The 72,089-nt window shown below is 42.3% G+C and overlaps 1 protein-coding gene across 2 annotated transcripts; it reads left to right on the top strand.

The window, feature by feature from the left end:
- Positions 1–10,823: 10,823 nt before the first annotated feature.
- AADAT (aminoadipate aminotransferase) lies at positions 10,824–53,894 on the top strand. 2 transcript variants are annotated; one of them, XM_073643987.1, is made up of 14 exons: positions 10,824–11,034; positions 28,956–29,024; positions 38,878–39,046; positions 40,333–40,465; positions 41,343–41,417; positions 41,728–41,937; positions 42,132–42,197; positions 43,647–43,729; positions 43,880–43,976; positions 45,367–45,428; positions 48,158–48,222; positions 49,945–50,051; positions 52,283–52,384; positions 53,239–53,894. In XM_073643987.1, exons 1-14 carry the CDS (start codon positions 10,998–11,000, stop codon positions 53,281–53,283), a joined length of 1,320 nt encoding a protein of 439 aa, XP_073500088.1. In that variant the 5' UTR covers positions 10,824–10,997; the 3' UTR covers positions 53,284–53,894. The 2 variants fall into 2 exon arrangements, with proteins under 2 accessions (XP_073500088.1, XP_073500097.1); XM_073643996.1 differs by lacking the exon at positions 10,824–11,034 and adding an exon at positions 17,742–17,870 and having other exon boundaries at positions 53,239–53,893.
- Positions 53,895–72,089: the final 18,195 nt, after the last annotated feature.

The following is a 72,089-nucleotide window of genomic DNA, read 5'->3' on the forward strand; positions in this document are numbered from 1 at the left end:
TGCAGGCAGCAGTCCGCTCTCCACGGCGTCTCCAGACTCTGTCATGTCTGTCACATGTGCTCAGTGTGAACCTGCTTTCATCTGTGAAGAGCACAGGGTGCCAGTGGCAACTTTGTCAATCCTGGTGTTCTGTGGCAAATGCCAAGCGTCCTGCACGGTGTTGGGCTGTGAGCACAACCCCCATCTGTGGACGTTGGACCCTCATGCCACCCTCATGGAGTCGGTTTCTAACCGTTTGTGCAGACACATGCACATTTGTGGCCAGCTGGAGGTCATTTTGCAGGGCTCTGGCAGTGCTCCTGTTCCTCCTTGCACAAAGGCGGAGGTAACGGTCCTGCTGCTGGGTTGTTGCCTTCCTACGGCCCCCTCCACATCTCCTGGTGTACTGGCCTGTCTCCTGGTAGCGCCTCCAGCCTTTGGACACTACGCTGACAGACACAGCAAACCTTCTTGCCACAGCTCGCATTGATGTGCCATCCTGGATGAGCTGCACTCCCTGAGCAAATTCTGTGGGTTGTAGAGTCCGTCTCATGCTCCCACGAGTGTGAAAGCACAACCAACATTGAAAAGTGACCAAAACATCAGCCAAAAAGCATTGGTACTGAGATGTGGTCTGTGGTCCCCACCTGCAGAACCACTCCTTTATTGAGGGTGTCTTGATAATTGCCAATAATTTCCATCTATTGTTTATTCCATTTGCACAACAGCATGTGAAATTGATTGTCAATCAGTGTTGCTTCCTAAGTGGACAGTTTGATTTCACAGAAGTTTGATTTACTTGGAGTTATATTCTGTTGTTTAAGTGTTCCCTTTATTTTTTTGAGCAGTGTATTATTACCGAAGGAACATGGTGGGGATGCCTTTCCAGATCAAAACCACAAAATATCTATGCACCACAGAGAAGGGGGGTTAATGCAATGTTACTGCTGTGAGTGTATGGTTGTCCCTGAATATGCTGATGAACATATTCCCAGATACTCCATAATAATTAGTGGGACTCCTCTGCTTCCAGTTACATTAATTATGCAACAGATTCATTTTATGTCTGAATTCTGATTGTCTGCTTCTTAGGCCTCTTTCACTCATCCTTATATTTCCGGTATTGGAAAAATTAGTACCGCAGATATCCGTGTCCGTGCGTCCGTGTGTCCATGTGTTTTATACGTGTGGCAGCCGTGTGCCGCATCATTATCACACGTACCAGCGCCTGAGAAAAGCCACTACAGTTCGCACTGTTGTCAGGCACCGGGTGCTGAGTGCAGCTCACATCATTGTCGTCTGGTCTCCCCAAGATCAGCGTGAACAGGCGACAATGATGGGAGTTGTAGTCAGCATCCACAGTGTACATTATGTGTCAAATAAAGAATTAAATTAAAAAAACAGCGTGGGCTCCCGCCGATTATTCATAACCAGCAGAGGAAAACCCGCCCACTGGGGGCTGATATTACTAGCCAGGGAAAGGGGCCATTAGCCCAAAATGTTCCATGGCTATTAATAACAGCTCACAGCTGTTTGATTAGCATTTACTGCCTAGTTTACAGGGGAACCCCAGAAAAAATTGACGTAGAGTCCCCCTATAAATTCTAACCAGCAAAGGCTATACAGACAGCTGTTTAGCATTTTTGGGTCCGCTGAGGGCTGATCTTATAAGCCTTGGAGGAGGCCAATATCCATGGCCCTTTCCCAGGCTATTAATATCAGTCCACAGCTGTCAGTTTAGCCTTTGCTGGTTAGAATTTATAGGGAGATCCTACGTCAATTTTTTCTGGGGTTCCCCTAGAAACTAGCCAGTAAACGCTAATCAAACTGCTGTGGGCTGCTATTAATAGCGGCTTACATATTAGACAAATACAACACACGTGCCACTTACATATTACATACAAATACAGCAGAATCATATTGCGAGGTCATCTTTACCACAAAATGTACACCGTAAAAACATTTTCCAAAGAACAAATGTCAGAATTGCATTTCTTTTCGCAATTTCTCCCCATTTTTAATTTTTTTCCCATTTTCCAGTACATTAGGTGGTAAAATGAATGTCATTCAAAAGTACAACTCGTCCCACAAAAAGCAAGTCCTCATAGGTCTATGTGGACAGAAAAATAAAAAAGTTATGGCTTTGAGAAGAAGGGAGAAAAAAAACAAATGAAAAAGTGGAAATTGGCTGTGAAACAATATAACGTATTACAATCATCATATTATCCAGGGGTGTTTCTTATTCTGTCATACTCTTACACGCCCACTACTGATTAGCTGCTTTCTGTCAATATACAGTGTACACAGAATGCTGCCAATCAGTGGTGGGTGCGGAGTTATACAGATGAGATGACCAGGAAGCATAAGACACCTTGTCCTCTAGTGATAATATCCTGCAGATAAAACACTGATTTTATTGAAACAGAAACACACAGAAACACACAGCCTAGTGCAGTAAATGACACATCGCTGAAATCAGGCCCTCAGCCCCTACGTCATATTGCTCTCAGTTTACATAGCAAACCCTGCAGACAGATTTCATACACTGAATTGCTGTCAGCCTGTCTAAACAGGGCAATAAACTACCACCAATGGGATTGTATGTAGCCCATAAGCAATTATTTAATGGTTACGGTTGGTAGGTGTAAAAGCACAATTAGCTCCAGAGTGAGCAGCTGGTGTTTCTGAAGCTGTAATAGAAATATTATGGAAATTATCTAAGACATTTAGCTCCCGATTCATCAAGACCAGCAATTTCCATGACCGTCCTGATGAGAAGGTGCGGTGGAGTCAGAAGCTTCTGATTCAATTGATTAACAGACGCAATCCTCTTAGAGACTCAGGACCGTTAGACAAGTTGGACCAGTGCCATACTTCTCAGTCTGCGCCTTGCTACAAATCTTACTTCGGTCGGAATACGATTTGTGGCGTAAGGAACGCCGCCACTCAGCATGAATTTGACAAGCGGGGGTCGCCATGCCTCTGCCCACTTTGTTGGAGCTGCGGGAAAGACGCAGCATTTCAGCATGACCTCGCATTGCACCAAACTTTTACATCTTTTCAAATCTTTTTATGCCAGAATTAGTTCCTTGGAGCATGGTGTTTGCTGTATGAACTTATGCGAACTATTTTTTTTCCTTAAATGCATGTATTTTTGGCTAAAAATGTTTTTTATAATTGGATTTTATAAAAAAAAATAAAAAAAATTCACCTTTTGCCTTACGTAGCCTTTGTATTGAACTTTCTATTTTTGGTTGCAGAATGGGTTAACTGAGAATCAGTCAGTGAGCTTATTCTCAGTCAGTTTGCTCTTCTCTCCTTTTTTAGCTCCAAAAGTGGTCTTTATATTCCATCAGCTGGTACATAAAGGTAATGATTCATTCACTTAGTGGTCATCAGTCCTGTATGTTTTTCGATGGAATAAATAAACTAACATTTAGCTGGAACATCTCTTCAGTCCATGGCGCTGGCCTTTGTACTTCATAGTAACTAGAGCTGGTGGGACCCAGTAGCCTGGCCAGTCCAGGAGTGGTGCTGAGGATGACAAGTCTCAGGTTATACTCAGTGATGTCTCAGAAGCAGCTTCCTGCACTCAAAATATAGCTAGAATGATGAAACAATAAACTTCAAATAAAACATGTTACAATAAAGCAAACACACAGTAAATTACTATAGTCATGTGGAGGAGCCTAACAAATCCCAGAATTGTATAAATCACTTCAATATTTCATCATCGCTGGTACAGATACACACAGCATACATAGTAAATGAAGAATTAATATTAAGCACCTTGTTAGGAAGCATTTGTGAAATCTGTGTTAGCAAAGGTTAGCAGATGTTCCAAATCAATAGCATAACTAGTCTAGGCAGATAGTCAGATTCCGTTTTCATAGCTGTCACTGTAACTAGTACTAACAATGCCTGTGACAGCATTGCCTTAAGAAAATATATTCTCCCTCTCAGTGACAGTATGATGAGGCACACAAAACCAATCATTTTCAATAGCTACTTGTTATGTACTAAAGTATTATCCTGACATCTAGTGGAGAGAAGAGAATATGACGATAGAACATTTACTAAATTAGTAGTTGGCAGCAAGAAAAGTTTTCCAACATTAGAAGACAAAGCTACATTTTATCAATGTGCAAATTAGACTTGCCAATTACTTGTTAATAGGGAAGCCATATGACAGCCAATATTCTGAGGAGTTCTCCAAGAATGTGATAAAATGGCCCATCACGTAATTTAAATGGCAGCTCATCCTGATACACAACCAGGTGTCTAAAGATAGACAGCTCCCAAGACCTGTGTCTCAATTGACAGAGGAGCTGCATCATAAGCACATGTACCTTTGTGAACCAAGGAGAAGGTATAATAAATAAATCTCAGCTAACAGAGAATTGAGGCTGGAGTAAAAATCCTTTGTGCTCAGTCAGCTGAGAAGATTTATGTCTTTTCACGTCACAACCCTTCTCCTTGGCTCACTGAGATATGTGTATTTACAATACAACTCCTCTGACATGAAGACACAGGTCTCAGGTGTTGTGTCTCTTCAGACGGCAGTGGTCCTGACATGTGACTTTAATTACATGACGGGCCATTTTTTCACATTCTTAGAGAGCACCTTTAAAGACTAAATTGCAGGCTGTTTCTCCACATAATTTGGTAGATAGATAATTTAGGAGCCTGGGGAAGCTGCAGTTATGGTAACATTACTTGGAAAGGCAAAAGAGAATAACTGACAGCAGAGTACAGCTTAAGGCCACGTTCACACATTCAGTATTTGGTCTGTTTTTTACCTCAGTATTTGTAAGCCACAATCAGGAGTGGAATACAGCTGAGAAAAAAATTGCAGATCTGCACAAATGTGAGCGAACCCTTAGAGCCACATTCAGCTCTGAGAGGTAGTCACAAGCCACATCCAGAGCTCGCGAATAGTGACACCCAAAGCCCTCATTACCAGTATAATGACAGCCAAAGCTTCCCGCAGAGATCACACTGAGACCTTGCTCCGCACTCCTTTTTAGGTAGTATACTTACATCTGGGGGTCCCACCTTGCCCCATTCAGTATTGTTGCATTAAGCACTCCCTACACTATCACATCCAGCTTTAACCCCTTTCCCACGTGGTACGTAATAGTACGCACCATGTTGGCACCACCTGTTCAGCGGGGGCTCCGGCGCTGAGCTCGCACTGAACCGGGCACATGTCAGCTGATTTATACAGCTGACATGTGCCTGCAAAAAGCCGCATGTGGAATCGCGATCCACCCGCGGCTGTTAACTAGTTAAATGCCGCTGACAATGTCTGACAGCGGCATTTAACAGCGGCGCGCCGGAAGCGCATCACTTACTCCGCCCATCGGTGATCCCGTCACATGATCGCGGGTCACCGATGGGTTGGCATGATAACCCGAGGTCTGCAGCAGACCCCTGTGGTTGTCATGTCCAGATTGCTATGAGCTCTGCCCAGTGGTTGGCGCTCATAGCAAGTGAGCAAATCTGCTACAATACAGGCCATCTGCTCATCACCTGTATATAGCAGAGCCTATCAGGTAATTGCTGCTTCTAGTCTCCCATGGAGACTATTGAAGCGAGCAGAAAGTAAAAAAAAATGTTTTTAAAAATATAAAAAAAATGTAAAAAAAATTAAAAGTTTAAATCACCCCCCTTTTGCCCCATTCAAAATAAAACAATAAAAAAAATACATACACATATTTGATATTGCCACGTTCAGAATCACCCAATCTATCAATATAAAATAGAATTAATCCGATGAGTAAACGGCGTAACGAGAAAAAAATTCTAAAAGCCAGAATTATGGGTTTTTTTGGTCGCAACATTGCAATAAAATGCAATAACGGGTGATCAAAACATCAGATCTACCCCAAAATGGTATCAATAAAAACGACAGCTCGGCGCGCAAAAAATAAGCCCTCATCCGGCCCCAGATCCCGAAAAATGGAGATGCTAAGGCCCTCACATGGCCATATTGACTGAAAAATAAAAAAGTTATGGCTCTGGGAACAAGGGGAGCAAAAGATGAAAACCCAAAAATGGAAAATGCTCCGGTCATTAAGGGGTTAAGCAGCCCTCCTACTGGCAGTATCATTCTATCTCCAGCTTAAAATATTACCTAATAGCTCGACGGCTAGTATATGTGCATCAACATCTGCAGGGCTACTCCCAAAAATCACAATATGGAGTTCCACTCTTCATAGCTGTTTGCTAGACCTGATAGTAATCCACAAATCTGGCAGACAGCCACAAGCCACACATTACAAGCCTGCGAGCCACAGGTTGGGAACGTGTGCCGTGGGACATGTTTACATATGTCAAATACGCAGCAATTTTCCACGACGTATTACAGTACCAGCATTTAGCATGAGATTTTCAATTTTCTACTTGCAGCCGGTCAATTCAAGTTGCAGATTTTCACAATGGATTTCAATCAAACTGTGAAAACTGCAGCAAAATTGCAGAATTTCTGTTGTGAAATCCACACGCTTTGGCTCCTGCAGCTGATTTGTACTTTGCTCCCTTAATAAATGTATTTATGACAATTTCCTTAGCTGTAGGCTGGCTACCGGAACCAGCAGAAACAGGTAACTTATCAACCTGGAAGCACATTGAGGGTGGGCCAACGCGCTCAGAGTGTATCAACACACCTCCAATGCATTTAAAGGCTAATTTACATTTTGCATTACTACAAAACAGGGATCATTTTTTAGCATCCTTCAAGGACTGTGTTGCCATACTACTAGTTTTAATTGTCCAGACAGGTAAACTTTATAGTAATACTTACATTACAGATGTAATTTCGGCCATTATCACATTTAGCCGCCACCTGTGACATTCTCAGAAGCCTTAGTGCACAGCATATAAGGCTGTTGTATGAATGCGGTGAAAAGATAAAACTGCAGATGTCATTATCCTGCTCTCAGCTATGGATTTATTGACTTTTTTTCCCTTTATTATCATGCATGTCATTGGAAAACAAAAGTGCAGAAAGGCCAACGCTATCATAATAATGGCTCTGGAGTACGCGTATTTCTTGCAAGACGTGGATTGCATTTCAGCCTATTAAACTCCATTCGCCTGTTACTAATGGACTAGGAGGAAATGAGTCACCAGTCAACTTAGAAGTGGAAATACAGTACATCACAGAGCAGTAAGATGCCTTATCTGTAATCGAAATGTGTACCCAAGCCAAGTTCCCGCGAAATAGTCTATGGCCACCTGAGCCCTTTGTAAAGTGGAAGAGGATAGAGAAGTCTGTACACGTGACCCAAGGCTGCATTTGGCAGAGCAGCATCACTCTTGTTCATGGGTTGTATTTGCTATTGCAGCTTCGCCATGTTCACCCATTTTTCTCATCTCATACAGCCCCTGATAGTTCACTGCTGTATTTCTAATATTAATGTTGCCCATATGCTGAGGCTGCACAGTGACCTTAGTTGTGGTACAGGTCGTAGACCGTTCTACACACCGCTGCTATATTATAATCCCCTACAACTAGAATGCACAACAGAAAATAATGAAAATCAAAAAAACTTTATTGAATAAAATTAGACAGACAAATATGGAATAGTACAGGATCCAACAGGTGTTTGTATATAGGGTAAAGTGCCAAGATAAATGAATTAAATAAACAAATACACAAAATCATGGGGACATGTATAATATGCTATAAATGGTAATTAATGCTTAGAGACATGAAAAACCCAAGAAAATGTATTGAAAATTTCCAAATGGTGGGTAAATGCAGACAAAACCGCAAAATGCATGATCTAAATACCAATAAATAATTATATTCAAAGGCTCAAAAAGTGGAACTATGAATGAAAAGAGGAAAAGCTCTTCAAAATTTACATAAATCACAAAATTGTGGAATAGATTATTTATAATATTTCTCCTAGTGGTAAAAAGATAAAGTGACAATGCAGGTAAAGTGCAGATATGCAGAAATAAATAAAGAAGAAACAATTCATAGATTAAGGTCAAATACCCACAATTAGAGCAGTGAACCCCTCATATGATAAGAACGGGAGCAGATAAAAGATGAAATGAGATAAGCATGCTTACCACCAGTGTGTTGGCACTGAACCCCGTGTATCCCGACGCGCGTTTCGCCTTTGCTGCTATATTGCAGCATACTGCAGGTGAAAGGGGTCACATTGCAACCCACAATGCACCAAGACTGCAACAAGCAAGTCAGAAAAAAAATTTCTTGGTAAGGGTGAGCTGGATTATTTCGTTTATTTGAACCTTCAAGCATGAGAGATGTGCAGGGGGCGCGAGCGTGGTCAGATCTAGCAATCTGGTCAGCTTTAGGCCACGTTCACACGTTCAATATTTTACATCAGTATTTGTAAGCCAAAACCGGGAGTGGAACAGATAGGGCAGGGACACACGGCCGTATAACTCATGCGATGATCACATCGCACTGAACGGACTGGCCGGCACCTCTCCTGACCTGAGCATGACAGCATGATGGATTTCCGTGCAGCTGTCAAGCTCAGGTCAGGAGAGGTGCCAGCCAGTATGAGGTTTACCGTGCGATCCTCAGATGTGAAATACGGCAGTGTGTCTCTGCCCTTAGAGGAAAAGTATAATAGAAACACGTCACCACTTCTGCATATATCAACCACGCCTGGTTTTGTCTTACAAATACTCAGGTAAAATACTTACCAAATACTTGGGCATATGGCCTTTAGAGTGATGGGAACAGATTTTAAAGCATAGAGCCTAATTGTGCCACATTTTCCTTGCCTGAGCAACTGGGGAGGCTAGGACTGCAGGGTGGTTGGTAACCTGGGCAAAAAACTGTAGACTATGAATTGAAAAGCCCTCCATTCTTGAGAGGATTTTTAATAAGGGTTTAATTGCAATGGTGCTTGTTTTTATGAGCATTTTGCATTTGTACCCATTTAAGAACTTGAGACAACCTCTTTAAGATTGTAGATTGGCGAGAGGAAAAATATCTGCCAAATACAAAAAAACACTGACGCAACTTTGAGCTTCAAATGTCAATACGTTTATAAAGCAGACATAGGTCTTTTTCAGACATGAGTTTTTTGCAGGGCTGTGGAGTCGGAGTCGGTGTCCATTTTGGTGGAGTCAGTATAAAATGGACCAACTCCGACTCTTAAAATATATAATAAATTGGGTACAGCAGTACAATGCAGGATGTGCTGTGAATGTTTTCAGAAGAGTTTGGGAAAGTGATGAAATGTCCTATAAATGTCTGTTCTGTTCCTGATCTAAGGATCTCGGCTTTTAGATGAGATGAATCTGTGCTGCACTTTATGTACACGCTCAGTAGTGAGGCTTCTCCTACCAGTGCTGTGGAGTCAGGGAAATTGAGGAGTCAGAGGTTTGGCTTACCGACTGCACAGCCCTGGTTTTTTGTGTCCGAGTACTATCAGTGTTTTTCATGGATAGAACCCGCACCTAGTATAGTCTATGGGGCTGCCGATATTGATCTGAGCATCAGATCAGAATCGCCAGTGCAAGTCTATGGGTCTGTGAAAAAATAAGTCAGCACTCAGACGCCATTTAAGCCCTGTCAGTTTTTTACTGACTGCTAGATAGAAGAAGGTGAAAAAACTTCTATTTTTCTCATTCAAGAAAAACTGAAGAAACTTGGACCAAACTCAGATGACACTCTGATGAAACTGAACAAAATCACAGATGAAATTAGGACTGATATTCTGGTACGTGAAAATAAACGATGTCTGAATAAGCCCTTATTGCAGAAGTAAGCAGTGCCACTTTCAGACAGTTGCTATTATAAGTCTGAGGCTGTTTGCCCACGATGCGTTTTTTAAGCGTTTCCGCTGCAGAAACGCATAAAAAAACATGGTAGAAGGCCAGCCATGGTCCCCAATGATAATCCGCATGTGCTGTGCACATGCTGCGGAAATTTCCGCTGCGGGTTATCATTGCGGAAAAAAACGCAGCACTACCAATTATTTTGCGGAAGCGCGGCGTTTTCGCCACCATTGACTTGCATTGAATCGCTTGGATTCCGCATCACTACATCTGTACATGCCGAATCCAAGCGTTTCAATGTGCGGATGGTACCCGGGTGTGGAGGACAGGAAACTCTCCTCCAGACCCGGGTACCATAGAACCTGTAAAAAAAAGAATAAAATAAAAAATAAATATTATACTTACCTTCTGATGGCCCCCGGTGTGCTTGTCTTCGCTTGCCGGCAGATCGCGGCGGACTGAAGGACCTGCGCTGATGTAATTTAGTCATGTGACGGCAGGTCCTTCAGTGTACCGCGAGCTGCGGGCAAGCCAGGACAGAGCGAAGCAAGACTCCGGGGGCCATCAGAAGGTAAGTGTAGATTTATTTTTTTATTTTTTACCATTCTTTCGGTCACACTATATAAATCCATGCTTTTTGCATGGATTTATATAGTGTGACCAAGTTGACAAGCACTTTCCAAGTGATACTAAAATTGCTTGGAAAGCGCTTGTCAACCCACATGCGGAAATGCATGTGAAGAACGCTTCACTTCCGCATGTCCCTGGCAGGAAAAACGCATGTACAATTCGCATGTACAATCCGCATGCGTTGTTTCTGCCAGGGCGATGCAGAAACGCTCAGGAAAAATCCGGAGCATTTCTGCATCGTGGGCACATAGCCTGAAAATCGCTCCTAAGAATTTTTTTTCTGGAGGTTTGCCCTTACCGGATCTGATCACTTTCTTGGTACTAAATGTATGACTCCTTTTTTGAGTCCTGCAATGAATGCCAAGATCAGAACTTGAGATGAGATAAATAAAGCAATGTACCACTAGATGGCACTGCAGAACAGGACAAATAAACTGCTCTCCAGCTCGCTCTGCGCGCTCCTGCAGCTCCACTACATACATGTTAACAAATAACCAAGCAGGACGAAGGGACCAAAGGGCACGTAGCAAAAATATGTGGCACACTTGTTCTTCTAGTAGTAGCTGTCTGAGATAATAATTGTAATAGATTTTCATCTAGGGAAGTCGTGAGAAATGTTAAACTCATCAGCACAAATCTCCAAAGCCAAAGGTAGGCCTTGTTTTATTATTCCATCTGATTTGCTAGCAGAAGTGTATGGCGCCAGCTGGCACTACAGTCAATTCCAGTCTATGTCAGCGGAACTGCTGGCTGTAATCCATATCAGAAGCAAAATACTTCCTAGGAGTAAAATGAATGTTACTTAGCTATTTTTACTATCCAGTTTCATAATGTAAATTATTAATTATTATTAGTATTGTATTTTCTGCATTTTACTATTGAATGTGGCCTTCACATTCCCACTAAGGTTATTCTTGCTTTTATGTAAATTTGCACGGATATTGATTGATTGTATTTACCTATAATTATTGACAATTTTCATGGGTCCCTTCAGGTTTCATGTATCTAATAGCTACCGCTTCATTTTACCAGCACCACAATACCTCTGTGTCAGGGGTGAATTAAGAATAGCCAGGGCCCCAGGCAGTTTAGAAGGCATGGCCCCCCAGAGGTACCCGATGTATCACGTGACATATCCCTGGTTTTGTGCTGACTGCATCCCCAATCCCACGGCTTCCCCACTGCCCGACACCTTCTCTTTATAAGATGCACTGTATTTTTCCACCCACTTTTTGTGGGAAAAAAAGTATCCACAGTGGGATGGGTTATGCTAGTATAAAGCAGATTACTGCCCGATAGTCAGATAGGGGAATTACAGTAACAAGGCAAGGCAGTGGGCTGCTAGGGCTAGCATGTACATGTCATTCGAGGCAGTGGGAGGCCCTGCTAGAATCCCATGCGGACATTCCGATAACGTCAGAAGCTTAAGGCCTGACAAAGGGGCTAACGGGCACATTGTGTACTCTGGCACACAGGGGAAGATGGATGCAGAACTGAATGAAGAGAAGGCAACGGATTCCGGGTACACTGTGAAACTGGACAGGAGATCCCTGGGGCTGACGGAGTCAGTGGGCATAGGGATAGACAGAAGGAACAAATGGTAGGGCTGATGATTTGTTGTGCTAAGGAAGTAAGGAACAAGAAATGTTGTGCCCTATACTACATGTTACAATCTGAAGAACTTGAACTGTCCAGTAAACTTCTGTTTGTTGAACCGAACATGGTGTCCCCTGAGTTGTGTGCCTGGAGACAGCGGAGGTTTGCGGCCTAGGAGTGAGTGTGATGCACCCCACACCTGACAGCACACTGGGACTGAGACACGGTTTTCCTGTAAAGTGCCAGAGCATAACTGGACAGCAGCTCTGTCATGACTACCGCTCTCGGCCACTTTAGACAGGTGTAGGCAAATGTGGAGGTGATCCCCAGGAGGAATGTCCTAGCATACGTTGAGAAACCAGAGGTGAAACAACAATTGTTTGAAGTTGGGGGCTAATTTATCATGCACTTCCTGGACGAACTCGCATTGACCCACAGCAAGCTACAGGTGCATCTCACTAAATTAGAATATCATCAAAAAGTTAATTTATTTCAGTTCTTCAATACAAAGAGTGAAACTCGTATATTATATAGAGTCATTACAAACAGAGTGATCGATTTCAAGTGTTTATTTCTGTTAATGTTGATGAGTATGGCTTACAGCCAATGAAGATACAGATGCACCTGTACATAACCAGTACGGATAAATATCCAACAGCAATTATGTTAAAGCTGCTACACATTTGGAATTCATGGCACGAGTATTCTGTTAGGGCTCACCTGGAGAGGTGGATTCTCTAAGCCATAGGTCACAGTGAGTAGCACAAACCAGAGGCATTGATGCAGCAGAGTTTGATAGACCGGATGCTGTGTGGAACAGCGAGGATCATTAGAGATGAAAATGCTAGATTGCACGTGAATCAATAGGGTTAGATATGCTAGCTGACACATGGTCAGTGGAGCAAGAGATACATACAGATAGACACTTTGGAGTAGTAAAGCCAAGGGGGTGGTCAGCGCCTGAAAGCAGCAGAGTAATGTATGTAGTCGGCACATAGGTACAGCTTTGCTGATTGTGCGAAAAGCACCTGAGAACAGTGGAGACATTTAAACAGACATGGTACATTAATCCAGCAGAGCCAAATGTGCAGACAGCACCTTCAAACTGCAGAGCTGAGATAGAAATCCAGCACCTGGATATAGTAGAAATGAATGTGCAGACAGCACCTAGGAACGGCAGAGTTAAGACGGCAATCAGAATGCAGTAAAATGAAATTTGTGGACAGTATATTGAAACAGGAGAGCTGAGATGGCAATCGGGCACCTGGATGTAGCAGAGCTGAATGCACCTTGGAACAATAGAGCTGAGTGTTTACAAGGTAGCACACTTAATATAACGGGAGCAGAGCCCAGCAATAACAGACCTAGATTAAATAAGTGGTGAAGTACCGTGAATGCAAGTGTTAGGGGTTCCATCAGCATCCGCGAATTTCTGCCTGGCACCGGTAACTGCTGATCAGTGGGGGTGCCAGGTGTCACAACCCTAGTGGCAAAGATGAGTGTGAAGACCCGGGGTCTTCTGTGGGTGTAATACTACTCAGACAACACAGGGTGAGGGTAAAACAGTGTGGCAATACTTTATTTAACCATCAAACGGATAATAAACACAGAACAGTCCCAGCAAATACCCAAGAGGTATAATAAAGACCTTCATTTAAAGACTGCATTTTGTGTTTACTTGTGTTATCTTTGTCTAATATTTAAATTTGCTTTGTGATCTGAAACATTTAAGTGTGACAAACATGCAAAAGAATAAGAAATCAGGAAGGGGGCAAACACTTTTTTACACTGCTGTATATGTGTGTGTATGTGCTCTGTATAGATGTGTGTATGAGCTTGGTGTATACAGTATGTGTGTGTGCTATGTGTATATACTTATATGAGTAACATACAGAGTTTGTGTCACATACTGTGTATATTTAGCATCTATATATAAATCCTGGCAGCGCAGACGAGAGTTCATAGGTGTAAACATGTGAGCAATCACCTAACGAATGAACAAAATGCTGCTCATTCATGCGTGTGTGCTATGTGTGTGTATACGTGTGTGTGTGTGTAACATACGATGTGTGTATGTAGCATCCACATTTATAAATCCAGGCACCACAGATGAAAAGTTTATAGGTGTGTGGTAGATCGCTCACTCAGCTGCACATGGAGGTAGACACAGTCTCTTTAAATTTCGTGTTGGTTTATTAAAGTGCGGCATAAACCAACATTTAAGTTCACAAAAGAAAACATAGCCCGCTGGGCAAAACAGGAAAGCCAAAACAGAATGGCAACACAAAGCACAGTCCTTGTGGTAGCAAGGATCTGCCTGCTCAGAGTTTTAGCAACTCCACATGGTGCAGGTCAGCTTAACACACAGATGTCTGGAGTTGCTCTCTCCAGACTCACTGAACACTGAATGCCTCAGCAAGCAGAGTATTTAAACCCCAGACCACACCCTGAGGTGGAGATATGGTGAATGACCTCCCATACTTCACAATGGTCATTCACAAAAAACACTCCCTTTTAAAATGGAGGTTTTATGTCTCGGTTTTATGTCTCGGTGACAAACAGGCCAGTAGAACCTCTCCAAGACCCGCTCTCGGGTTTTGTCTACTCCCAGATGCCCCCCTAAGACATGCAAATGGGCCAAATCTAATACCCTACGTCTATAGGGACCTGGCACCAACAACTGCTCTATCTCTTCCCCTCCGATAAAGCAGATCCTCATTTAAGGTAAAATATGGGAACCTGGTGTCAGCCCCGGCTCTTGAGCAACCCCATTTATCACAGTCACATTGTCAAATGCACCTTTCAATGTAAGATCCTGCATTTGTCCCGTACCAAAATTCTCCCCAGAAACCACCAGTTCAGGAATCTCATCCTCATGGGTCCCTGTCTCATCCTCATCGCCGGCAAGGACACACAGGGGGAACTCATCTGCCTCTGGCTGTAATAGGGATTCTTCATGGATGAACGGGCTCTGGTCTGAGCTAGTGGGAATCCCCCGCCTTTCCCCACAAGTCCCAGAACAGCCAGAAGTCCCGCCCGATTATAAAAGAAAACACAGCCCGCTGGGCAAAACAGGAAAACCAAAACAAAATAGCAACACAAATCACAGTCCTTGTGGTAGCAAGGATCCGCCTGCTCAGAGTTTTAGCAACTCCACATGGTTCAGGTCAGCTCAACACAAAGATGTCTGGAGCTAGCTTCTCCAGACTCACTGAGCACTGAATGCCTCAGTAGGCTGAGTATTTAAACTCCAAACCACACCCTGAGATGGTGATATGGTGAATGACCTCCCACTCTTCATAATGGTTATTCACAAAGACCACTCCCTTTTAAAATGTAGGTTTAACCCTCTCAGCAAACTAGCATGCTGGAGCAAACTTCATGGTTTCAACTCACGGAAGCTAATAGCCTCCGTGAAACATATCTTCCCTCTATCACCTTACCAGTTACTTTGTCATAGGTGTAAACATGTTGACATTCGCCCAAAGAACAAGCAAAATGCTGCTCATTCATTAGATGATTGGATTGTTTATGGAGGAACAAAAATCATTGTTCTCAGCAGCACATCGCCCGGTGAAAACTGCAGATGTGCTGCTAACATGATACTGTATGGGGACAATTGATCTATTAGTGATTTTTCTGTCCCCATCATTGTTTCTCAACATGTGTAAAGAGGCTGGGAAACAAGCGCTGGACAACTTCAATATTGTAGATTGCGCTCGTTTAACGGTCTTAACTCAGCACATGTTAATGCAACCGAAACGTTTCTGTGTGATGGTGCAATATGTGATCGTTTAGGGCCCCACTTTAAACTTTTACCCAGGGCCTCACTTTTTTTTAAAACCAGCCCTGCATAGAAGTGCCATGGATCCAGCTCAACACATCAGGCAATTAATTCAAATTCAACAATCTTTATTGGCAAATCCTTTTAAAAATTTGTAGAAAAGACAAAAAATGGACATCTCAGACGACAAAGCATATATTATGGGGTTCAAGAGTTTTTCACTCGAAACACGTATGCCATTTTTTATACACACCACCCCATAATATATGCTTTGTCGTCTGAGATGTCCATTTTTTTGTCTTTTCTACAAATTTTTAAAAGGATTTGCCAATAAAGGTTGTTGAATTTTAATTAATTGCCTGGTGTGTTTAGCTGGATCCATCTTCACTTCCTCATTGACCCAGGCGCTGTGCAGCAGCGAGGACGCCGTGCTCCATGCCAGACTGGGATTACATCTCAGGGGTGAGCTGAAATTTTCTCTTTATTCATAGAAGTGCCATACACCAATACTATCACTCCTCAAAGATTACATATTTTATAGAGAACAGATATTAGGGTCAAAATACAAATTATTATTTCTTTTTCTCTGAATTAGGCCAGGTGCAGACGAGTGTAATTGCTGTCTGAGTGCTAACTGACAAAATATCGGCTCGCACTTTGACCAATGTTAGTCTATGGGACAGTCTGTCCAAGGAAAAAAATCGATGCATGCCCAACTTTCATACGATATTCGGATCGCACTCGGCCAGTCAACTCGATGAATGCATGGCAACCATCGGACTGACATCTGAGCGCAATCAGATTTCTGTACACTCAGAGAATGAAGAAGATGGAAAAATCTCCGGCCGTCTGCACAAGACATAAGCTGAAATCCTTTTATATTAATATGCGTCATTTATTATGATAATATTATTAAGATAATATTTACTTTCACGTAAATATATGAATGCTCAAGAATCATACATATGTATACTTCATACAGGATATGGATTTTATTCAGTCTTATTAAGAATATACCCTTGTAGGTCTCATATAGATTAAAGAAAATACAATTTCATACAAAGCGTTTATAGCCACATGCTCCTTGTTTGAGTTTCCTATTATCATCCAATTAAGAATTGCTAAAGTTAAATTATCCCCAGTCCTTTTACCTTCTTTCATATAAGATTGGGAATTTATTCCGTTATATTTAGAATATGAACATTATGAATCTTGTATAAATCAGAGAATATTTGCAATGATTTCAACAGATGGATTTCTTTCCGCACTCCAGATTTCTGGTGCCTTAAAGGGGCTGTCCACTGCTTACAAATAAGAATGGGGAACACTGGCGACTAGCAGGGGGAGTGGTCCTGTGAGTAGCAGGCAACCCCTTTAAATCATACTTAAAGGGAACATGTCACTTGTTCAAAAGTTGCCATTATTTTCTCTTACTAAATTCCAGTTGCTCCGCTGAGGATGCCATGTTTGCTATGCTCCATATGGCCCCAGAGATGTGGGCCTTTTTATTTAATGCTAATTTTATGGTCTTTAGGGCGTGGCTCACTGGATTATATGGGGGGGTGTCTTTAGGCTGCTCTGTATTATTACCCTGTGACTTACGCCCCTTTGTAAAGAACATAAACATTAGCTGCAAAGAAAAGGTCCCTATCTCTAGAACAGTTTGTCAAATGATAAAAAAAAAACCTCAGGGGAGCAGCAGGAATTAAGGGAGAACAAAAACTGTTCTTTTTAATATGCTAAAGGCCAGCAACAGAGCCTCACTGGAAATGATTCTCCAGTCCAGGTGTCAAATACCAAAGTAACAAATGATTGAAAAGCGGTTATCTCTACATGACCAGTGCATGAAACATTTGCAGTTTTTATGATCAGAGCTGGTTACTCAGTAAAAAAAAAAATCAAATCTTGTGAGCAAGAAGCTGATGACGTGTAATGCACATAATGACCATTAGATGGCGACATAGGAGCGCTATAATGATTGACGCTGTAAGGAATGTGAGTCGCAAAGACAGACTTGGCAATAGTGTGCCCATGATCGGGGATGGATTGGGCATGCCTGGCTGGAGTCTACATAAGACGGAGAGGCAGCTGAATGGATAGGCGGCAGGTATTTGTGTGATTAGTAAGAAACAGTGTGTTGTGCTGTATATCCTCTATAGCTATCCTCCATAGCTATCCTCTATAGGGCACCGTGCAACTGTCTATTCATATGGCCCATGTGGGAGACGTGCACATGCTGCAGGCCTGGAAATAACCTCTGCTGTAAACATGGTCAAGCATATGCCAGCAGGGGGCACTGAGTGCAAACTAGAATACAAGGGTCCTCAATACTTCCCCCAGTGATATATAATGAAAATCACAGTGTATGATTTTTACATAATTAAATTGCATTTTATTGCATGAAATAAGTATTTCATCACCTACCAACAAGCAAGAATTCTGGCTCTCACAGACCTGTTGGTTTTCCTTTAAGAAGCCCTCCTACTCTGCACTCATTACCTGTATTAACTGCACCTGTTTGAACTCATTACCTGTATAAAAGACACCTGTCCACACACTCAATCAATCACTCTCCAACCTCTCCACCATGGCCAAGACCAAAGGGCTGTCTAAGGACACCAGGGACTAAATTGTGGACCTGCAGAAGGCTGGGATGGTCTACAGGACAATAGGTAAGCAGCTTGGTGAGAAGGCAACAACTGTTGGCACAATTATTAGAAAATGGAAGAAACACAAGATGACTGTCAATCTTCCTCGTTCTGTGGCTCCTTGCAAGATCTCGCCTCGTGGGGTAAGGATGATTCTGAGAAAGGTCAGGAGTCAGCCCAGAACTACATGGGGGGGGGACCTGATCCTTGACCTGAAGAGAGCTGGGACCACAGTCTCAAACATTACTGTTAGTAACAAATTACACTGTCATGGAGGAAAATCCTGCAGGGCATGCAAGGTCCCCCTATTCACGCCAGCACATGTCCAGGCCCGTTTGAAGTTTGCCAATGACTATCTGGACGATCCAGAGGAGGCATGGGAGAAGGTCATGTGGTCAGATGAGTCCAAAATATCACTTTTTGGTATCAACTCCACTCGCTGTGTTTGGCGGAAGAAGAATGACTACAACCTCAAGAACACCATCCCAACCATGAAGCATGGAGGGGGAACCTCATAATTTGGTGGTGCTTTTCTGCAAAGGGGATAGGACGACTGCACCGTATTGAAGGGAGTATGGATGGGGTCATGTATCGCAATATTTTGGCCAACAACCTCGTTCCCTCAGTAAGAACATTGATGATGGATCGTGGCTGGGTCTTCCAGAATGACAGTGACCTGAAACACACAGCCAGGGCAACTTAGGAGTGACTCTGCAAGAAGCATTTCAAGGTCCTGGAGCGGCCTAGCCAGTCTCCAGAACTGAACCCAATAGAAAATCTATCGAGGGAGCTGAAACTCAATGTTTCCCAGCGACAGCCCTGAAACCTGAAAGATCTGGAGAAGATCTGTATTGAGGAGTGGGCCAAAATCCCTGCTGCAGTGTGTGCAAACTTGGTCAAGAACTACAGGAAACGTCTGACCTCTGTAATTGCAAACAAAGGTTTCTGTACCAAATATTAAGTTCTGTTTTTCTAGTGTATCAAGTACTTATTTCATGCAATAAAATGCAAATTAATTATGTAAAAATCATACAATGTGATTTTCTCGATGATTTTTTTTTTTTTCTTTCATATTCTGTCTCTTACAGTTGAAGTATACCCACGATAAAAATGACAGATGTCTCCATTCTTTGTAGGTGGGAAAAGTTGCAAAATCAAATACTTATTTTCCCCACTGTACATGTTTTGTTGCGCACATGGAGCCAGATGCACTAATGGTTAATTGCCATCTACTCAATAACCAGGATGAGCAGTCATACACAAAAAGTGTGGACACAGATGTGAGCCAATAGTCCGTCATGCCCCACTAAAGCTGCACATGACATATCGTACATTCTTTGCATCTTGTGTGGCTTCTCTACAAAGTTGTCAGGTGTAAAGGTCAAATACATTCAAAGGCAATCTGAAAAATAGCTCCAAAGTAGCCCAGCACTCACATCACTGATACATATCTAATAATATAAAACCAATGGGACATTATTACATTATGTAGGTTGTTTTTAGCGTATAAATACCCCACAATACAAGGACAATCATATTGTTCCCGAATATATTTATAGCTTCCTTCTTCCCGATAAAGTGACAGCCAGGGCCCCCACACACTACTACAAAAAGTTAGGGATATTTGGCTTTTGGGTAAAATATATGGAAAACGCTACAGTGATGTTTTGTCATGAAAGTCGGGCATTTAAGTTACAAGCATGCAATGGTGATTTCTTCATCTCAAACAATTAATTGAAACAAATGGCAACAACTGTGGTGGGTATACACCCCCAAAAAATGGCAATGTATCAATAACTTGTCATGTGGCCTTGAGCATCAATTACAGCTGTACAACGATGTCTCATGGTGTTCACAAGTTGACCTATTGACTGCTGAGGCATGGCATACCACTCTTCATGAAGGGTGGCCCTCAGGTAATTGAGGTTATGGGGTACAGAGTTACAAGCCTCTACATGGCGACTCGGCTGATCCCATAGGTTTTCTGTGGGATTCAGGTCTCGAGAAAGTGCACGCCACTCCATTTGAGGTACCTCTGTCTCCAGCAACCATTCCCTAATGATGCGACCTAGATGAGCTGGAGCATTGTCATTCATGAAGATGAAATTAGGCCTGTGTAGTTCATGCAGAGGCACAATGACTGGATTAATGATGTTATTCAAGTAGTAGGGGGGCTTGTCACTGTACCATTCACAAAGTGTAGGTCAGTCCTGTATTTTTACAGCTCTACGTTATAAACTTCTGTGAAGCACCTGGGGGTTCAAAGTGCTCACCACCCATCTAGATAAGTTCCTTGAGGGGTCTAGTTTTTAAAATGGTGTCACTTGTGGGGGATTTCCACTGTTTAGGCCCATCAGGGGCTCTCCAAACATGACATGGCGTCCGCTCAAGATTCCAGCCAATTTTGTGTTCAAAAAGTCAAACAGTGCTCCTTCCCTTCCAAGCCCTGTCGTGCGCCAAACAGTGGTTTTTCCCCAAATATGGGGTATTGGCAGGGCTGGCTCCAGGTTTTCATGGGTCCCGGGCGAAAGAGTCTCAGTGGGCCCCTTTAGCACATACCACGATTCATGATGCACAGATACGGCGGTGAAATGTAGGTATACAACACAGGACCCAGGCTTCCCCCTCATCCTTCACATACGCAGATATGCGCACGCACACACAATACGCTGACATGCGCACGCATACACAGACATGTGCACGCACACACAATACGCAGACATGCACACACAATACGCAGACATGCGCACGCACACACAATATGCAGATATGCGCACACACAATATGCAGATATGCGCACACACAATACGCAGACATGCGTGCACACGGTACGTAGGCACGCACACGATACGCAGACATCCGCACGCACACGGTATGCAGACATGCGCACGCACACGATACGCAGACATGCACACGGTACACAGACAAACACACGCACACGGTACGCAGACATGCACACACATACTCACATGCACATGGTACACAGATATACACACATACAATATGCAGACACGCACAGATACATACACATACATATTTGAACACATTCTTAAAAACACATAAAACAGACATAAATATATATACAGTCATACACACTGACATACACAGATATTTACATCATACATGCACACACACATTAGAAATATTTTTAATATGGTGATTGGGGAAGCTCGCTCACCTGGCCTGTGTCCCGTCCAGCTCCTCAGTCATGTGGCAGCAGTGGAGGACCTCCGTCGTGTCACATGGCCCTGGACCATCAAGGGGACCCACTTGCTGTCGTGGCCCGGGCCGCTTCCCTGGCGTCTGTGCAGGGCCGTCGGTGCTGTCCGAGCCCTGCTCTGCTTCATGCCGCAGCAGCCAGTGTGCTGCTGCTCCGCCAATCAGGCCCAGTGCTGTCACTTTCCAGACATGGCTGCGCGCAGTGTGCTGTGTGGCTGTGTCTGATAGTAATGACACGCAGGTGCGACACACAAGCACAATTAAAGGCACAGTGTCACCCCTGTGTGTTATTACTACCAGACACAGCCGCACAGTGCGCGACAATGTATGATGTAAATATCTGTATATGTCAGTGGTCCAGGGCCCCAGCACTTGCCCGGGTACTGGCAAACTCAGGAGAAATTGCACAACAAATTTTGTGGTCCATTTTCTCTTGTTACCCTTGTGAAAAAAATTGGGGTATGAAGTAAAATTTTTGTGAAAAAAGTTAAATGTTCATTTTTTTCCTTCCACATTGCTTCAGTTCCTGTGAAGCGCATGAAGGGTTAATAAACTTCTTGAATGTGGTTTTGAGCACCTTGAGGGGTGACATTTTTAGAATGGTGTCACTTTTGCGTATTTTCTGTCACATAGACCCCTTAAAGTCACTTCAAATGTGATGTGGTACCTAAAAAAAGAATGGTTTTGTAAATTTTGTTGGAAAATGAGAAATCACTGGTCAACTTTTAACCCTTATAACTTCCTAACAAAAAAAATTTGTTGCGAAAATTGTGCTGATGTAAAGTAGACATGTGTTATTTATTAACTATTTTGTGTAACATAACCTTGGGTTTTTCCGTTTTCGTTTTTTGCTCCCCTTCTTCCCAGAGCCATAACTTTTTTAATTTTCTGTCAATATGGCTGTGTGAGGTCTTTTTGTACTTGTGACTAGTTGTACTTTTGAACGACAACATTGGTTTCACCATATCGTGCACTGGAAAATGGGAAAAAATTCAAAGTGTGGTGAAATTGCAAAAAAAGTAAAATTCCACCATTGTTTTTTTTTTCCATGTTCACTAAGTGCTAAAACTGACCTGCCATCATTATTCTCCAGGTCATTACGTAAATACCAAACATGTATAGGTTATTTTTTATTATTTGCACACAAAAAAAATGGCGCCATTTTCAGAGACGCATAGCATCTCCATTTTTTGGGTTCTGGAGCCGGGTGAGGGCTTATTTTTTGCGCACCAAGCTGACGTTTTTATTGATACCATTTTGGGCTATATACGATCGTCTATTATTGCATTTTATTGAAATGTTGTGGTGACCAAAAATGTAATTCTGGCGTTTTGATATTTTTTCTCATTACGCCGTTTACAGATCGGATTAATTATTTTTATATATTGACAGATTGGGCAATTCTGGACCTGGTGATACCAAATATTTGTGTATTTGATTTTTTTTATTGTTTTATTTTGATTGGGGCAAAAAGGGGGTGATTTGAACTTTTTTATATTTTTTAAAAAAATTTAATATTTTTAAAAAACATTTTTTTTTACTTTTCACTTGCTTCAGTAGTGTCCATGGGAGAGTAGAAGCTGCGATTATCTGATCACCTGTGCTTCAGCCCTGCTGTGTGTTGCAGAAATGCTCACTTGTCACGAGTGCCGACCGCTGGGCAGCGCTCATAGCATCCCGGCAATGACAACCGCAGGGGTCTCCTGCTGACCCCGGGTTGTCATGCCATCCCACCGGTGACCTGCGGTCTTGTGACATAGGCACCGATGGGCTGGACTTATGACGTCCTTCTGCCGCGGCCATGTTAAATGCCGCTGTCAGAAATTGATAGCAGCATTGAACAGACTCAGATCGTATGTTTTGTATTGAAGTATCTAATGAGCGTGTGCAGAGGTCATTGCGAAGGGAGGAGGAGCAGGGTCATCTGTGACATCACCTACTGTGATTGGTGGATCCTGTATTATCAGCTGTGTATAGAAGTGTTACTTGTCGTTCTAATCCTGTCTGTGATGATAATGAGACTGTTGAAAGTCTTGTGTGAAAATGCAAGATTTCTATTTTATTTATTTATTTAAAAAATACATTTAACACAAAATTAAAATAATAGGTCATTTTGAAATACAGTAATATTTTTATTTGGGGATTTTTGCAATATAGGGGAAAATAAGGATAAAGCAGTAAGTGGTAATTTTGAAATATAACTTTTAATGATAATATATAAAATAGTCAAATCAAAAAATACTATACAAAGGAAAAAAAATATATATAAAACTTCACTTAGTGTCAAGCAGAAATGCAGGCCAAAGGACTCTAAAGCATATGAGACCCTAAACCAGGAAAAATCAATTAGTCAATAACCACATGTGTAGCCACAAAATCACTACTGGGATAGTTTAAATGATATCGCACCTGGCCAAAGCATATGGTCGAAAGACGCATAACAACAATCCAAGTTAGGACTATATACCCTTTGTCAGTGAAATCCTTGCTGGAATAACACAGAATATCAAGTAGCGATCCACATGTAGACAAGCATAATTAGCAACCATGTCCATATAGGGACAGTACATAAATTGCTTGAACATAGGTAATATCAACCCAGTATAGACAGAACAGGGCTTATATAGTAAAAATCCCACTATACAGGCGGGAACCATACATCAACCAAAAAATTGGAATGATCTCACCGTGTGTTGTAGTGGAATATAACACTCTCCGGTCAGGTATGGTGCCATACTGCTAAAGTCCACATCCTGATGTCTGGGGTAATAATAAGAGGTACAATGCTCCCTACGCGTTTCCTCCTATTCAAGATTCTTCAGAGCAGACGACTATGGGCTGATGGACACATCAAAGCACCTAGCCCGCAACCTCGTCTCGCTGGTCATGCTCATATGACCCCAAGCTCGGCATTACCTTCTGCTCTAATGCTTATATTCAATCCTATTGTGGTTAGATCTCGCGATTACGACATTTCACGGTGCACGGTGGCTCAGTGGTTAGCACTACAGCCTTGCAGCGCTGGGGTCCTGGGTTCAAATCCCAAATAAGGAATGTAGATTGTGAGCCCCAATGGGGACAACGATGATAATGTCTGTAAAGCGCTGTGGAATTAATGGTGCTTTATAAATGAGTAAAATAAAAAAATATCCGGTGGCGTCTCTATCCCTTCCAGTACGTGGAACGCATGCATGCAAGGTGGAGCGCACATGTCATCACCTAATCACACAGTTCCCGGATGTATCGGTTACCATAGTCCTATGGTAATCTGATGGGGGCGGAAGAAATGGGAGGGACTTTATTAAGCAACACTCGCCCATGTAACCACCCGGAGGACTTGGCAAAACACACCTATCCCCCAATGCTGTAGCGCACCCACCAGCTTCCAACAATTGTTGCTTTACGGCGTATAGGTGGACAGCACATATAGCGCTGACAAATCACAGTCCATACAATTATGCGCTATAATAGACCCATAAGAAGTATTAGCACGCTAATTGTCACTGCATTCTTCTTGTTAGAGGGCAACATAGAGAAAGTCCTCTGATCATAGTTGGGTGTTTATCAAAAAATCTACATAGTTGCAAATGTAACCATATAGCAACAATATTACTTGAAAATAAAAAATGTAATATACTGTTACATCAGCCTCAATAAAACAAACTTGTAACTTAGAAGAAACAAAGAAGAGTACAGGGAAAGAGATTCGGAGGGGAAGCAGGGAAGGAAAAGGTGAATAAAAAAGGTGGGGTAGGGAATGGTAAAGAGGGATAAAGGAGAATAAAAGAGAGATCATCCATTTTATAATCAGAGTTATAACTTCATAGGTTTTCAATTTATATGTATTAAAATAAAGTAATATCTATATATATTTTCTGGCTAAAAATAATACCATTTATGTAAAGAGGTTATTCCTGCTTGGCAAATTGGTCATTTTGTGATGATACAGTCACTTTAAATACAGCACAGTAATAGCCACATTTCCCATATATATATAGGGACTACCATATTGTCTTCAAATACAGTGAAAGCCACAGTGTCCCCAGATATAGTCACAGCCACTATTTCACACTGATTTGGAGACAGACACATTACCCCGAGATATAGTATTCTTCACTTTTTTGTTCTGTAGGGAGTTCTCCGTTTGAACAGCAGGCAGCGAGACCAGTATAGTAGGGACTGGTGATAAGTATTTTCTGTAGCTGCTACACCCTTGGTAAAATATATCTGCCACGTAACTCCACCAAGTGCTCACCACCTCTATTCATACGAGAGGGCAAATGATCAGTAGCCGTCGGCAATCCAGACACTAGCCACTTCTTCCATCCGGTTACACTTGATGCACTGAACTGACACGCAGAATCCTAAGCTTTTTAGGTGAATAAAAGGAAGACCAAAATCATACAGGACGCCTTACAGCTCAGATAAAAGGAATGTATTCCATATACTCACAAGTGGTTAAACTAAAAGTTAGTCACGGTAATTACATGTGGCACCTGTGGAGAGTGCATGGAGCATACCTTCTGCTAGAAAAGGTCATTTGGTGGAGAAGTGTAGAATAATGAGGATGGCTTCAAGACTTCCATTTCTGATGAATAAATGATGACTTTTGTTTTTACTATATAATAGAAAAGAAAAATAATAGAAATAGGAAAGATCTTCGCTTAAAGGAATCTGATTGGATACATTCTATTGTTGATCTATTCATAAGATAGGTAATTAGTATCAGATCGGTAGAGGTCCAACACCTGGCACTGCCACCGATCAGCTGTTATTTGCTCAGGCAGATGTAAACACTTTAAATGGAGCTGCACCATGTAATGTGTTGCGGACACTGCTGGGTATTGTTGTACATGATGTGTAGGTGGAATTTTAGATTAAGAAAAAAATGTCCACCAACCCCCTCATCCAAATCAATGTTCCTGAGCTTCACTGTAGGATCAAAAAGTTCCTGCTTGATTTTCTTCCACGTCATAACATATACTATAGACCAGGTGTGAGCAATTCATTTTCTAGAAGGGCCACATGAGAGACCGTGACTGTTGTGGAGGGCCGAACCATTAGGCTGAAATTAACTCTGCTCAATATTAATATTAACATATTAATTATAATTACTTTGTATTAATATTAATTGTATTACTTAAGATTGAGCAGAATTAAGTATGCTGACATCCCCCTATACACTGTTTGAGCCCACACACAGACCCTTCTATATATCATATGAGCAGACACACAGTCCCCTAAATACAGCATGAGATCCACATAGCCTCCCCATGTCCAGGATGAGACCCCCATAGCCTCCCATTGTAATGGATGAGACCCCCATAGCCTCTCTATGTCCAGCATGAGACCCCATAGCCTCCCAATGTCCAGGATGAGAACCCTATTGCCTCCCCATGTCCAGCTATGACCTCTTTAACCCCTTAAAGGGAACCTGCCATGTTGAAAAAACAGGTTAACAGAGTTTGCCTTGTGCGCCTTCAGTCACTGCTCAGTACTTAGTGAGTGGCAGCTGTAACCTCACCCAGGCATTGACTGACAGCTTATTATAAATGAAAGGGGGCATTAGCAGTGTGAGACATATAGAACCGGAGAGCAGACTGTCAGTCATTACATGTCTCACACTTGTAATGCCCTTTCATTTAACCCCTTTCCAACCCTTGCCGTATTAGTACGCACATTTGCGTACCCCCGGTTCAGTGAGGGCTGCTGCGCTGAGCCCTCACTGAACCGAGCACATGTCAGCTGATTCTTACAGCTGACATGTGCCCGCAACAGCCGCGGGTGGAATCACAATCCACCCGCGGCTGTTAACATGTTAAATGCCGCTGTCAATCTCCGACAGCGGCATTTAACGCGCGCTTCTGGGTTGCGCGTCATAAGCCCCGCCCATCTGCGACCCCGTCACGTGATCGCGGGTCACCGATGGGTGTGCATGACAACCCAGGGTCTGCAGCAGACGCCTGCGGTTGTCATGAGCTGGTCGCTATGAGCGCCACCTAGTGGTCGGCGCTCATAGCACAGGACCATTTCTGCTGCATGCAGGGGATCTGCTCGTCCCCTGTATGTGGCAGAGACGATCAGACAACTGCTGCTTCTAGTCTCCTATGGAGACTATTGAAGCATGCAGTAAGTGAAAAAAAAATGTTTTTAAAAATATAAAAAATATATAAAAGTTTAAATCACCCCCCTTTCGCCCCATTCAAAATAAAATATAAAAAAAAATCCCCACTTACACATATTTGGTATCGCCGCGTTCAGAATCGCCCCATCTATCAATATAAAAAAAGAATCCGATCGGTAAACGGTGTAACGAGGAAAAAATTCTAAACGCCAGAATTACTTTTTTTGGTCGCCGCAAAATTGCAATAAAATGCAATAACGGGCGATCAAAACATCGGATCTACCCCAAAATGTTATCAATAAAAACGTCAGCCCGGCGCGCAAGAAATAAGCCCTCACCCAGCCCCAGATCATGAAAAATGGAGAAGCTAAGGGTCTCGGAAAATGGCGCTATTTTTTTTTTTAGTTTTTTTACCAAATTTTGGAATTTTTTTTCACCACTTAAATATAAAATAACCTATACATGTTTGGTGTCTACGAACTAGTAATGACCTGGAGAATAAGAATGGCAGGTCAGTTTTAGCATTCAGTGAACGTGGTAAAAAATAAAAATAAAAAACAACTGTGGTATTGCACTTTTTTTGCAATTTTACCGCACTTGGAATTTTTTTCCCGTTTTCCCGTACACGATATGGTAAAACTAGTAATGGCGTTGAAAAGTACAACTTGTCCCGCAAAAAATAAGCCCTCACACGGCCATATTGTCCAAAAAATAAAAACGCTATGGCTCTGGGAACAAGGGGAGCAAAAACGACAAAACCCAAGGTTGCGAAGGGGTTAAAATATGCTCTGGAGGTAGATTCTCAGGAGGATCTGTGTCCAGCCCATAGACCCAGCTCAATTACATATAAGAAAAAATTGGCTTTCTCTGGAACAAGACATTGGATCGCAGATATCAAGATATCACTATACCCAGAATACCCATGTAGATGGCTTAAGAGGGTTGATCCTAATGACAGATTCTCTTTAAAACGTGTTGTGATCTAATGCTAAGGAAGGAAAAAGGTTTAAGCTGCTGCGTTTAGCTTTGCTCTGATAGCTGAACGTGAGCTATATAAATATCTGTAATGAAATTAGGGTAACATCCTCTTTGGGAGTTCCCTTTTTTACATTTATTTTCTTGCAAAGCTGCTTAAACAGTCACAAGTACAATGAAAACGGGAGTAATTCATTTGTCTTCCATTTTTTTTCCTTATACACAGACATGAATTATGCACGTTTTTTGACAGCTGTGAGCGCGGCCAGGCAACCCTCACCCATAAGAGCAATGAGTAAGTATACATATAAGATTAAAATAAAAGACTTTATGCTTAAATTAATTATTTACGTGATTGAGTAGATACAACCAAGCAATATAACTATGGAATCATTTGGATGGGTCAAATTTCAGTGATTTGTCTCAAATTAATGTAAAAGACATATTTATTACTTTTTTTGTCTGAAAATGTACCAGTTCTACAGCCATATTATACATTGGTAGATGCCATATTTTACATTGAGAAAAAAAATGTAAGCAAAAAATGTGGTCATGATGCCCTGTTAAGAGGGAGGGGGTCTGCGGCTGACACTGCTATAGGGGTAATGTCCCCCAATTCGGTTAATATCCCCATCCTGGTATATATGGCCCCCTCCTTCCTGTTATACGTGGCCCTCATCCCCATTCTGATATGCATGGCACCCAATATCCCCATCCTGGTATGCATGGCCCCCCTCATCCCTCTTCCTGGTATGTATTGCACCCTTCATCCTGGTATGTATGCCCCCTGTCATCCCTCATCCTGGTATGTATGGCCCCCTCATCCCTCTTCCTGGTATGTATAGCACCCCTCATCCCTCTTCCTGGGATGTATGGCCCCCTTCATCCCTCATCCTGGTATGTATGGCCCCCCTCATCCCTCTTCCTGGTATGTTTGGCACCCCTCATCCCTCTTCCTGGTATGTATTGCACCCTTCATCCTGGTATGTATGGCCCCCTCATCCCCATCCTGGTATGTATGGCACCCCTCATCCTGGTATGTATGGCCCCCCTCATCCCTCTTTCTGGTATGTATGGCACCCTTCATCCCTCATCCTGGTATGTATGGCACCCTTCATCCTGGTATGTATGTCCCCCCCTCATCCCTCTTCTTGGTATGTATGGCACCCTTCATCCCTCATCCAGGTATGTATGCGTCCCCTCATCCCTCTTCCTGGTATGCACGGCACCCCTCATCCCTATATCTGGTATGCATGGCACCCTTCATCCCTCATCCTGGTATGTATGGCCCCCCTCATCCCTTTTCCTGGTATGTATGGCACCCCTCATCCCTCTTCCTCGTATGTATGGCATCCCTCATCCTAGTATGTATGGTACCCCTCATCCAGGTATGTATGGCACCCTTCATCCCTCATCCTGGTATGTATGGCACCCTTCATGGTGGTATGTATGGCCCCCCTCATCCCTCTTCCTGGTATGTATGGCACCCGTAATCCCTCATCCTGGTATGTATATGGCCCCCCTCATCCCTCTTCCTTGTATGCTTGGCACCCCCTGATCCCCAATACGCTGCACAAAAAAAGGTAACAATTATACTCACCTCCTCTCTGCTCCAGCGCTGTGTCCTGCTCTGCTGCCGACAGGGATCTCACTGTGTGAGCCGTGCATGGCTTAAGTGCCATGCGGCCTCACACTGTGAAATGCTGTGCCGGAATAGTCACTGCTCCCCACGCCGGGACTGTGTGCATGGGGAGCCGTGACCATTCACTCTCCTTATTAGCTCACACACTGTACCCGCAGCGTGGCTCCTGCTGCAGCCTGCAGTCACGTGTTCCCGCTAGTAAAGACCATGAATATTCCCTACAACCCATGGAAAGAAGGATGAGGGGGGCCATACATACCAGGTTGAGGGATGAAGGGTGCCATACATACCAGGATGAGGGATGCAGGGGGCCATACATGCCAGGATTAGGAATGAAGGGTGCCATACATACCAGGAGCCGCGCTGCAAGTACACTGTGCCATCATTAGGTGAAATGCTATGAATCTTCTGAAAAAACTGCTATATAATTCTGCATGAATCCACAGCTCTCATTCCCATCAAATAAAGCTACTTCCTATTCTAACACCCACTTATCCCTCACAGCATCTAAGAAACCCACAATGGGGTTGCAGTGATTTCCCACACGGCATAAGGTGCCTAAGTTCATGATTATAGGGAACATTCTCGGACCTATGTAGTGGCATGCGAAAACAACGTATAAGTACATTTAAAGTGCACAGGTTATTAATATAAGATTGTGAGGGTCTGATGCCCGCCACCCCCACCAATCAACTGTTAAAATATTTGGCTGTAGTCAAGTGTTAGAATTGAACACAGCTCAACAACTCAGTTTTGGTCAATGTGTAGCGGTCGCTGCTGAGTTCTGCAGAACACCTCAAGGTAAAGTGAAAACGTCAGCAGTAATCTGAAGTAAGTTGTATTCCAAATTATAAAAAATATGCAAAACTTTATTCCGGTAGAATTAAAAGTGACATTCCCAGGTACATTCAAAGATATATGAAACTTTCTACACATTTCAGACTAAGTTCTTATTCATGGATCCTGGAATAAGGACTTAGTTTCACTCTGAAACACGTAGGGTTTGTTATATATTTTTGGCTGTACCTGGGGATGTCACTTTTAATTCTACTGGAATAAAGCTTTGCATATTTTTATATTTTGGAATACGGCTGGAAAGCTTCTTATTTCGGATCATCGTTTAACCACATCGTGCTGGAGTGTTCTTTTCCGTGCCGAGGATCATTGAAGCTTCATGTAGGATGATCTGACTTGCACATGTTATCACTAGTAAGCAGTACCCGACAGCATTTCCATTGCAAAATCCATTGCCAAAGCAAAATACAGCTGATTTGTGGGGTTCCCGAGTGTTAAACCCCCAGTGACCTTGAATGAATTGATAGGTCATCAATATTATATGCCTGGAAACCCCTTTAATATAACATTTTGAATTGAAAAAGGACTGTAGTAAAACTGATCACCATCCACCAAGCCAGAGAATACATGTCATAAAAGCTGACAAGTTAATTTAGGAAACAGACATCAATTTGCCCTCCTTGTCACATAAGATTGCAGTGTAAGAATAAATGCCGTTTGATCCGCTCTGGAGAAATGCATTGTGCTCCATAACCTGATTTACACATAGGCACATATTAACCTCGTGACACAGCATTTACCAGCTCGCGCAATATGTTACATTTTTACGGGGTGTTGTAACTTTTACTGTATGAACATAAAGATTATTTGTGGCTATGAGATTATAGACTTCTGCTCAGAGAAATGACCGTTGGGTATTTAATGGCAGAATTAATTTTAAGTGCTCTACCCATTTGAAAGTGAATTAGATTCTGTACAATTTGCATTTTTCTCTTTATCTTTTACGTCTAAAACATTTTTAAATAAGTTGTAAGAAACATTGTGCAAGATTAAATCTTCTAAATCTTAAAAAATGCCATTATTTCTTTATTACTAAGCAAAATCACTAAGCAAAGGTCACTTAGAATTTAGGAAATACAGTCATGGCTGAAAGTGTTGGCACCCTTGAAATTGTTCCAGAAAATGAAGTATTTCTCCCAGAAAATTATTGCAATTACACGTTTTGTTATACACATGTTTATTTCCTTTGTGTGCTTTGAAACAACCAAAAAAAAAACAGAAAAAAGGCAAATTGAACATCATTTCACAAGAAACCCAAAGATTTACTGCAAGACCAATATCAATAATGCCACTATATAAGAAAGTAAATAATACCATCACATAGTAACATAATAATGCCATAAAAGATGTTGTACCCCTAAATACCCCACAGTGTAGAGTGTTGAATCCTAACCATATGTGATATACACACCGTGAAGATTCTGCTCCATTTGCTGGTTCCAGTGGCTGACAAGTGACTGTAAGTATGTGATTTCCATACTTGTGCTCGCATGACGACTAGACTCTCATGTTGAGATTCTAGTTGTCACATGACTGCAAGTATGCAAATTGCATACTTTCAGCGACTTTATGCCCGTTGGAACCGGCAAGTGGAGTGCTCACGCTGTGTATATAATTCACGGTTAGTGCTTGGCAAGCTATACTGCTTTTTGCATATTTATTAAGGGGTGGACAACCCTTTTAACAAACATGATTGTACCATGCTGCAATATAATAGACAAATAATACCACCAGTCCATAACCAAACATTATACCAGCATATACAGTGGTGATAATACCACCATACTGATCATTAACCAGGACAACTAGGACTGATATTACCACCATACGGTGACTGTGTAATGGTAGATAACAGTTGTACACCAGTGCTCTGCAGTCCATATACAGTGGGTATGGAAAGTATTCAGACCCCTTTACATTTTTCACTCTTTGTCTCATTGCAGCCATTTTAGTAAATTCTAAAAAGTTCATTTTTTTTCTCATTAAAGTACACTCTGCGCCCCATCTTGACTGAAAAAAAACAGAAATATAGAAATTTTTGCAAATTTATTAAAAAAGAAAAACTCACATGGTCATAAGTATTCAGACCATTTGCTCAGTATTGAGCAGAAGCACCCTTTTCAGCAAATCCAGCCATGAGTCTTCTTGGGAATGATGCAACAAGTTTTTCACACCTGGATTAGGGGATCCTCTGCCATTCTTCCTTGCAGATCCTCTCCAGTTCCGTCAGGTTGGATGGTGAACGTTGGTGGACAGCCATTTTCAGGTCTCTCCAGAGATGCTCAATTGGGTTTAGGTCAGGGCACTGGCTGGGCCAGTCAAGAATGGTCACAGAGTTGTTCTGAAGCCACTCCTTTGTTATTTTAGCTGTATACTTAGCGTCATTGTCTTGTTGGAAGGTGAACCTTCGGCCAAGTCTGAGGTCCAGAGCACTCTGGTAGAGGTTTTCATTCAGGATATCTCTGTACTTGGTCGCATTCATGCTTCCTTCAATTGCAACCAGTTGTCCTGTCCCTGCAGCTGGAAAACACCCCCATAGCAAGATGCTGCCACCACCATGTTTCACTGTTGGGATTGTATTGGGCAGGTGATGAGCAGTGCCTTGTTTTCTCTACACATACCGCTTAGAATTATCACCAAAAAGTTCTATCTTCGTCTCATCAGACCAGAGAATCTTATTTCTCATAGTCTGGGAGTCCTTCATGTGTTTTTGAGCAAACTCTATGCAGGCTTTCATATGTCTTGCACTGAGGAGAGGCTTCCGTCGGGCCACTCTGCCATAAAGGCCTGACTGGTGGAGGGCTGCAGTGATAGTTGACTCTGTGGAACTTTCTCCCATCTCCCTACTGCATCTCTGGAGCTCAGCCATAGTGATCTTGGGGTTCTTCTTTACCTCTCTCACCAAGGCTCTTCCCCCACGGTTGCTCAGTTTGGCTGGACGGCCAGGTCTAGGAAAACTTCTGGTGGTCCCAAACTTCTTCCATTTAAGGATTATGGAGGCAACTGTGCTCTTTGGAACCTTGAGTACTGCAGAAATTCTTTTGTAACCTTGGCCAGATTTGTGCCTTGCCACAATTCTGTCTCTGAGCTCCTTGGGCAGTTCCTTTGAGCTCATGATTCTCTTTTGGTCTGACATGCACTGTGAGCTGTGAGGTCTTATATAGACAGGTGTGTGCCTATCCAAATCAAGTCCTATCAGTTTAATTAAACACAGCTGGACTCCAATGAAGGAGTAGAACCATCTCAAGGAGGATCACAAGGAAATGGACAGCATGTGACTTAAATATGAATGTCTGAGCAAAGGGTCTGAATACTTATGACCATGTGATATTTCAGTTTTTCTTTTTTAATAAATTTGCAAAAGTTTCTACATTTCTGTTTTTTTCAATCAAGATGGGGTGCAGAGTGTACATTAATGCGAAAAAAATGAACTTTTTAGAATTTACCAAATGGCTGCAATGAAACAAAGATTGAAAAATTTAAAGGGGCTTGAATACTTTCCTTACCCACTGTATGTGTATACTGTAAAGGTACTCACCTACTCACCAGTGATGTTCTCCATAATTGTACTCATTAATTTTCCATTTTATTTTCCATTCAGTCCAGACCACCATGACCACTTCTACCATTAATGACTTGTCCCTACAAAATGTAACACACAGACATCTTTGACTTATTGCTTTTCTAGCACCCTCATCCCATTACCTCACCTAAGCCCAAAGCATATTGTGCTATAGTCAGTGCCGGTAAACAGTAATACTGCCCCCTCTGTGCCCTTTACCTCTGTTCCCAATTGTGCTTTAAAATAATGCCCTTCATTGTGCCTCCTTTTTATAATGCTCCCACATTCTGCCTCCTTATAATAATACTCCCCATTCTCTTTATTATAATGCGCCCATTCTGCATCCTTGATACAATACCCCCTCCACTCTGCCTCCTTATAGTAATAATATCACCCCCCTTTGACTGTCAAAAAATAAAAATGAACTATTACTTCACTACTCCTATGTGGAATGATGATGCGTTCCTCCGCACTGCAATCCCAGGGCTGGCACAGGTGATGTAATGTCATCGCACAGCCTGATTTTTCTTGCGCAGCATCGGCCTCTTGCAGGCGACAAGCCAGAAACAACGTGTAGCCTGCTTGTCTAAGTGGCAGAGCATCGTGATGGGGATAGTGTTAAAAGTGTTGCAATCATTGTGGTCCCCCACTTTCAGACCTGTTCATCTGGCATTTACCAGAACTGCACAATGGCCAAATGGCCCTGTCAATGTGATTTCTATGGTAATTCAATGCTGGTTAGTACATTATGGCCAGGAACACTGGATTGCAGCAGTAATTAAGCATAACAGACAAATTCTTCTGATCTAACCATCAGTGTTAAATAATTTTCCAATCACATAAAAATTATTACTAAAGGCAAGGAATGAGATCACATTATAAAAGAACCCAATCTCACCCATCACATCCTTCGTAGCGGCTATGCTTCCAGACGGTATTTGTTGTAGTGCTGACATGCAGTTTACACAAGTGGCTGCTAGGGCCAGTTATTGGCTACGGTGGTCACATGTGTAGACTGACACACCATCACTGCAGCCAAGTAAACAAAGGCCAGTGAGAGCACTGGAACAGCAGAGGTATAACTGGTTATTTTATCATGATCTTGTGATTCCCTTGTATAGCATGTAAGCAAAATAAAGGTAAACCCCATTTTAGAAGACATAATGGCTATATTGCTGGGTTGAGATAATTTTATGTATACACGCTAAAGTCATGTCATGACCAGCTTAACTTTGCATTCATCTCACTGCGATAGAACTAGTGATTCATGGCAATTCTCTTTGCCAACTAAAATTCCAAATAAGGTTGGAGCATTTTTTTAATGAAGGTAAATGTATAAATAGCATATGACTACAGATGGCCTTTATTGATCTGACTCATCTCAATGTTTTGTACATGGACCAAATGGTAGTCCCTAATTACTTCCATAAAAAAAGAAATAACTGTCACAGGTTTACTGTGATAGAGAGGGACCATATGACCGCAGCGTCTGATTTCACGAACTCCTGCACTGAGCAGAAGGACTTCTCCTGCATATTAAATGGTGCAGGTTTCTGTTAGAAGCAGGGGTTAAACTGATCAGTTTAGAGTCTCTGAAGCTTTCCTGCTTGGATGATTTAAGCTGTTCAGTATTGGCCAGTCCCCCCTCCTATACATGTGAACAGTTCAAGAGAAGCTACTTTGGCACTAGTCCTTCCTGCTCTCAGCATAAATTACCCCCACATGTGGAGCAATGTGCCATGTGCAGAAACTGTTGGTGATATTCGAATTAGATTAAATGAATGTCATCCAAGAAAAAGTGAAAAGCGGCACTCACCAGGTTCTGTAGTTAAAATCCTTTATTCCATGAACATAGTCAGCAAAATGGTGGGCAGGGAGTGTGCAGGAGAGGAAGGAGGACCCTTCACATGCACACTCCCTGCCCACCGTTTTGCTTTGTTAATCGAATAAAGGATTTTAATACAGAACCTGGTGAGTTCCGCTTTTTACTTTTTCTTGGATGACCCTCTCCTGTATATACTGGCTTCTGGTAATCTGGATTACCAGTGTTAGTTTTTCATACTGCCTGCTGTGGAGTGGAGGTGTCAGTTGTTGGTAGAGGCGTTTGAAGTGTTGATCTGTGACTGTTGCTTGGTTTTTCAGCTGTGTGCAAATCCTGTTAGAACCCTCCTGTTAGTTTTTTCTATCTTGTGTTTTGCGGTCACGTGACCATCTGCCTTTATATTCCAGCTCCGCCCTTATGGCTGTGCTGGACTTCAGTGCTTGACTGTTTCTCTAGCCAGGTGCTTCGGTGCCTTTCTCTGTCAGTTCGCTTGGTCCTCTGGGACCTCTAGTACTTTTTGTCAGTTGTCTTTTTGTGTTCTGCAACAACTTCTGTTTTGGAGGTGTCCCATTTTTGTTCCAGTCCTTTTAGGGACCCCTCCCTTAATTCTATAGGTCTTCGTTCAGACTAGCCGAGGACTAAGGCGGGTCTGTTCACTAGGAACAGGCAGCCCGCTACATCGTAGGGATTCAGCTTAGTCTTACTGTAGGGACAGCTTTCCCCTATCTTTCCTTAGTTCATGTTGCAGATCATAACAAATCCTCATCCTCTCCTGTTTGGTTTTCCTTCCTTTTCTCCCTCGTTTTCCTCTCTGTTGTCTGTGAGTGCATATTTGATTGGTATTTTCCGTTATCCCTGTATGTCCTCCCTTGTTAATCCGGTTTGTGTATATTCGTACACTGTTACCCCCCACTTCACTGGGTGGGGGAAAGTGACAAATATAAGGCTGATTCAGGAGTTCAGCAAGGTACATGGCCCCGGTGTCTTCACCATCAGAAGTAATCCGGGGAGCCAGGATAGCTAGCGTTAGGGGCACAGAAGGAGCCTCTGGCCCCGGTTAATCTGACAACAGAGTTGTGACAATAACATTTATATATTTGGGAGGCTCTGTTTTTCAGTGTGGAGACTACTGGCTTAGAATACTTAAAGACCAGCCAATGCTCCCTTTCAAAATGGTATCAAAAATAGATCTACTACAGGAGAAAGCTATTAATTGCCATCATCCATTGGAGGTAGTTTTCCAGTGAGTCAAAGTCTGACATTTTTAACTAACCTAGTAAACCAGAGTCTTCTCCAAAGACCTCTAAGCCAGCCATTCTGTATGCTGTCTTGCAATGACAAGGAGCAAGTACTTTGTCTGCAGATAAATGTCTTTTCCTTTTGGCTAACTATCCTTAGTCATATTACAAGCTTTGTTAAAGGCTCGAACATTAACTAATAGGAAAGCTACCTCTAATAGGTAATAGAGCCAGCTTTTTTACTCCTGGAATAGTTGCGTTACCTCCCATAAGTATGGTGCATGGGTCTATGGCACATTTGTGATTTCTTTACTGTTATGTTCGGCCAGTTTTAGATGGCCGTAATGCAGCCATATTTTGCCGTTCCCATTACCTAGACCCATGAATCTACTGCTGTATTATTACCATCTAGACCTTTTCATGTTGGATAGGTCTATACATTACAGATGCCATGTCCCTGTCATATTAAAACAGATACAGCATGCTGTGTACAAGGATGGCCCTAGTCTGATAGCCCATGCACTGTAGATATAAAGACTAGGGTTTACCGTATGTCAGTAAACACACCGTTTTGCTATTGTAAGCTTCCCATCTGGATAAAAGCAAAGCTTACCTGGCGTAACAGAACTCCGTCTCTATCAAGCTTATAGGACTGAAAAAACTGCAGTTACTCAATCATCTGCGTGATTCAAACAGACAGTTGTAAAACCCACCCTTTACCTACATAGAAAACATGCTCTTCCACTTTTAAGTGCATTAAACCGTTATAATTTCTGTCATTACTGACATAGAAATATGTGCAGTAGTATCATAGGCCATATGTGCATCTACCCATAAGAGATTATCCCCAGTGGATCTTTTGCAGGATGTCTAAACCCGTTACTCTTGTCAGATCCTGGGCCCACTAAACAATATCTTGTATCCTGGTGGGCAAATCTAATCCTGATAGTAGCTTTTGCAATTTGAGAACTGGAAGACTATCTGCTTTTTTATTTAATTTGTGTTTTTTTTCTACTTCTTTCTTTGCAGCTGATTTATTAATGAAGTCACCACCGTCAATCATATCACTTGCTGGGGGAGCTCCAAATCCAGACACATTTCCTTTTAAGTCAGCCAGCGTTACCTTGACTGATGGTACAGTCATTGAAATTGGGGAGAATTTAATGAAGAAAGCGCTACAGTATTCTGCAACACCTGGGTACATTCCTTAGCTTGTCATTAAAGGGAACCAGTACCTGATTACTGGTGCCCAAACCACGACCAGCATGAATCAGAGATCTGCTCCTGCATTACAAACAGGTGCTTTTCACTGACACGTTGCGGCATGTTAGAGGAAAAAATGGTTGAAAGGGCCAGAGTCGAGATGACTAGTTGAAGACGTGTGACCATGCCAGCTTCTCCCCACCAGACCCTGCAATCAACTATGTTATTATTATTATTATTTATTTTTACAGCACCATTGATTCCATGGTGCTGTACATGAGAAGGGGTTACATACAAAATGCAAATATAAATTACAGAGAACAGACTAACAATGACAGACTGGTACAGAAAAGAAAGGGGCCCTGCCCTTCTGGGCTTACAGTCTATAGGATAATGGGAAAGGAGATAATAGGTTAGGGAGATGTAGCTGCTCCGGTGGTGGTGAGGTGGCAGGGGGTCATTGCAGGCCGTATGCTTTCTTGAGGAGATGGGTCTTCAAGTTCCATCTGAAAGTTCCGAATGTGATGGCTAATCGAACTTGTTGGGGAATTCCAGAGGATCGAGGATACTTAGGAGAAGTTTTGGAAGTGATTGGGTGAGAAACATATGAGTGCATAGGAGAGAAGGAGGTCTTGGGAGGACCAGAGGTTACGTTTTGGAAGATATCGGGAGATTAGTTTGGAAATATACAGAGAAGACAGATTATGGACGGTTTTGTAGGTCAATGTTAGTAGTTTGAACTGGGTACATTGGGGAATTGTGAGCCAATGAAGGGATTTGCAGAGGAGAGAAGCAGAGGAGAAAGGTGGATTAGTCAGGCAGCAGAGTTAAGGACAGTAGATTCAGGGTTGAGGAAAAGACGGATTCTGGAAATATTTTTGAGTTGAGGGTGGCAAGAGCTTGGATGTGCGGTTTAAAGGACAGGGCAGAGTTGAGAGTTTCTCCGAGGTAGCAGACTTACAGTACAGGGAAAAGCGTGATGTCATTTAGTGTGATAGATAGATCAGGTAGGTCGATTAGGTGAGATGGAGGAAAGATGATGAATTCACGTTTGTCCAAATTGAGCTTTAGGAAGCGAGAGGAGAAGGAGGATATGGCTGATAGACACTATGGAATTCTGGACAACAGAGAGGTGACATCTGGGCTGGAGAGGTATCATCAGCGTATAGATGGTACTGGAAGTCATGGGACATTAAGAGTTGTCCCAGGCCAAAGGTATAAATTGAGAAGAGTAGGGGTCCTAAGATCAGTTTGAATCCATTCATTTGTATTAATATTTAGAGTTCCTGAACTGGTGTCCTGGTTGAAAGAATTGCAAAAGAAATTGCACAGTCCACCAACCCTTACATACAGCCCGGACCAAGGACAGATGGCTATGTGCGTCACAACTGGCAGTCAAGAAGGATTATCAAAAGTAAGATGGTGAATCTTGAGATTTCATTTTTTTTGGTCTATTACACATACTGTACATGCACATGCCTGGGAAAACATTGTCATTTGTCAAAACACTTTTAATTAAAATCACACTTGGCGCTTCTATATATTGTTTACAAATGCTGTAAAAAAAACACATTCACCCGTCAAATGTCTAAAATACTTTCAATATATAAAATATATAAAAAAGACTATTTGCACATATGTGACAAAAATCAGTTATTTGACCAATTGCCAAGAAGTATTTCTCACATCCAACAATTAAACACAACCCTAGCAGATCATAAGTAAGGGGCAAAAACATTAGACAACAAGAATTGCTACCCACGTGCATGCAATCTTCAAATTAAATAATCCCTACTACACATATATATTATTCCACTTGATTTTTATACATGACGTTTGAATTCATCTTGAACTTTAAATTACTCTGGTTGAATGTTGAATGAAATACATTCGGTCTACTGCACATAGAGAAACAAAACTGGAGGAAAAGGCAAGTAACAATGCTCATTATGTTATGGCCCTGGTCGGTAGCACTCACTCAGAAAAAGCTATTCTTGTTTTCCTTCCTCAGGGATTGCCCACATGTATAGCAATTCTGCTTACCTAGTGTTTTCGACCCATACACATTATCTGATAGGGTTGTGTTTAATTGTTAAATTATTTTCTCCATTTGTAAAACACTAATGAAGACCTATCAGCTAATCAAGTGGCAAAAAGGCATTTCTGAATCACTGCACACAAGTTGGGGTTATCCTCACGTGATCTAGCTCCATGCATGTGAAGGGCAGCGTGAGTTAATTATTGGTAGTCACTGATACTGTAATAAATATTTTTCTAATCAAACATTTTAGGTATTTGAAATGCTTGTAAACCCTGGAGATAATGTATTGATAGACACACCAACCTATTCTGGGACTCTGGCAGCTGTGAGTATCTTTTTTCTTGTATGTTCTTTCTTCTACAAACTCTGCGTCAGTAATGGTTATATGATCACATCATGCATTGGATCTGGCACTGTACAGTCATCTGCATTGTTGCATGTATGACCTTAACATAATTAGATTGATGCTTCACCATTGCTTTATTGTTTACTTTGTTTTTTCTAAAAAAGCTTTACTGATCTAAAATGTCATTTTATGTAGAGATGGTATAAATAGTCATGTTGGGAAAGAACATGAGCAAAAGGAGTATATAATACTATATCACTGATAGATAATTAAACCGTCTGATTTCCAGGTAAAACCACTAGGATGCAACCTCATTGGTGTTCCCACCGATCAGCATGGTATTATTCCTCAGGCTCTTAAAGATATTCTCTCCAGGTGGCGACCAGAAGATGTAATCATACCTGAAAAAAAATCCCCTAAAATTCTTTACACTATTCCAAATGGGGGCAATCCCACCGGAGCCTCTCTTACCAGGGACCGCAAGATAGAAGTCTACAAGGTACAGGCAATGAGAAAGTGTGATAATCTACTTTCTGACAAAGTCCAGGGCAACCACTTAATTTCAGTACATCTTGCGCTGTGTTCTCAGTCTGTATTCTCATTCACAATTGGGTGCCGTGAAGAAAGAAGCGGGTTTTTGAATATTGAAAACCGTCATAGAGGGTTGTAACAGTTATATATCTCTTTTAATAGATTGCACAAGAATATGATTTGATTATTGTGGAGGATGATCCCTACTACTTTCTTCAGTTCAGTAAGGTGAGCCTTTGTCATTTATAGAAACTATCTATCAAATACATACTGATAATCTATTGAAGATCATGAAGTGACATTTTTGTTATTTTCGAAGGCTTAGCATATCTCCAGTTGACGTGTAGGTGGCTCAAGGAGCAAAGATTTAGATACAAGTTTCTTAAAATGCAGTTTTATCACTTTTAAACTACATTCCTCAACATTGACATTACAACACCAAGAAGCAAAAGCCGTATGAAGTTAAAAGAATGATAGACATGTTAATCATATGCAAATGATGAAAAATTGAAACACAATTTTCAAAACATCTCAATTTATTCAGTATCAAGTATGCATCTGGTAACACTAGTCATTAAGGTCCACTGCTTCTTTGCAATTGCCAAACAATGACGTCTCAGATGTGCTCAATGGGAGACAAGTCTGGAGATGCTGTAACCCATGATAGCACATTTAGGCCACGGAGACTGCTCATAATTGCACGAGCACCATGCTGCCTGACGTTGTCGTGTTGAAAAGTGGCGGCACCACTGGCTTCACGACCATATCATTGAATTGCTGAGTATTTAATGTACCTGGTGTAAAGAGTAGAGAGGTCCGGCTACTGTACATTATTCCACACCAACCTATAATCCTAGGAGTAAGACCGGTGTGATGGTGTGTTCCCTCGAGAAGGCCTCTTCATAGTGTTGCCCACATGGTCTCCAGACCAATCTCCGGCCATCATTGTATCCAGGACAAATGTAGTACTCATCGCTGAAGAGGATTAACCTCCATTGCCATCTTACTCTTCCTCATGATAGCCTTTGGGAGAGGTGGCATGAGATCATTAAAAGGATCTTCACAAGGGAGCATCACACCAGTCCTATTCCCGAGATTGTGATGTGGCATAATGTACAGTAGCTAAACCCCTCTAGTATTTATTCCAAGTACACTAACAGTTTGGCATTATATTGATTTGGTCGTGGACCCCGTGTTACGGCCATTGCTCCAAAGTATCCCATGATACGTTTTTCAACATGACAACACCAGGCCACATGTTGCTCGTGCTACTGTGTGCTGCCTGCATGGCCTAAAAATGTTACCATGGCCTGCGGGGTCTCCAGACTGGTCTCCCATCGAGCACATCTTTGATATCATTGGTTGGCAAATTGAAAGGAGCTGCCAGCAGTGCCCAAGTGCATTCAACGTGGCAGAACATTCCTCAGACAACCATTAATAACCATAATGATAGCAGCCGAGTAGTTTATGTGTGTGTATTTCTGTGTGTGGCGTTCTTACTCGATATTGAATAAATTGAGATGTTTTGAAAATTTTGTTTCAATTTTTTCTTTATATGGAATTATTAACATGCCCATCCATGTTCTGAATTCCATAACGCCACAACTTTTCCTTCATGGTGTTGCAATTTCACTGCTGATGTATGTAAAGTTTTCTTCTTGTCTTCGCTTTCCCTAGCCCTGGGCACCATCATTTCTGTCAATGGACATCGATGGTAGAGTTATTAGAGCTGACTCCATGTCAAAGATTCTTTCTTCAGGGTAAGCTCATTATTTCTAACTTTTCAGTAAAGACTATTTCAGTAATCAATGACTTGACTGGTGAATTTTGTAGTTAATATACAATATTATACTGCACATCTGTATATTAGTTATAATTCTAACAGAGAGTTCATCTTATTTTTTTACCAGACTAAGGATTGGTTATTTATCTGGCCCCAAACCGCTTATAGACCGGATAATATTGCACATGCAGGCGTCAACATTACATACTAGTGCCTTTACTCAGGTAATTGTGTAGGATTCTCAAAATTGCAATACTGTCAGTTATGCTTGCTTTTTTCAGAAGTTAAAAATACACATACCGCTATTTTGTAATAGTGGTTAGTCATTAGAATGTTTTCTTCCATGTTTGGAAATTTCTTGCTCAGCAATGTTTTTATTATCAGAATATTTCCCTTTAGGAGGAGAGGCAGCCATCTGGTAATAGGAAGACTTAAAGGGGTTGTTCGGGACTTTAACATTGATGGACTATCCTTAGGCTGCTCGGCGAGGGTGCTGCACCTGACACCACCACCGATCAGCTGTTCCTGGTGTCGGCAGCGGCTGGAACTGCTCAGTTATGAAGCTACACAGAACAGCTCCGTTGACTGCATAGTGGCTGCAGCCGGGTACTACACATCCACCCTCTACTCAAATCAGTAGGGGTGGATGTGCAGTACCCGGCCACGGGCACTATTCCGTTCACAAAGCTGTACTGTGTAGCTCCATAACTGAGCAGTTCCGGCCGCTGCCGACACCAGGAACAGCTGATCGGTGGGCTTCTGGGTATCGCACCCCCACCGATCAGACATTGATGACCTATCCTACGGGCCATGAGCATTAAAGTCCCGGACAATATCCTTAAAGAGTAACCATCATTTTACATGTTATTTAATGAATCATTAGCACTTGTGAAAATAAGAAACATTGTAATATATCTTATGAGAGAAATCTGCTTCTTATGTCTCCTGGATTTAACTTTCAGTCTCAATTCAGGGGTTAAATCTGTACTCAGTGTTGGCAGACTTTCCTATTACTGAGATATGAGATGATACTGTAGTTGATGCTTTAAAATTCTTTGGAGTGGGAGGTGCTGGAGGCAGACTCAGACATTCTGCTGCAAGTTCTTCTGAAATGACTGTTACAGTTCTCCATAGAACTTCTTGAGCACCAACTGTCATCTCCTATCTCAGTAATGGGAAAAGTTGTATTCACTGTAGATAGATTTTACCTGTGAATTGAGACTTTTGATAATGAATGATGAGTCCTGAAGGAGTAAGAAGCAGATTTTGCTTATAAGATATATTGCAAAGTTTCTTTGTGTTATATGTATTATTGATTTATGAAATAAAAATGATGGTTACTCTTTAAGGCACCCATACACAATTTATAAAAGTCAGCCAATGTCACCCCTGGATCTGCCAGCCATGTAATGTGTATGGGGTCTTTACTGCTCTCCCCCAACAGATCATGGAAGAGTATTGAGCATTTTAATTTTTTTTGCCCAATCTTCTGTTCTGCAGGATAGAACACATAAGCGCAGATTGGAACCAATCATACATGTGTATGGGGCAGTCAGTGGGACATCTAAACTGGACTGCAACTCTCATCTTTTCTGTCATTCTGTTCTTCTTTAGGTAATGGTAGTGCAGCTGCTGCAGAAATGGGGTGTAGACGGCTTCCTGGAGCATATTGAGAGGTATGAAAATCATTGTACTTCAATCAATTCATAGTTTCTAGACAGATAATAAATGTATTAATGTTTTCATTTTTAACACTTACCCCTAGCCCAAAAAAAGACATTTACTACAGTTCTGCATCTCTATTTAAAGTAACTACAATGGTCTTTCAATTGTAAGGGCTGCCTTGCCTGTGCTTGCTTCAGTTTCATACTTAAACTTGGTCATTTAAGTGATGTTAATGACCATGGAGTATTAAGACACGTGTGTATTGTGTATTCCGAGGGCTGGAGGCCTCTCATATGATGAGACCTTGAAAAAGTTGAGTCTGTTTAGCTTAGAAAACCGACACCTCAGAGGGGATCTCATTTACATGTATAAATATACAGTACAGACCAAAAGTTTGGACACACCTTCTCATTTAAAGATTTTTCTGTATTTTCATGACTATGAAAATTGTACATTCACACTGAAGGCATCAAAACTATGAATTAACACGTGTGGAATTATATACTTAACAAAAAAGTGTGAAACAACTGAAAATATGTCTTATATTCTAGGTTCTTCAAAGTAGCCACCTTTTGCTTTGATGACTGCTTTGCACACTCTTGGCATTCTCTTGATGAGCTTCAAGAGGTAGTCACCGGAAATGGTTTTCACTTCACAGGTGTGCCCTGTCAGGTTTAATAAGTGGGATTTCTTGCCTTATAAATGGGGTTGGGACCATCAGTTGTGCTGTGCAGAAGTCAGGTGGATACACAGCTGATAGTCCTACTGAATAGACTGTTAGAATTTGTATTATGGCAAGAAAAACCAGCTAAGTAAAGAAAAATGAGTGGCCATCATTACTTTAAGAAATGAAGGTCAGTCAGTCCAAAAAATTGGGCAAACTTTGAAAGTGTCCCCAAGTGCAGTTGCAAAAACCATCAAGCGCTACAAAGAAACTGGCTCACATGAGGACCGCTCCAGGAAAGGAAGGCCAAGAGTCACCTCTGCTTCTGAGGATAAGTTTATCCGAGTCACCAGCCTCAGAAATTTCAGGTTAACAGCAGCTCAGATTAGAGACCAGGTCAATGCCACACAGAGTTCTAGCAGCAGACACATCTCTTCAACAACTGTTAAGAGGAGACTTTGTGCAGCAGGCCTTCATGGTAAAATAGCTGCTAGGAAACCACTGCTAAGGACAGACAGGCAACAAGCAGAAGAAACTTGTTTGGGCTAAAGAACACAAGAAATGCACATTAGACCAGTGGAAATCTGTGCTTTGGTCTGATGAGTCCAAATTTGAGATCTTTGGTTCCAACCACCGTGTCTTTGTGCGACGCAGAAAAGGTGAACGGATGGTCTCTACATGCCTGGTTCCCACCGTGAAGCATGGAGGAGGAGGTGTGGGGGTGCTTTGCTGGTGACACTGTTGGGGATTTATTCAAAATTGAACGCATATTGAACCAGCATGGCTACCATGGCATCTTGCAGCGGCATGCTATTCCATCCGGTTTGCGTTTAGTTGGACCATCATTTATTTTCAACAGGACAATGACCCCAAACACACCTCCAGGCTGTGTAAGGGCTATTTGACCAAGAAGGAGAGTGATGGGATGCTACACCAGATGACCTGGCCTCCACAGTCACCAGATCTGAACCCAATTGAGATGGTTTGGGGTGAGCTGGACTGCAGAGTGAAGGCAAAGGGCCAACAAGTGCTAAGCATCTTTGGGAACTCCTTCAAGATTGTTGGAATACCATTTCTGGTGACTACCTCTTGAAGCTCATCAAGAGAATGCCAAGAGTGTGCAAAGCAGTCATCAAAGCGAAAGGTGGCTACTTTGCAGAACCTAGAATATAAGACATATTTTCAGTTGTTTCACGCTTTTTTGTTAAGTATATAATTCCACATGTGTTAATTCATAGTTTTGATGCCTTCAGTGTGAATGTACAATTTTCATAGTCATGAAAATGCAGAAAAATCTTTAAATGAGAAGATGTGTCCAAACTTTTGGTCTGTACTGTATGTGTGGTCAGTACAAAGGTCTAGCACATGACTTATTCCTTCCAAAGACCATACTAAGGACCAGTGGGCAGTCATTACGGGTGGAAGAAAGTTGATACCGGCACCTAAACAGGAAAGGGTTCTTTACAGTCAGAGCAGTCAGACTGTGGAATTCCCTACCACAAGAGGTAGGAATGACAGACACTATAACAGCGTTCAAAAAAGGGCTGGATGATTTCCTCGATACACCTAACATTGTGGGTTACAGTTAAATTAGACAAAATATTACACATATAGTAGTACATTTAATACGATAATAGTAGTGACATAACTAGTATCATAATTAGGTTTGTTCCAGGGTTCTAGGACTGATCACCTTTTCTCGGGGTCAAAAGGAATTTTTCCCCGTGATGCAAATTGGCTGAATGTGTCCTGGGGTTTTTGCCTTCTTCTGGATCAACATCTTTATGCATAGGGATTTTAGTAATATCATTATTAGAATCACAAGAGTAATACAAAACATAAAACTAATTAAAAAATTATAAACGGGTTAATTTTTAATTGTAGTAGTGCATCAGTAATAAAAATGGTAATAATACACTTGTGAGGCCAAGTCCCAGTAAGTTAGTAATTTAGTGTAGGGAGTACAATTGGGGGAGAAAGGTTGAACTGGATGGACCTAGGTCTTTATTCAACCTACATTTCTATGTTACTATTATATGTATATTCTCAATATTATGCCTTTTTTGTGACTTGCAGTGTCATACAGTTCTACCGGTCACAGAGAGATGCCATGCTTGCATCTGCCGATAAGTGGCTAACAGGTAACTGGTCAAAAACATTTTGTGCACAAGAGACAGTTTTCCTAACAAGCAGTCATTGTATGTATTACATGTAAATGGTCCTACCACATAGCAACATTAAGATAGGTGACTTTTTTCTTTATACTGCTTCAGGTTTAATATAGTTGATGTGTTTTAGCTTACCGTGTTAGGGTAAGTGAATGTACTCATTTATCAGTTGTTTTAAAAGGAGTTCTCCTGTATAAAAAAAATCTAATCTTAGTGGTTGGACAGAGCCTGTGCCGCCCAGAGCTTCAGGTTCCAACGTCTCCTCCATCACCAGTGTCTACTGCAAAATGAATATGGCGGGGCAGGGTGACAGAAGCAAGAGCAGGTCCTGGAGGAGATAAATTATGTGGTTTAGGTTGTCCAGATCACAGTACACGAGCTTCCTCAGGGGGCATCATAAAGTACCATAGTAACGCCTGCAAGGAGTTTGTATGTTCTCCCCGTGTTTGTGTGGGTTTCCTCCGGGTTCTCTAGTTTCCTCCCACACTCCAAAGACATACGGATTGTAAATCTAGATTGTGAGACCCAATGTGGACAGAGCCGATAATGTTTGTTAAGCACTGTGGAATTAATGGCGCTGTATAAGTGAGTAAAATAAATAGTGATTAGAGTTTGTAGAGGTTAAAATAGCCAGCTCACCATAGATAGATAGATCCTCGGGGCTCGGAGCCTCGCCACTGTCCTGGTGCGCATTATAAAGCCAAAGAAAGAATAGCCCAGCACAGCAAATGTATATTAACATTTCTTCAATGCATTATTCCAAAATGTTTAAAACAGGTGCAACAAAAATCACCAAGTGGTATGGATTTTTTTCATGGATTTGCTGTACTTTTTTTAAACATTTTGGAATAAAGCATTGAAGAAATTTTTTGAGCCAGATCATTTTTTCTTTGGACTATAGCGATTGACTCCTTAGACAACAGTGATATTACCAAGAACAATGCCAAGTGTACACTACCACTGGATTCTGGAGCAGTGGAACTGTGTTCTGTGGAGTGTCGGATCGCACATCTCTATCTGGCAGTCTGATGGAAGAGTCTTAGTTTGGTGAATGTCAGGAAAACGTTACCTGCTTCACTACATTGTGCCAACTATAAGGTTTGGTGGAGGAGGGATAATACTAATGGGTGTTTTTTCCCAGAACCAAGGTCTATAAAGCCATCGTTGGGAGAGTTTAGTTTGGAAGAACATGTCTGGCCCATGCCTGACCTCAACCCTATCAACCACCTTCAGTGTCTGATACTAACTCACAAATGTTCTTGTAGGTGAATGGTCAAATATTCCCACAGACATCTCCAAAATCTTATACAAAGCCTTCCCAGAAGAGTGTAAACTGTTTTAGCTGCAGTGAGGGATCAATTTCATATAAATGTCTATGGGTTTAGAATGGGAAGTCATAAAACCTCCTGTAGGTGTAATGTGTAGGTCCCAATACTTTTGTCCATATAGTGTACTTTTTTGTGGCCACCTGATAATCTAGGATATTTGATAATCCAGTTCCCTTCTGATCCCTTTGATGCTAGATAACATATATATATGTAGTCCCATGTAAACCCATACTTTCAGAGTTTAATGTAGTTTCATATCATTTTCAGCCAGTTGTCATAGTATAATTTGTCCTCGTATACTGTGGACTAAATTTGCTGCTAGTATTCTGTGTTACTGACAATGTACTCTTTGTTTCTTAAACGGAAGGCTTGGCAGAGTGGCACAGTCCTGCGGCGGGCATGTTCCTGTGGATGAAAATCCTTGGCGTCCCAGATACACATCAAATGATCATGTTAAAAGCAATCAGCAAAGAGGTAAAGACTCCGCATTTGATGTTTTATCCGCCAGTACTGTGCCGTCTTTGATGCTTACCTTGATCAGCAAAATAAGATACAAGAGTGTGAGTAGTTTTATCCGATGAGGCTAAGACTAACTGTGAAATGATGTGAGACTGATGCCAGGGACTCCGGATGAGAAGCACTTCTGTTTTGTGTCGTTAGACTGGATGTAATAATTGCAAATCATTAGGAGCAGTATAACTAGCTGAAACTATGGTTTATAGAAGGGGAAGAGAATAAGTCTGAGGACAAAGCCTTAAAGTGTGCCTTCAACTCCAAATATACATTTTCTCATTCATTTTATATTTTATCGTCATAGAGTTTGTAATTTTTAAGTAGTATGTCCTGTAAAGTCATAAATGCAAATAATACACGATTGGTAACCAACAGATCCCACTATAAGGCGCTTACGACATACATATAAGCGCTTTATTTTTAAGTGGATCAGTCATAATGTGTGTTCCTATTTTAAGGCCAGCATATTGTAGTATGAGGACATGTATATGTTCCTACTAGCCAAATAACTACTATTTGCCAAAAGCAATTTTAGGTTATCAAAAAATACAATAGCTCAGTCTGCTGTATTCAAGACAAAGTACTGCTGCCTTTCTTCATCTTCATCACAGCAGGGATTGATGGACAGCTGTGTATCTATGTCTAAATCACTTGTTGTATGGTAGAACGTGAGAAAAGAAAAACAAAGTAAAGGTAGGGTGAAATCTAATGAAGAGCTAGAATCTGATGCTCATGAAGGAGACATTATGTAGATTTAAACTGTAATTTTGTTTTAGAATTTTGTCCAGCATGGAAAGTTATGAAACTTTGAAAATGACTTTATTATTGGATTTGTCTTCATCAATGTAATAAAAATTGCATGTACGTGGCTATTTGCCTGCCTTTTCACTGCATTGATACCAGAACGTACTCATTTGGAGTACAGAAGATGGCATGTGCATTCCTCACATGTATTAAAGCTGTCAAACAGTCTCAAATCATGAGCACTGAGTGACTAAAACATAACACCCGAGAACGCTGAAGATACTCGGCGAGCACCCGAGCATGCTCGTAAATCTCGAGTAACGAGCGTACTCGCTCATCACTAATTCCTATGTTAAAGAATTGCAAAGTATCCATAAAAAACAAATTCTATATGGATATTTCATATGGGATCTGTTTTTTTCTGCACACCCATAGACTTCATAGGCAAGTCTGACCCGACATACTGAAGAAACTACTGTATGCTACTTTCTTTTTTTTTTTTTTTTTTCAAATCAAAACCAAAAAAACTTGAGCCAGAGCACATGTTCATAGAAGTGCAATGCAAAGGTGCGCATTCACACTGTGGCCATTTAACAAGCAGAACCTAAGATAAAAAACAAAATGAGCAAACACCCTGCAGTAAGTAAGCAAATAGTGATAGTACGTGTAAATAACATAGCGTACTTAGGTAACATTGGTTTTGATAAAAAAAAACGTAAAAGCCATCCCATCCCAAGGTGTACCCCAATCAGAACAGTACCTAACTCTTGCAGTTCAGTTTGCTATGTGTCAGCAGACGTAAAAATAGATAAGGGCACAGACTGTTCAGCCACCTGCCCGAGGAAAGCATATAAACAAAATGAACAGCCCAAAAAAGGGGACACACGCCCCAGTTTGTACAAAGTACAAAAAACTAAGCCAAACCAGAATTGAGCCAGAGGACATGTTGGAATAAGTGCATTGCATAGATGTGCATTCACACTTTCCATTAACAAGCAGAACCTAAGATACTACTACTGATATATTTAAAGCAGGTGGGCCAGAGACTAAGCAGTGTGGTGTGTGCTGTATCTGCCAGCAAGGTGCGTATAACTGAGCTATACCAGGCTTCTCTGGGTATTGTTCACTAAGGCTTTTTGGTTTAGAGGAGTTGGTGCCTTCATATATACTGTGTGGGAAATAAATGCTCTTCCTAATAATTGCATTAGTAAATCTGTCCCAATATCTGGTAATTAGTACAAGTAATGTTGGTAGATGATATCTGATGATTGCTCTCAGCTCTCAAATCTTGACAGCCTATAATTAGGCTAGGGAATGTCATGAAGAGTCTGCTATGTAGAATTGGTTAATGTAATGCACTGTTATAATAGCAAATCTAAGCCATGACAAGCAATATACCAGCAGATGGTGTGGCAGTTGTGTACAGATTGTTGTCTGTTTGTCCATAGGTTCTTCTAGTTCCTGGCTCAGCGTTTAACATTGACAGTTCAGAGCCTAGTTCTTATGTGAGAGCCTCCTTTTCTCTCTCTACCCCAGAGCAGATAGACCAGGTGAGTGCAGTGTTATAATATAAATGTCATGTATGTAAAAGTCAATTTTGGCTAATACTGGGCCTGAGTCATGGTTTATTTTTTTGGTGTTTGAAAGTGATTTACTACACTATTGAGTCTGCCGAAAAAGTTGCAGACTTTGGGCTCCATTTGTACCATCATATTCTATGGGGCCGATTCTTTAAGACTGGCATAGTACATACTCGTGTTATGCCAGTTTTGATGGAGTACAAGAGGCACCGAATTCATTAAGATGCATGCGCCAGTTAATGAATTCAGTGCTTTTTCTGAGAGGCGTCCACTCCAAAGTAGCATTTCTGCAGTGCAGAAAAATGTCAGTTTTGATTAATTGGACAGGTGGGTCGTGGCCACACTCTATCCCGTCCCAACTCCTCCAAGACCCTCACATTTTGGCGGGGCTGATTCAAGCTTGTGTGAAAACGCCAAAAGTTTCAAAAATGTTTGCGCATTTCTGCACTGCGCCAAAATTTTGCAACTCTTCAAAGATTTATACCACTTTTGTGGATGAATCGGCCTCATTGGCTTTGTTGGGGTTCCATTTGAATTCCATTTTTGGGGGGATTCAGAAAGATGCCAAGACAAAGTCATGAACGTGGATGCTAAACATAATGTAAAAACAGCCTAATCCGAGAGGAAACGAATAAAAATAGCTCTTGAAAACATGATTCGCTAAGGATCTCAGATGACTCTCTAGTCTAAAAAATAATATATTTTTTTAATAAACCAGGAATTCGGTACATTACTTGGAATTAACGATGAATATTCTGCTGATCATGTCTGTATTGTCATTTCTTACGTTTATGCTAAACATTGTTATTGTTTGATCATTGTAGGGCCTGGAGAGACTGTCATCTCTTATTATTGAGGAAAGGAAATGAGCAAGCTATCCTGTAATTTATCAAAGCATCTCAAGATCTCAGGGGAACGGCACAAACACCTGTTCTAGAATCTGTAGTGTCTTCACAACAAAGTCATAATGAAGATGTAGAAGGACTTATTAAGCTGCTAGAATCGGTTCTAGCGTAGAACATGAACAGATGTTGGAAATAACCATGCTGACGTTGGGCTTGTACCCTCATACACTAATGAAGTAGTGGACTATATGTATTGTTTTCGTATGACTTTGTTATTTGTGATAACTAATACAATAAAACAATTATTAGCCACAAAGAAAGCCTTCGAGCTGTAAAGGCACTTAGTTGTGACAAACAGAAATCCTCACTGCGTCTTATCTAATGCTCTGAAGTCAAACAGGTGGTGGCAGACAACAATCAGAATTGAGCAAGGAGGAAGAGTGAAGTCAGCCTGGTAGAGTGTGGTCTCATTCTATAGTCTTCTCGTATTGTACATAGTCTTCAGTCTAGAAAAAACCTGAAGGTGTGAACTGGAACATAAATTGATGTGCATGCAAAATGTAACTGCATGTTCACACAAGGCCATTAGACAAAGAGAAACCAAAGACAAGAAAAATACCCAAATGATTAAAAGTAAATGTAAAAATCGCACAGTGCAAAAATAATAATAAATAATAAAGGGTATTTAGTTAACATAATTTTGATCAAAATAATGTAAAAGCTGTCCCGCCACGTCACGGCATCCCTTGTGGGACAGTCCTAACTCTAATATTAAAAACCTTACCATTTGTCAAGTGACATACATATGGACAAAGACAGAGAGACTGGATCCCTAGTGCAAGCATAAAATCGAGGCAGGATCAGCGTCCCAGCCCAGACAAAGGGCGGCCACACCCTTTTATATGCACTCAAGCATACTAACTGCAAAGAAAAAACCTGAAGGTGTGAACTGGAACATAAATTGATGTGCATGCAAAATGTAACTGCATGTTCACACAAGGCCATTAGACAAAGAGAAACCAAAGACAAGAAAAATACCCAAATGATTAAAAGTAAATGTAAAAATCGCACAGTGCAAAAATAATAATAAATAATAAAGGGTATTTAGTTAACATAATTTTGATCAAAATAATGTAAAAGCTGTCCCGCCACGTCACGGCATCCCTTGTGGGACAGTCCTAACTCTAATATTAAAAACCTTACCATTTGTCAAGTGACATACATATGGACAAGGACAGAGAGACTGGATCCCTAGTGCAAGCATAAAATCGAGGCAGGATCAGCGTCCCAGCCCAGACAAAGGGCGGCCACAGCCTTTTATATGCACTCAAGCATACTAACTGCAAAGAAAAAACCTGAAGGTGTGAACTGGAACATAAATTGATGTGCATGCAAAATGTAACTGCATGTTCACACAAGGCCATTAGACAAAGAGAAACCAAAGACAAGAAAAATACCCAAATGATTAAAAGTAAATGTAAAAATCGCACAGTGCAAAAATAATAATAAATAATAAAGGGTATTTAGTTAACATAATTTTGATCAAAATAATGTAAAAGCTGTCCCGCCACGTCACGGCATCCCTTGTGGGACAGTCCTAACTCTAATATTAAAAACCTTACCATTTGTCAAGTGACATACATATGGACAAGGACAGAGAGACTGGATCCATAGTGCAAGCATAAAATCGAGGTGCCGTGACGTGGCGGGACAGCTTTTACATTATTTTGATCAAAATTATGTTAACTAAATACCCTTTATTATTTATTATTATTTTTGCACTGTGCGATTTTTACATTTACTTTTAATCATTTGGGTATTTTTCTTGTCTTTGGTTTCTCTTTGTCTAATGGCCTTGTGTGAACATGCAGTTACATTTTGCATGCACATCAATTTATGTTCCAGTTCACACCTTCAGGTTTTTTCTTTGCAGTTAGTATGCTTGAGTGCATATAAAAGGGTGTGGCCGCCCTTTGTCTGGGCTGGGACGCTGATCCTGCCTCGATTTTATGCTTGCACTAGGGATCCAGTCTCTCTGTCCTTGTCCATATGTATGTCACTTGACAAATGGTAAGGTTTTTAATATTAGAGTTAGGACTGTCCCACAAGGGATGCCGTGACGTGGCGGGACAGCTTTTACATTATTTTGATCAAAATTATGTTAACTAAATACCCTTTATTATTTATTATTATTTTTGCACTGTGCGATTTTTTACATTTACTTTTAATCATTTTTCTTGTCTTTGGTTTCTCATAGTCTTCAGTCTAGTAGCCAAGAGAAGCAAAGATATGTTGTAATGTAACAAGTGAGATCCCTATTTACCTAAAGTATGGACACCGAGGCCCTGTGTGTGTTATAACCCTGCACAGTATCATCAGACAGCTGTGGGTCCTAGACAGGGCATACTCTACCGATGGGAAAACTGTCTCCAATAAAACCAGTTTCTATGTGTGTATGAAATGTGAAATAAAACTGAATGTGGGTTCCAGAAATCTAAATACTTGCTGCAGAGACATCCCACTCACTTGTATTTAACTGATATGCAGTCTCAGAAATTTCTGCAGCAAATCAGCCACATATGAATTCAGTACAGCTTAAAGGGGTTTTCCAACTAAAAAAGTTCATTTTAATCAGTAGATCTTGGAATAATAAGCTCCCACAATTGGATGTGTCTAAAAAAATGTTCCTGTGCTGAGATAATCTTATAAATGTGCCCCTGCTGTGTAATGGCTGTGTCTGACTGTACAGTGACATGGTCTGATCATGCCACAGCTCCTGGGCAGAGGAAGAAGCAAGAGAGTATACAGACAGGACAGCAGGGGATCGATCACAGCTGATTATTTCTTAGGCAGGTAAAATGCTTTATCTCACAAAAAGAATCAGCTGTGCTGGCCTGTCTGTATACTCTTTTGTGTGTCCCCGGCCCAGGAGCTGTGGTATGATCAGACCATGTCACTGACACAGCCATTACATAGTACACAGCAGGGGAACATTTACAAGATTATTTCAGCAGAGGAACATTTTTTTTAAACACATCCAATTGTGGAAATTATTATTATTCCAAGATCTATTGATTAAAATAAACTTTAAAATTACTTTGTTCTTGGAAAAACTCCTTTAAATCTCCTTTTACTATGCAGATGAATCTATTATTGCTTGTAATTAGTCATTGCTAATGAGAGATTGATGCGATCTTTATGCTGTGAACAATGTCGCTGTGTAGCCCTAGTCTAATTTGTAATCACAGTGAGATCCATACATCTGTTTTTACACTATGAGAACTGTACAAAAGTGTTGTTCTTACGAGTATATGTAGCACTATAGCATATGTAGCACTCGTATATGTAGCACTGTAGCATATGTAGCACTCGTATATGTAGCACTGTAGCATATGTAGCACTCGTATATGTAGCACTGTAGCATATGTAGCACTCGTATATGTAGCACTGTAGCATATGTAGCACTCATATATGTAGCACTGTAGCATATGTAGCACTCGTATATGTAGCACTGTAGTATATGTAGCACTCATATATGTAGCACTGTAGCATATGTAGCACTCGTATATGTAGCACTGTAGCATATGTAGCACTCGTATATGTAGCACTGTAGCATATGTAGCACTCGTATATGTAGCACTGTAGCATATGTAGCACTCATATATGTAGCACTGTAGCATATGTAGCACTCGTATATGTAGCACTGTAGCCCTCATTAAGGAGCTGTTTCTCGACATTGCACACTAATGTGTCTTGAATATATTGAGAGATGGACGTGTTACATGTTTTAAGCTCTTTACCTTAAAAGCCTTTTTTCCTTAGGGGATCATGAACCTTAGCAGCAATTACTATTTAATATATGCAGCGTTTTAGATCATTAATGACTGGCAAGACATCTCTTACTATGATATATCCTTGTCTCCTTGTACAGATTGCTTCTTGTGATCATAGGTCTGAACATTTTCGGTTGTCTGTATCCAGTGCTATAACTATGCAGGTTTCAGAGATTGCAGTCAGAACATAGGACCCTCAGTGGATGATTGTACCTTACAATTAGATCATCAGACCAGATGGAGCTGTCTGACTATATAAATGAATTGTTAATTTTTTTTCTGTGTATAAAGGGCTGATGTCATCTCTTATGGCAACACACGACAGAAGGGAATGGGTAGGGGGAACTAGTTTTGGCTCTAGGTCCAGCATCCTCAAGCTGCCAGCCTGACTGTATAACATGATCTGATGCTGAAGAAGATCCTACTCTTCTTGCTGTAATGTGATTCAAAATAAATGTATAAAAAAAGCTTACTATATGGGTTTTGGATCCACTACTAGTTTTTACTAGAAAACCACATAGGTAGCAAACACCCACACCTGAAATGATCATGATTTTTCACTGGTTGCCCACCTGGCCACTAGTAAAGAGCTGCTAGTTATATGCTCAGTGGCCCCAGAGGAAATTATTTTTTATATCCTGCTTCCGAGTTGTAGGCCGGGCCTTGAGCACATAGTATACTGGACTTCTTATTTCCTATTTCAAAGATTCCCATTGCTAAAACGAGATTGATAGTAGATAAAATCTTTACATATGACCATTTGTGACATTGTGAACTGCAGTACCAGGGACAGCCACTACAAGTTCTGGCTTTGTACACCAGTCGCGCAACTGCTGCCACAGATGATAACAGCTGAAATGTGGGGGTACTGGATGTCTGACCCCCCCCCCACTGATGTGTTATTGGTGATCTATCATTTAAATCTGTGGAAAAATACAGTGAACTTTTTGTTAGAACCCTCCTGTTAGTTTTTTTTCTGTCTTGTTGGTCACATGACTTTTTGCCTTTATAATCCAGCTCCGCCCTTCTGGGTTTGCTGGACTTCAGTGTTACTTTTACTCTTGAGCTAGCCAGGTGCCTTGTACCTTACTCAGTAGTTTGTTTGGTCCTTGGACCACTTTGTACTTTTTGTTTGTTTGTCTTTTTCCTGCTGCAATTTCTGCTAGGAGGTGTCCAACTTTTCCCAGTCCTTAGTTCTTGTAGGGACCCCTCCCTTATATCTATAGGTCTGCGTTCAGACTAGCCGAGGACTGAGGCGGGTCTGTTCACAAGGAACAGGTCCCCCGCTGCATCGTAGGGAATCAGCTTAGTCCTATCATAGGGACAGTCTTCCTATCTTTCCTTAGTGCTTGTAGCAGTTCATAACAGTAAGTCCAGCCTTAAAAACGAATAAAACACTCTAAGGAAAAAAAATCCAGATTTCAGCATGGTGTCGGTTCAGGAGTTGGCCCAACGCCTGCAGGGACTGTCTTTGGAGGTGGCCGAGCTCCAACAACACTTGAGTAGCTGTCCTGGAGCGCATTTTGTGGAGCCGAAGGTAGGATTGCCAGATTTGTTTTATGGTAAACAGCAAGATTTTTTTTCCTTTAAAAACGCTTGTTTATTATATTTTCGTTTAAGACCCAGATCCTCTGGGAATGAATCACAGCGCATTGGGTTTATAATGTCACTTTTGCGCAAGGAACCACAGGGATGGGCCTTTTCTCTCCAACCTAATGGTCCGTGTTTTAGATCAGTGGAAGATTTTTTTTCTGCTATGGGGTTGTTGTATGACGATCCTGATCGAGTCTCATCAGCTGAAACTGAATTGAGACGTTTGAAGCAAGGATCAGGTGATGTGGAAAATTATTGTACATACTTCCGTAGATGGTCTGCTGAGGTGGAATGGAACGATTCAGCATTGAAATGTCTATTTCTTGCTGGGCTAGGTGAAAGGGTTAAGGGTCTCCTGTTTGCCTTTCCAACACCTGGAACCTTGCAGGAGGCAATGCAATTAGCTATACGTGTGGACAGGAGACTGCGTGCTAGGGTTAATGAAGAGAAATCTATTGCTATTGCTGCTTCCAGTCTTCAGAGAGTCTGCTCGGACGGCGGAGAACCGATGGAGATTGGGGCGATGTCACCCCGCCCTCAGGAACAAGACCGCAGGTTTGCTAAGGGATTGTGTTTTTACTGTGGTAAATCTGACCACTTTATTAAGAACTGTGAGCTTCGTTTGAACAAAGAAAAAAAAAAAGGTCAGTTACGCCCGTATTGCCTGTTTAAATTCTAAGGGGGTATTTCTTTCTGGAAGCACCTCAGTCCAGGAGGAATTGATTGAATTTCGGGTATTTGTGGATTGTGGTTCTACACTCAATGTGATTGACAAGGGATTTTTGGAAAAACTTAAATTAGAATTCAAACTTTTGTCCTCTCCTATTTCTGTGGTTGCTGTTGATGGCTCTCCTTTGAAATGTATTACTCACAAGGCTTTTGAATTTCCCCTCACCATTAATGGTATTCACCAAGAGAATTTGGATTTGGCGGTATTAAATAATTTGCCTTCTCCAGTGGTTTTGGGGTTACCTTGGTTAAAATTGCACAATCCTGTTCTGGACTGGTCTACCAATGAAATTAAGTCTTGGAGTCCTAAATGTTATGATAAATGTTGTAACGGTCGCATTGCTACTGTGGAAAATGGAGAATTACCTGTACCTATTCAGGATTTTTGGAAGGTTTTTTCTGAGGAGGAGTCGCAAGTTTTGCCTCCTCATAGGGACTATGATTGCACCATTGAGTTTGTCCCTGGAGCTACTCTTCCCAAGAGTCGCTTATTTAATCTGACTATCCCTGAGAGAAAGGCCTTGGAGGAATACATACAGACGAGCTTGGCCGCCGGTCACATTAGACCTTCTAAGTCACCTGTGGCTGTTGGATTTTTTTTGTTAAAAAAAAAGGATGGCGGTTTACGTCCATATCTGGACTTTTGCGAAATTAATAAAATTACCATACGCAATCCCTACCCACTGCCGTTAATTCCTGACTTGTTTAACCAGTTAGTGGGGGCCAAGTGGTTCTCTAAAATTGATCTCCGGGGGGCATGCAATTTGTTACGAATGAAGGAGGGTGATGAATGGAAAACTGCTTTTAACACTCCGGTGGGTCATTTTAAGAATCTGGTTATGCCTTTTGGTCTTACCAATGCACCAGCATTTTTTCAGAACCTTATTAATGACATCCTAAGGCCGCTGATCGGTAAGAATGTGGTGGTGTATTTGGATGACATTTTGATTTATTCGCCGGATCTGGAGTCTCATTGGCAGAGCGTACGTGAGGTATTGCAGTTGTTAAGTGACAATTCACTTTTTGCTAAGCTGGAGAAATGTGAGTTCGCTGTGCAGGGGATTAGTTTTTTGGGCTACATTATCTCCAGCGAGGGCTTTGAGATGGACCCAGTGAAGGTTCAGGCGGTGCAGGAATGGCCTAGGCCTATTGGTTTGAAATCGATACAGAGATTTTTGGGTTTCGCCAATTATTACAGAAAATTCATTAAGAATTTTTCTATAATTGTTAAGCCACTGACCGATCTCACCAGGAAAGGTGCGAATACGGTTCAGTGGACTACTGAGGCCATTGAAGCTTTTGTGTATCTCAAGGAGAGGTTCAGTTCTGCCCCAATCCTTATGCAGCCTGATGAGACCAAGCCTTTTTTGGTCGAGGTTGATGCTTCTTCCGTGGGGGTCGGTGCTGTTTTGTCTCAGGAAAACAAGGATGGAGTACATCCCTGTGCCTTTTTTTAAAAAAAAATTTCTGAGACCAAACTTAATTACGATGTTGGTAATCGGGAATTGCTGGTTATTAAACTCGCATTTGAACATTGGCGTCATCTCTTGGAAGGTGCTAAATTTCCCATTCAGGTTTTCACTGATCATAAGAATCTGATTTATCTTGATGCTGCCAAGCGCTTGAATGCCCGTCAGGCTAGGTGGGCACTTTTCTTTTCGCGGTTTAATTTTTCTGTTACTTACATCCCGGCTACCAAGAATGTTAAAGCTGATGCTTTATCTCGCAGCTTTTCTCCCATGGTTGGTGCCGAGGAGGAGGAGAGCATTTTACAGGAAGGTGTTGTGATAGCAGCACTGGACTCTGTTTTGGAAGATGGGATTCTGAAAGCCCAGGAGGATGCCCCATCTAACACTCCCCATGGGAGGTTGTTTGTGCCCAGGAACTTTAGGAGAGATTTGTTTGAGGAGTGTCATGAGTCTCGGTTGGCAGGTCATCCAGGAATTTCTGAGACTAAGAGACTTGTAGGTCGCAGTTTTTGGTGGCCTGGGTGGCAGAAGGAAGTCATTAAGTGGGTGCGTCAATGTACTGTGTGTGCTAGATCTAAGTCTTCACATGCTCCTGCTGCAGGGTTGCTTTGCCCTCTGGAGGTTCCTAGTGCACCTTGGATGCATCTTGCTATGGATTTTATTACTGACCTTCCTGCCTCTGAGGGTTTCACTGTCATCTAGGTGGTCGTGGACCGTTTTAGCAAGATGTGTCATTTGGTTCCTTTCATCAAACTGCCCTGCGCTAAGACACTCGCTAAGGCGTTTGTTAAGGAAATTGTCAGACTCCATGGCGTTCCTACCGACATTGTTTCTGATAGGGGACCTCAGTTCGTGGCTCGTTTTTGGCGTGCTTTTTGTGACAGGTTGGGAGTCCATTTGTCATTTTCTTCTGGATATCATCCTGAGTCTAATGGACAAACAGAAAGAAAGAACCAGGATGTTGAACAGTTTTTGCGTTGTTTTGTGGCTGACAATCAAGAGGGGTGGTCTGAGTTTCGGCCACTTGCTGAATTTGCTCTTAACAACCATACATCCTCTTCTGCTGGGTGTTCTCGTTTTTTTTGTTGTACTGGGAGACATCCGTCGTTTGGGTCTTTCTCCAAATTGATATCGGCTGTGCCAGAGGAGGAGAATTTTTCCGGTGATTTGGAGAGAGTTTGGACTGATGTACATGGTAACCTTCAAAAAGCTAACAAAAAATCCAAGAGGTACTTTGTCAGGAAACGTCAAGAGGTTTTGTTTACGGTTGGTGACATGGTTTGGTTGTCCTCTAAGAATTTGCGGTTGAGGATTCCTTCTAAGAAATTGGGCCCAAAGTTTGTAGGGCCATTTAAGGTCCTTCAGGTAGTTAACCAATCTGCTGTTAGGTTGGAGGTTCCCACTTCCTGGAAGATTAATCCGGTGTTTCATGTTTCCTTATTGAAAAAAGCTGATGTTTCGGATAGGGATGCCACTGTCCCTATTCCTCCTGTGGTGGAAGACGGGGAATATGAAATTTCTCGCATTCTTAATTCTAGATGGCATAGAGGGAGATTGCAGTATCTCGTTGCTTGGAAAGGTTTCGGTCCCGAGGATAGCTCCTGGGTAAGGGCGAATGATGTCTCTGCTCCTAGACTTGTTGGAGCGTTTCACAGGAGGTTTCCTGATAGACCAGGGCCTGGAGGATCCGGAGGATCCTCATAGAAGAGGGGGTACTGTTAGAACCCTCCTGTTAGTTTTTTCTCTGTCTTGTTGGTCACATGACTTTTTGCCTTTATAATCCAGCTCCGCCCTTCTGGCTTTGCTGGACTTCAGTGTTACTTTTACTCTTGAGCTAGCCAGGTGCCTTGTACCTTTCTCAGTAGTTTGTTTGGTCCTTGGACCACTTTGTACTTTTTGTTTGTCTTTTTCCTGCTACAATTTCTGCTAGGAGGTGTCCAACTTTTCCCAGTCCTTAGTTCTTGTAGGGACCCCTCCCTTATATCTATAGGTCTGCGTTCAGACTAGCCGAGGACTGAGGCGGGTCTGTTCACAAGGAACAGGTCCCCCGCTGCATCGTAGGGAATCAGCTTAGTCCTATCGTAGGGACAGTCTTCCTATCTTTCCTTAGTGCTTGTAGCAGTTCATAACACTTTTAACCAAAGTTTAAGCTTAAAAAAGTGATTTTTATTGCCATGATCACAATTAAAATTTCTAGAATTGTTTCCATGAAATATTATATTGTAGCGTAGATAATACATATTGTGCAATTTTTACACATAGCTTTCTGTTGTAGTATTTTAGCTTTACAATCCAAAAAAGGCACAAATACACCTGGGATAAGGCATGCTACCTTCTGGAAAAAAACACATAAAAGTGACTATGTACTAATATTCTATAATACCATGCGTTTTACAACACAAATCACATGTTTTAAAAATGTAGCAAACCTGAACATTAAATAGAGTAATGAACAAGCTGCAGGGTATATGCGCTTTTTTTGTTTTTTAATTGGGTTTTGTCTGTGAAATGGCCACAGTGTGAACGTGCTCCTACACTTTGCACCTACACCAGCTTATGGTCCAGCTCAGTTTTTTTTGTTTTGCTGTTATCTCTTGTACTTTGTGCAAACAGGGGTGTGGCCCCCCTTTCTGAGTTAAGTATTTCATCTATATTGCTTCCCATGGATGGGTGTCTCAGTCTGGCCCTGCCCTGCTTTTTCTTTATTCACATTGATGGCGTTTGACACATGGCAAGGTTTTAATACTAGATACAGGTTAGGAATCTTAAAAGATATGTACGAATTGAGGAGTTTTACGGTTATATTAAAAATACATAAAACTTTATTGAGTACATATAATAAAATCAAAACATGATGATAAATAGGCAATAGATACACTGTGTAAAGAATTATTAGGCAAATGAGTATTTTAATCACATGATACTTTTTATACATATTGTCCTACTCCAAGCTGCATAGGCTTGAGAGCCAACTACCAATTAAGTAAATCTGGTGATGTGCATCTCTGTAATGAGGAGGGGTGTTGACTAATGACTAGTGTTGAGCGATACCTTCCGATATCAGGAAATATCGTATCGGATTGGATCGGGCCGATACCCAAAAAGTATCGGATATCGCCGATTCCGATACCGGAAACCAATGCAAGTCAATGGGACACAAATATCGGAATGAAAATAAACCCTTTCTTTCCTTGTAGGTTAATTCTACATGAAGTAAAACAACTAAGAATAATGTAGAATGACATGAAAAGCCGGCAATTCATCAGCGGCATTCACCGGTACCCGACAATTTACAACAGAAAGAATAGAGCTTCACACATAGATTAGATAGATAGAAACATGTCAGTCACATATATATGAAGTACAGTGACAGTGTTGCTTACTGTACTTGTCATTTAGTGTAAAGGATTTATTAAAAAAAATATTAGTGTTTTCGTGCACCGTCTCTTTAAAAAAGCCGGCCGGCAATTCAGCATCTGTACCCGACAATTTATAACAGACAGAATAGAGCTTCACACATAGATTAGATAGATAGAAACATGTCAGTCACATATATAAGAAGTACAGTGACAGTGTTGCTTACAGAACTTGTCATTTAGTGTAAAGGATTTATTTAAAAAAATAATAGTGTTTTCATGCACCGTCTCTTTAAGAAAGCCGGCCGGCAATTCAGCATCTGTACCCGACAATTTAGAATAGAAGGAATAGAGAATCACACATAGATTAGATAGATAGAAACATGTCAGTCACATATATATGAAGTACAGTGACAGTGTTGATTACTGTACTTGTCATTTAGTGTTAAAATAAAGGATTTATTTAAAAAAAAATTGGCGTGGGGTTCCCCTTAATTTTAGGCTCTAGCGGAGGTTAAGCAGACAGCTGGGGCAAATGTTTGAAGCCTGGGAAGGGGGTAATACCCACGGAGCTTCCCAGGCTACTAATATCAGCCCCCAGCTGAATACCTAGCCTTTACTAGCTATTAAAATGGGGGACCCCCCCAAAAAAATGACGTGGGGTCCCCCCTAATTTAATAGCTAGCACAGGCTAGGCAGACAGCTGGGGGCTGATATTAATAGCCCAGGAAGGGTGCCATGAATATTGGCCCCCTCCCAGGCTAGAAACACCAGCCGTCAGCCGCCCCAGAAATGGCGCATCCATAGGATGCGCCAATTCTGGCACTTAGCCTCGCTCTTCCACGCTGCCCTGGTGCGGTGGCAGGGGGTAATAGGGTTGGGGTTGATGTCAGCTTATAATGCCAGCTGACATCAAGCCCAGGTTAGTAATGGAGAGGCGTCTATAAGACACCCCCATTACTAACCCCATAGTCAAAGTTAAAAGAAAACACAAACACCCAGAGTAAAGTCCTTTAATTGAAATAAAGACACAATTCTTTATTGTTCTAAATTAAACCATACTTACCATCACGCCCATTCCAGCTGAAGCCAACGATCTCCTGCAATAAAAGAAAAATAATAAAGCAACCTCATCCTTACCTTTCGATGGTTCCCAGGACAGCTCCAGCTCTGCTACATCGAAATGACAGGCTGGACCGCAGCAGAAAGCTGCCATCCAGCCTGTCATCCCGCAGACACTGAGAAGCGCAGGCATGCTTGCGCTCCTCAGTGTCTCTCTGTGACGTCATCCAGATGAGCCGAGTTCATGTCCAATGAACTCAGCTCACCTCATGCACGTCACTGACAGCGTGGGAAAATTCTCCTGCACTCAGCGCTTCAGCGTGAGAATTCTCCCACGCTGTCAGTGACATACATGAGGTGAGGTCATGTCCAATGAACTCAGCTCACCTCATGCACGTCACTGACAGCGTGGGAAAATTCTCACGCTGAAGTGCTGAGTGCAGGAGAATTTTCCCACGCTGTCAGTGACGTACATGAAGTGAGCGGAGTTCATTGGACATGACCTCGGCTCATCTGGATGCCGTCACAGCCAGACACTGAGGAGTGGAAGTATGCCTGCGCTTCTCAGTGTCTGCGGGATGACAGGATGGATGGCAGCGTTCTGCTGCGGTCCAGCCTGTCATCTCGATGTAGCAGAGCTGAAGCTGTCATGGGAACCATGGAAAGGTAAGGATGAGGTTGCTTTATTATTTTACTTTTATTGCAGGAGATCGTTGGCTTCAGCTGGAATGGGCGTGGTGGTAAGTATGGTTTAATTTAGAACAATAAAGAATTGTGTCTTTATTTCAATTAAAGGACTTTTTTCTGGGTGTTGTGTTTTTTTAAATACTTTACTAGAAATTCATGGTGGTCATGTCTAATATTGGCGTGACCCCATGAATTTTGGGCTTAGGGCCAGCTGATAATGCCAAGCTGGCCTTAACCCCTTTATTACCCAGTGAGCCACCGCACCAGGGCCCTGGATGAGTTGGGTACAGCGCCAGAAGATGGCGCTTCTATGAACGCGCCATTTTCTGGGGCGGCTGCGGACTGCAATTTGCAGCGGGGGTGGCCCAGAAAGCTTGGGTCTCCCTGCGCTGCGGATTCCAGCCCCCAGCTGCCTAGTTGTATCTGGCTGGGCACAAAAATAGGGCGAAGCCCCACGCATTTTTTTTTAAAATTATTTCATGAAATTCATGGAATAATTAAGAAAAAAAGGGCTTCCCTATATTGTTGTGTCCAACCAGGTACAAATAGGCAGCTGGTGGTTGGGGGCAGCCCATTCCTGCCTGCTGTACCTGGCTGGACACAAATATAGTGCGAAGCCCCACGTCAATTTTTTTTTAATTATTTCATGAAATAATTTTTTTAAAAAAGGGCTTCCCTATATTGTTGTGTCCGGCCAGGTACAAATAGGCAGCTGGTGGTTGGGGGCAGCCTGTTCCTGCCTGCTGTACCTGGCTGGACACAAATATAGGGCGAAGCCCCACGTCAATTTTTTTTAAAATAAGTCCTTTATTTTAACACTAAATGACATTTGAGGAGTTAATAAAGATGCAGTCCCTAAATTATTATTTATTTTTTAATTAATTTTTCCCAAAACTTTTGACGTGGGCTTCGCCATATTTTTGTATGCCAGCCAGGTACAGCATCCAGCTTCTATGAACGCGCCATTTTCCGGGGTGGCTGCGCACTGCAATTTTCAGCGGGGGGAGGGGGGGGGGCAGAAAGCTTGGGCCTCCCTGCGCTGCAGATTCCATCCCCCAGCTGCCTAGTTGTACCTGGCTGGACACAAAAATAGGGAGAAGCTTCACGTATTTTTTTTTTTTAATTATTTCATGAAATTCATGAAATAATTAAGAAAAAAAGGGCTTCCCTATATTGTTGTGTCCAACCAGGTACAAATAGGCAGCTGGTGGTTGGGGGCAGCCCGTTCCTGCCTGCTGTACCTGGCTGGACACAAATATAGTGCGAAGCCCCACGTCAATTTTTTTTAAATCATTTCAGGAAATTCATGAAATAATTTAAAAAAATTGATGTGGGGCTTCGCCCTATATTTGTGTCCAGTCAGGTACAGCAGGCAGGAACGGGCTGCCCCCAACCACCAGCAGCCTATTTGTACCTAGCCGGACACAACAATATAGGGAAGCCCTTTTTTTCTGAATTATTCCATGAATTTCATGAATTTAAAAAAAAAAAAACGTGGAGCTTCGCCCTATTTTTGTGTCCAGCCAGGTACAACTAGGCAGCTGGGGGCTGGAATCTGCAGCGCAGGGAGGCCCAAGCTTTCTGGGCCCCACCCGCTGCAAATTGCAGTCCGCAGCCGCCCCGGAAAATGGCGCGTTCATAGAAGCGCCATCTTCTGGCGCTGTACCCAACTCATCCAGGGCCCTGATGCGGTGGCTCACTGGGTAATAAAGGGGTTAAGGCCAGCTTGGCATTATCAGCTGGCCCTAAGCCCGAAATTCATGGGGTCACGCCAATATTAGACATGACCACCATGAATTTCTAGTAAAGTATTTAAAAAAAACACAAACACCCAGAAAAAGTCCTTTAATTGAAATAAACACACAATTCTTTATTGTTCTAAATTAAACCATACTTACCATCACGCCCATTCCAGCTGAAGCCAACGATCTCCTGCAATAAAAGAAAAATAATAAAGCAACCTCATCCTTACCTTTCCATGGCTCCCACGACGGCTCCAGCTCTGCTACATCGAGATGACAGGCTGGACCGCAGCAGAACGCTGCCATCCAGCCTGTCATCCCGCAGACACTGAGAAGCGCAGGCATACTTCCACTCCTCAGTGTCTGGCTGTGACGGCATCCAGATGAGCCGACAATGAACTCGGCTCACCTCATGTACGTCACTGACAGCGTGGGAGAATTCTCCTGCACTCAGCGCTTCAGCGTGAGAATTTTCCCACGCTGTCAGTGACGTGCATGAGGTGAGGTCATGTCCCATGAACTCGGCGCACCTCATGCACGTCACTGACAGCGTGGGAGAATTCTCACGCTGAAGCGCTGAGTGCAGGAGAATTTTCCCACGCTGTCAGTGACGTGCATGAGGTGAGCTGAGTTCATTGGACATGACCTCGGCTCATCTGGATGACGTCACAGAAAGACACTGAGGAGCGCAAGCATGCCTGCGCTTCTCAGTGTCCGCGGGATGACAGGCTGGATGGCAGCGTTCTGCTGCGGTCCAGCCTGTCATCTCGATGTAGCAGAGCTGAAGCTGTCCTGGGAACCATGGAAAGGTAAGGATGAGGTTGCTTTATTATTTTACTTTTATTGCAGGAGATCGTTGGCTTCAGCTGGAATGGGTGTGGCGGTAAGTATGGTTTAATTTAGAACAATAAAGAATTGTGTCTTTATTTCAATTAAAGGACTTTTTTCTGGGTGTTTGTGTTTTTTTTAAATACTTTACTAGAAATTCATGGCGGTCATGTCTAATATTGGCGTGACCCCATGAATTTCGGGCTTAGGGCCAGCTGATAATGCAAAGCTGGCCTTAACCCCTTTATTACCCAGTGAGCCACCGCACCAGGGCCCTGGATGAGTTGGGTACAGCGCCAGAAGATGGCGCTTCTATGAACGCGCCATTTTCCGGGGCGGCTGCGGACTGCAATTTGCAGCGGGTGGGACCCAGAAAGCTTGGGTCTCCCTGCGCTGCAGATTCCAGCCCCCAGCTGCCTAGTTGTACCTGGCTGGACACAAAAATAGGGCGAAGCGCCACACATTTTTTTTTTTAATTATTTCATGAAATTCATGGAATAATTAAGAAAAAAAGGGCTTCCCTATATTGTTGTGTCCGGCTAGGTACAAATAGGCAGCTGGTGGTTGGGGGCAGCCCGTTCCTGCCTGCTGTACCTGGCTGGACACAATTATAGGGCGAAGCCCCACATAATTTTTTTTTAATTATTTCATGAATTTCCTGAAATAATTAAAAAAAAATTGACGTGGGGCTTCACACTATATTTGTGTCCAGCCAGGTACAGCAGGCAGGAACGGGCTGCCCCCAACCACCAGCTGCCTATTTGTACCTAGCCGGACACAACAATATAGGGAAGCCCTTTTTTTCTTAATTATTCCATGAATTTCATGAAATAATTAAAAAAAAAAAAACGTGGAGCTTCTCCCTATTTTTGTGTCCAGCCAGGTACAACTAGGCAGCTGGGGGATGGAATCTGCAGCGCAGGGAGGCCCAAGCTTTTTGCCCTCCCCCCCCCCGCTGAAAATTGCAGTCCGCGGCCGCCCCGGAAAATGGCGCGTTCATAGAAGCTGGATGCTGTACCTGGCTGGCATACAAAAATATGGCGAAGCCCACGTCAAAAGTTTTGGGAAAAATTTATTAAAAAATAAATAATAATTTAGGGACTGCATCTTTATTAAGTCCTCACATGTCATTTAGTGTTAAAATAAAGGATTTATTTAAAAAAAAAATGGCGTGGGATCCCCCATAATTTTAGTCTCTAGCGGAGGTTAAGCAGACGGCTGGGGCAGATGTTTGAAGCCTGGGAAGGGGGTAAAACCCACGGAGCTTCCCAGGCTACTAATATCAGCCCCCAGCTGAATACCTAGCCTTTACTAGCTATTAAAATGGGGGACCCCCCAAAAAAAAATGACGTGGGGTCCCCTCTATTTTAATAGCTAGCAAAGGCTAGGCAGACAGCTGGGGGCTGATATTAATAGCTCAGGAAGGGTGCCATGAATATTGGCCCCCTCCCAGGCTAGAAACACCAGCCGTCAGCCGCCCCAGAAATGGCGCATCCATAGGATGCGCCAATTCTGGCACTTAGCCTCGCTCTTCCACGCTGCCCTGGTGCGGTGGCAGGGGGTAATAGTGGTGGGGTTCATGTCAGCGCCAGCTGCCATGAAGCCCAGGTTAGTAATGATGGCCGTCTATATGACACCCCCATTACTAACCTACAAAGTGTTAAAAAGAAAAAACACACTACACCCAGAAAAAAATAATTTATTTGAAATAAAACACCATTTTATTTAATTCTTAGTTTACTAAAAAAAAAATAGTTACCTGTCCACGTTCCTGCGCTGATCTCCCATGCACAGCTGTCACATCTGGAGATGGTGACAGCTGTGCATGGCTGCTGTAAGCTCACGCTGCCGGGAACACGTCCGCTCCCGGCAGCGGGAGCCACTGACTGAGGTCACCGGAGTGCATTCAGGCAGCGCAGCTCCGGAGACCTCCTTTACGGCAGTGCTGTACCGTGGGAATTTCTCACGATACAGCAGTGCCGTAAAGGAGCTAACCGGAGCAGCGCTGCCTGAACTCCGGTGAACCCTTACGGCCCCGTCATTCTAGCGGCGGCAGCGGTTCAGAGCGGTCACATTCTATGTGGCTGCTCTGAACTGGAGATCTTCGTGGGACACTCGTGGACTACTACGGAGGGGTAAGGATAAGGTTGTGGTTTATTATTTTATATTTTATTACAGGAGATCGATGGCTTCGGGGAATTAGGTGTCTTGGTGAGTATAGGTGTAGTTTTTTATTTTTTACTTTATTTTAGGTGGCGATCGGCGGGGACAGGTAATGTATGAACTAATTTCTTTTAGGTAACCACTGGCCACCAATGACATGTATTTAACATTTATTGGGGACACAGTAGGGCAATTTAAATAGCAGGATCAGGCTGATGGGAACTACTGCTCCCATCGAGCTGATCCTGCTGGCAGGAGTGGACGGGGGACAGACATAGGCCGATGGGAGTAGTAGTGTCACATCGGCCTATGTCTGCCCGCACACACACCCGCACACACACCCGCACACACACACCCCGCACACACACCCGCACACACACCCCGCACACACACACACCCCGCACACACTAATCATGACGGGTCCGGGAGGTGAGGCTGACCTGTGCGGCCGTGGGAAAGTTCATGTGAGTTCATGCAGTGAAGCATGAACTCACATGAACCCTCTAAGGGCACCGCGGCTACTTCAAATGAACAGCTGATCGGCATCACCTGATACCTCAGCTGTTCATTTGAAATAACCGGCGGGAAAGCGCAGCACAGAACGGGAAAGCCGGCGGTGAAGTCTTTTCACTGCCGGCTTCCCCGCCCGGGTCCTTCGCTCCTTGGTGCTGCGCTCCCCGCCCGGTCCTAATTTACGATCGGGATGGGAGGTGGCGAGGGGAGCGGAGGATCGGGGTGGGAGGCTGCGGGGAAGCAGTATGGGGCTGCGTGATTGTTTAAAAGCCGGCGGCTTTTTACCGCGCGCCGGCTTTTAAACAATCAGGAGAATTCTCCCACGCTGGGATGGCATTCTGATGACAAGCTGGATCGCAGCTGAGCTCTGCCATCCTGCTTGTCATCCTTCAGAGACACTGCAGAGCGCAGGCATTATGGGAACTTCCGATTCCGGTATTCGATATTATAAAAGTATCGGAATTAAGTATCGGAATTCCGATACAGTGAATATCGGCCGATACCCGATATTTCAGTATCGGAATGCTCAACACTACTTTTTTCCACTATTTTTTTCTGGGTGTAGTGTGTTTTTTCTTTTTAACACTTTGTAGGTTAGTAATGGGGGTGTCATATAGACGGCCATCATTACTAACCTGGGCTTCATGGCAGCTGGCGCTGACATGAACCCCACCACTATTACCCCCTGCCACCGCACCAGGGCAGCGTGGAAGAGCGAGGCTAAGTGCCAGAATTGGCGCATCCTATGGATGCGCCATTTCTGGGGCGGCTGACGGCTGGTGTTTCTAGCCTGGGAGGGGGCCAATATTCATGGCACCCTTCCTGAGCTATTAATATCAGCCCCCAGCTGTCTGC

This window comes from Phyllobates terribilis, unplaced genomic scaffold (genome assembly GCF_046119375.1).
Source record: "Phyllobates terribilis strain yellow unplaced genomic scaffold, ASM4611937v1 Scaffold_1__5_contigs__length_1240528914, whole genome shotgun sequence".
NCBI classification, from domain to species: domain Eukaryota; kingdom Metazoa; phylum Chordata; class Amphibia; order Anura; family Dendrobatidae; genus Phyllobates; species Phyllobates terribilis.

Bases quoted from the DNA above. Each gene is read 5' to 3' on its own strand.
- AADAT (XM_073643987.1), top strand. From the start codon at position 10,998: ATGTTAAACTCATCAGCACAAATCTCCAAAGCCAAAG. The intron at 50,052-52,282 runs GTAAAGACTCCG...GTTTGTCCATAG, and splicing joins TAAAAGCAATCAGCAAAGAG to GTTCTTCTAGTTCCTGGCTC. The intron at 52,385-53,238 runs GTGAGTGCAGTG...TGATCATTGTAG, and splicing joins CCCCAGAGCAGATAGACCAG to GGCCTGGAGAGACTGTCATC.